The sequence below is a fragment of the Streptopelia decaocto genome, assembly GCF_964273445.1.
Source record: "Streptopelia decaocto genome assembly, contig: HAP1_SCAFFOLD_300, whole genome shotgun sequence".
In the NCBI taxonomy this organism is placed as follows: Eukaryota; Metazoa; Chordata; class Aves; order Columbiformes; family Columbidae; genus Streptopelia; species Streptopelia decaocto.
The window spans coordinates 16,097-87,549 of record NW_028115314.1 but is presented as its reverse complement, the minus strand read 5'-3'; the positions used below and the strand labels follow the sequence as shown (position 1 = coordinate 87,549).

The following is a 71,453-nucleotide window of genomic DNA, read 5'->3' as shown; positions in this document are numbered from 1 at the left end:
GGATTAAATAGTATATAGGATTGCAGTACAAGTGCTTTGCATCCTCTACAAATTGCCAAATAAGTAGTAAAGTTAAACAGACTAGACTAGCATTTTAAAATCAGGAGTGACTGTCTGCAGGCTAAATCATGTTTTCTTGCTATTTGATACTGCACTATAGCCCTTGCGACTTGCTGTCTGGAAGAGAAAAAAAACCCTAACCAAACCAAATCTGAGAGGAAAAAAATCTGGGGAGAGTGCTTTCTTTGAAATAATGTAATTGTTTTTTTCTGTGTTGTGTTTTTTGAAGGTCCAAGTCTCCCTGTAGTGCTTTGTCTTACCCTAGAAGTTCATATACCCACTGCAAGTCACGATCAGGTTCTTTGGGCCCTGTCAGGCTCTGTTGGGCCCTGTCAGACTCTGTCAAGCTCTGTCAGGCTTTTTCCATGTCCTCTTGGACTCTATTGGGGTCTTCCGGGTGCTTTCAGGCTTTGTCGGGTGCTTTCAGGATTTGTTGGGCTCTGTCAGGCCCTCTCAGGCTCTGTTGGGCTTTGTTGGGCCCTGTTGGGGTCTGTCAGGCTTTGTCAGGCCTTGTTGAGCTCTCTTAAGCTCTATCAGGCACTGTTGGGCCCTGTCAGGCTCTGTCGGGTTTTTTCAAGCTCTGTCAGGCTCCATGGGGTTTTGTGGGGCTTTCTGAAGCTTTGTCAGGCCCTGTTGTGCTTTGTCAGGCTCTCTCGGTCTTTATTGGGCTTTGTCGGGCTCTGTCCGGCCCTGTCAGCCTTTGCCTGGCTGTCAGGCTCTGATGGTCTCTTTGGGGCTTTGTTGGGCTTTGTTGGGCTCTGTTGGGCTCTGCTGGGCTTTGTCCAGCCCTGTTGGGCTCTGTTGGCCTCTGTCAGCCTCTGTCAGGCTCTGTTTGTCTTGTTTGAGCTTTGTTGGTCTCTGTTGGTCTCTGCTAGGCTTTGTTGGGCTCTCTTCGGCTTTTGGGGGCTCTGTCGGGCTTTAAGGGGCTTTGTTGGGCTTTATTAGGATTTGTCAGGCTTGGTCAAGCCCTGTCGAGCTCTGTCAGACTTTTTTGGGCTCTGTAAGGCTCTATAGGTCTTTGTCAGGCTTTATTGGGCTCTGTTGGGTTTTGTCAGGATCTGTCGGGCTTTGTTGGTCTTTGTCGGGCTTTGTTGGTCTTTGTCGGGCTCTGGCTCTGTCGGGCTGTGTCGGGCTCTGTCAGGCTCTTTCAAGGTTTGTTGGGCTGTGTTGAGCTTTGCCAAAAGAGACCAAAAGAGATTGACAGGGCCTGACAAAGACTGACAAAGCCCAATAAAGCCCGACAAAGACCTGTAGAGCCCGACAGAGCCCAGAAAAATCTGACAAAGCCCAACAGAGCCTGACAGAGACCGACAGAGCCCGACAGGGCCTGGTAAAGCCCAACAGAGCTGAAGAAAGCCCAATAAAGCCTGAAAGAGACTAACCGGGCCTGACAGAGCCCAACAGAGCCTGACAGAGCTAGACAAAGTCTGATAAAGCCCAATAAAGACTGACAGAGACTGACAAAGCCCAGCAGAGCCCGACAAAGCCCAACAGTGACTGACAGAGCACAACAAAGCCCAACAGCAACTGACAGGGCCCAACAAAACCCAACAAAGCCCAACAGAGCCTGACAAAGCCTGACAAAGCCAGACAAAGTCTGACAGGGCTGGACAGAGCCTGACAAAACCCCATAGCACCTGACAGGGCCCAAAAAAGCCCAAGAGGATTCAACAGAGCCCGATAGAGCATGAGAGAGCCTGACAACACCTGACAAAGCCTGGCAGGGCCTGTACAAAGCCTCAAACCTGGACAGGGCCCAACAAAGCCGACAGAGCCTGACACAGCCTGACAGAGCCCAACAGGGCCCAACAGAGCCAGACAGTGCTCGACAGAGCCTGATAGAGCCCAACAAAGACCGAAAGAGCCTGACAAGGCTTGACAGAGCCCAGCAGGGCCCAACAGAGCCCAACAGGTCCTTTCAAAGCCTGACAGAGTCCAACAGAGACCAACAGAGCCCAAACGGACCTGACAGAGCATGAAAAAGCCTGAAAGAGCCTGACAGGGTCTGACAGAGTCAAATAGGGGCCGGAGCTCTTCGGCCAGTTCCTCAGCGATGGGGCTGGCCTCATCTCGCTTCATGTCCTTTAAGAACACCTTGACCATGAGTGGTGATCACCATGCAACTTTGACCTAGAACGATAGTTATGACTCTTCCCTTTGCCTCTTCTTGGAGACGGCAGCAATGGCGAGTAGGAATGGGAACGGGAACGACTCCGTGATCGAGAGCTGGAGCGAGCACAGGAAGAACCTGATCGTGACTTGCAGTGGGTATACAAACTTCTAGGGTAAGACAAAGCACTACAGGGAGACTTGGACCTTAAGAAAGCACAACACAGAAAAATATTACATTATTTCAAAGCTGTCACTCTCCCCAGCTTTTTCCTCTCAGATTTGGTTTGGTTGGTTTCATTTTCTCTTCCAGAAATTATTAAAGTATTTGACAAGAATTTATACCTTATATTCTATTGTAATACCTTAATAAGGTGTGCCAGAGAAAGAGATGCAGGAGAGTCATTGATCTGTTCACAAAAAATTAGACACATGTTCAATTGTACATTCAAGACAGAGCGTAGTAACAGCGGGACAGCGGGACAGCAGCACAACAAAGCTGTAACAAATTCGAATGTTGTTGTCTTACTGTTCCACAATTATGGACAAACTTTCCAGTGATTTATTCCTATCAGACTAACTTCTGCTTTGAAATACATACAGAAACATGGAAAAAAGCCAAATAAACTGTATTTATGAAGACTGATTTTGTGTGGATACACATGCTAATTAAAAAAAAAAAAAAAAAAAAAGAGAGAGAGAGAGAGAAAAATAACTGTTTTCAAGAAATAAAAACTCATCTGTTTTAGTTGCAATACAATAGATGCAATTTACATTAAAATCAAGACAAAATATAAAAACCAAGTGAGTGACACATAGTATTCGACAAAAGCGGCAAATCCAGATCCAGATCCAAACCAGTCAAGTGTTTCCTTGTGTTTCGCATTTATACAATATTTTAGTAGCAGAATAACAGTGTTTGCAAACCTGAAGAAAAACACCACATCTTTCCCAAATGTAAATTCATAGTTGTGTAGCAATGATATTTAAATTCACAGCAATCTATTAAAGACATTTTTTTACTCAGAGGGGCCCCAACAAAATCACTGCAATTACACAGTTTTAGGAACAAATCCCCAAGTACTTAAGGGCACAACAAGGAAGCACGGAGCTGCACAGAGCTGTCCTCACAACAATGGCGTGACTCACTTTTTACCTTGTTGAGTCCAATATTTTAAACATTTACTAGAAAATACATTATGTTAATGCTTGGAAAATTCATACAAGGCTGCGTTGGTTAAAATTCAGCACAGTGTGTAGGAAAAAGGGTGAGATTAAGTTTTTACATACTGCTTTTGATGTTCCGCTCACTGGCTCCTTTTGACTTCTAGAAGGAGAAATAAAGGTGATCAGAACTTAAATAAAGCATCCGGAACCAACAACAAGCAGTGAAACCAGATTCTAAAGCTTGAACATCAAACTTTATGTTCTGATTGCCTAAGGAATGTGGAAATTTATTCTTATGCATAAACTCTTCTCTCCAGGTGCATTCAGTGCAACTGAAAAATAAACCACACCAAAATTACATTTGTATTTGGTGACTAATCACTCTAATTAGTCATCTGAGGAAAACACAACTAAAATCTCTTCAGAAGAGTGTTTCTTTGTGGAAGCCCAAGCACTGTGATCAAGTCTTTGCCATGTTTAGCCACGAAATCACCAAAATACATAATACGTCATAAAATATATGCCGTATTGACTGAAAATAGCAGTAGAAATGTCATTTGAAAGCAGTTACAAGGGTTTTGTGTTATTTTGGAGCCCTGCAACAGACCAAAAAGAAACCAAACAAAAGGTCTTAATTACCAGAAACTGCATTAAGTGCTTTAAAGTAATCTTGAAAGCACTGCGATATTTTAGGAAATATTTACGACACTTGAAAACTTGTTGAGATTCCACATACTCATTGAACTGCCACTTCGTTCTTTCATATTTATTTGGTCTTAATCTTTAGTGTGCAAAAAACCTCAGATTTGAGGCCTACGAATACCTGCTATATCCCCCCCTCACCCAAATGATAGAAACAGTCAAACACTGAGAATGAGACTCTACCCAGATGGGAACAAATTCCAAGTTTATGCTACAATGTTTTTACTATAAAAGCAAAAACATAAACCAAGGAATCTCTCCGTGTTCAGGAAATGGGATCTACAACTTGAGTCTCAGAACAACCAGCCCCAAGAACAAACCCAGCTGAATCATCTGAAGAGTCACCGCTGTTCGAACCTCACCTTCTAAAAAAGTAGGCCTGAAAAAGTAGGCCTAAAAATGTAGGCTTATAAAATGTAAGCCTAAAAACGTACAGATCACATAGTCACAGTGACAGTCAGAGAGTCACAGTCACAAAGTCACATAGTCACACAGGCACAGTCACTGTGTCACAGAGTCACAGAGGCACAATGTCATAGTCAATGACTCACTGAGTCATAAAGACACAGTGTCACAGTCAAAGAGTCTCAGTCACAGTCACAGTGTCACAAAGTCACAGAGTCACAGTCACAGATTCACAAACTCACAGTGTCACAGAGTCTCAGTGTGACAGTCAAAGAGTCTCAGTCACAGTAACAGCGTGACAAAGTCACAGTCACAGAATCAGAGTCACAGAGTCGTATTAGCAGTCACAGAGTCACAGAGTCAGAGTCACAGAGTCACAGTCACAGAATCACAGAGTCACAATCATAGAGTCTCAGTCATAGTTACGTAGTCACAGAGTCACAATAACAGTCACAGAGTCACAGTCACAGACTCAGAAAGACACAGAGACAGTGTCACAAAGTCACAGAGTCACAGAGTCAGAGAGACAGTGTAACAGTCAAGTCTCAGTCACAGTCACAGTGTCACAAAGTCACAGGGTCACAGAGTCAGAGTCACAGAGTCACATTAACAGTCACAGAGTCACAGAGTAACAGAGTCACAGATTCACGGTCACATAATCAGAGTCACAGAGTCAGAGTAACAGAGTCATATTCACAGTGTCACAGTGTCACAGAGTCACAGGCTCACTGTGTCAAAGAGTCTCAGTGTGACAGTCAAAGGGTCTCAGTCACAGTCACAGCGTCACAGAGTAAGAATCACAGTCACAGAGTCTCAGTAATAGATTCATAGAGACACAGAGTCAGAGTCACAGAGTCACACAATTGCAGAATCACAGAGATAGAGAGTCACATTAATACTCACAGAGTCAAAGAGTCAGAGTCACAGTCACAGAGTCACAGTCAATATGTCACAGGTTCACAGTCACAGAGTCACAGTCAAGGAGTCTGAGTACAGTCACAGTGTCACAAAATCAGAGGCACAGAGTCACAGATACACATTAACAGTCACAGGGTCACAGAGTCAGAGTCACAGAGTCACGGAGTCACAGTCATAGAGTCAGAGAGTCACAGGCTCATAGATACACAGTGTCACAGTCAAAGTGTCTCAGTCACAGACAGAGTGTCACAGTGTCACAGAGTCACAGAGTCAGAGTCACAGTCACAGTGTCACAGTGTCACAGAGTCACAGGGTCACAGTGTCACAGAGTCTCAGTGTCACAGTCGAAGAGTCTCAGTCACAGTCACAGTGTCACGATATCAGAGTCACAGAGTCACAGTCAGAGTCAAATTCACAGTCACAGTGTCAGAGTCACAGAGTCACAGGCTCACTGTGTCACAGTCATAGACACACAGTGTCACAGTCAGTGTCTCAGCCACAGTCCATGTCACAAAGTCACAGAGTCACAGAGTTAGAGTCACAGTCACAGAGTCACAGAGTCACATTCACAGTCACAGTGTCACATTCATAAAGTCTTAGTCATGGTTGCTTAGTACACAGAGTCACATCACAGTCACAGAGTCACAGACTCACAAAGAAACAGTCACAGAGTAACAGTCACTGTGCCACAGTGTCAGAGTCACAGAGTCACAGAGTAATAGTCACAGTCACAGAGTCACAGAGTCACAGATTCACAGAGTCACAGGGTCACTGTGTCACAGAGTCTCAGTGTGACAGTCAAAGGGTTTCAGTCACAGTGTCACAAAGTCACAGACTCACAGAGTCAGAGTCAGAGTCAGATTTACAGTCACTTAGTCACAGAGTCAGAGTCACAGTCACAGAGTCGCAGTAACAGTCACAGAGTCACAGTCACAGAGTCACAGGGTCACAGAGTCACAGTCACTGTGTCACAGTGTCAGAGTCACAGAATCACAGAGTCACAGAGTAATAGTCACAGAGTCACAGAGTCACAGGGTCACAGAGTCATAGTCACTGTGTCACAGTGTCATAGAGTCATAGAGGCACAGCGTCACAGTCAAAGAGTCTCAGTCACTGTCACAGTGTCACAAAGTCAGAGTCGCAGAGTCACAGAGTCATAGAGTAAAATTCACAGTCACAGAGTCACAGTCATAGTGTCACAGTGTCACAGAGTCATAGAGACACAGTGTCACAGTCAAAGTGTCTCAGTCACAGTCACAGTGTCACAAAGTCACAGAGGCAAAGTCATATTCATGGTCACAGTGTCACAGTCATAGAGTCTTAGTCATAGCTGCTTAGTCACAGAGTCACAATAACAGTCACAGAGTCACAGTCACAGACTCACAAAGACGTAGAGTCAGAGTCACAGAGTCACTGTGTCACAGTGTCACAGAGTCATAGAGAGACAGTGTTACAGTGACAGTCTCGTTCACAATCACAGAGTCACAGGGTCACTGTGTCAGAGTGACAGTCACAGAATCAGAGAGTCACGGAGTCAGAGTAACAGAGTCACAGTGTCACTGAATGACAGAGACACAGTGTCACAGAGTGACAGAGTCACAGTGTCACAGTCACAGGGTCATAGAGCCACAGAATCAAAGTAACAAAGTCATAGTCACAATGTCACAGTGTCACACAGTCACAGAATCAGAGTCACAGAGTCACAGAGTCAGAGTAACAGAGTCACAGGCATAGTGTCACAGTGTCACAGAATCGCAGAGTCACAGAGTCAGAATCACAGAATCAGAGAGTCACAGAGTCAGAGTCACAGTGTCACAGAGTCACAAAATCACAGTGACAGTCACAGAGTCACAGACTGACAATAACAGTCACAGCATCACAGTCACAGAGTCACAGGGTCACTGTGTCACAGAGTCTCAGTGTCATAGTCAAAGAGTCTCAGTCACAGTCACAGTGTTTTACAAAGTCACAGACTCACAGATTAAGAGTCAAAGAGTCACATTTACAGTCACTTAGTCACAGAGTCGCAGTAACAGATTCACAAGGACACAGAGTCACAGAGTCACAGTCACTGTGTCACAGTGTCACAGTGTCACAGTGACAGTCTTGTTCACAGTCACAGAGTCACAGGGTCACTGTGTCACAGAGTGACAGTCACAGAATCACAGAGTCACAGGGTCACTGTGTCCCAGAGTGACAGTCACAGAATCGCAGAGTCACAGAGTCAGAGTAACAGAGTCACAGTGTCACTGAGTGACAGAGTCTCAGTCAGTGAGTCACAGATTCTCAGTCAGAGAGTCTCAGTCACGGTCACAGTGTCACAAAATCAGAGTCACAGTCACAGAGTAACAGAGTCAGACTAACAGAGTCACAGTTACAGTGTCAGAGAGTCACGGAGTCACAGCGTCACAGTCACAGAGTAACAGAGTCAGAGTAACAGAGTCACAGTCAGAGTGTCAAAGTGTCAGAGATTCACAATGTGTCACAGTGTCATAGAGACACAGTGTCAGAGTCAAAGAGTCTCAGTCACAGTCACAGTGTCACATAGTCACAGAGTCACAGAATCAGAGTCACAGAGTCAGAGTCACTCAGCCATAATCTCAGAGTAACAGAGTCACAGAGTCACAGTCACATAATCACAGAGTCACAGAGTCACAGGGTCAGAGTAACAGAGTCATAGCCACAGTGTCACGGTGTCACAGAGTCACAGTGTTAGAGTCACAGAGTCACAGTCACAGAGTCACAGAGTCACAGTTTCACAGAGTCACAGTGCCACTATGTCATAGAGTCTCAGTGTGACAGTCAAATAGTCTCAGTCAGAGTCCAGGTCAATGGAGGAGTTTGCTTTAGTCGATGAGGACTGGGTTAGGGAGCAATTAAATAGTCTAGACATCCATGAATCCATGGGTCCAGATGGGATGCATCTGCGGGTGCTGAGGGAGCTGGCTGAAGTCATTGCTGGACTGCTCTCCATCATCTTTGCCAAGTCTTGGGAAACGGGAGAGGTGCCTGAGGATTGGAGGAAAGCAAATGTCACTCCAATCTTCAAAAAGGGCAAGAAGGAGGACCCGGGTAATTATAGACCGGTCAGCCTCACCTCTGTCCCTGGGAAAGTAATGGAACAGCTTGTCCTTGGTGCCATCTCAAGGCATATCAAGGATAAGAGGGTTATTAGGGGCAGTCAGCATGGCTTTACCAAGGGTAAGTCATGCTTGACCAACCTCATAGCCTTTTATGAGAATGTAACAAGGTGGATGGATGATGGCAGAGCGGTGGATGTGGTCTACCTTGACTTCAGTAAAGCCTTTGACACAGTCTCCCACAGCATCCTCACAGCTAAACTGAGGGCGTGCGGTCTAGACAATAGAGTTGTGAGGTGGGTTGCAAACTGGCTTAAGGAGAGAAGCCAGAGAGTGGTAGTCAATGGTGCGGAGTCTAGTTGGAGGCCAGTATCTAGTGGAGTGCCTCAGGGGTCAGTACTGGGGCCAGTATTATTCAATATATTCATTAACGATTTAGACGAGGGAATAGAGTGTGCTATCAACAAGTTTGCTGATGACACTAAGCTGGGAGGAGTGGCTGACACGCCGGAAGGCTGTGCTGCCGTCCAGCGAGACCTGGACAGGCTGGAAAGTTGGGCGGGGAATAACCTAATGAAATTTAACAAGGGAAAGTGTAGAGTCCTGCATCTTGGCAGGAACAACCCCAGGTTCCAGTATAGGTTGGGAGATTACATATTAGAGAGCAGTGTAGAGGAAAGGGACCTGGGGGTCCTGGTGGACAACAGGATGACCATGAGCCAGCACTGGGCCCTTGTGGCCAGGAAGGCCAATGGCATCCTGGGGTGGATTAGAAGGGGGGTGGTTAGTAGATCGAGAGAGGTTCTCCTTCCCCTGTACTCCGCCCTGGTGAGACCACATCTGGAATATTGTGTCCAGTTCTGGGCCCCTCAGTTCCAGCAGGACAGGGAACTGCTGGAGAGGGTCCAGCGTAGGGCAACAAAGATGATTAAGGGAGTGGAGCACCTCCCTTATGAAGAAAGGCTGAGGGAGCTGGGTCTCTTTAGTTTGGAGAAGAGGAGACTAAGGGGGGACCTTATTAATGTCTATAAATATATAAAGGGTGAGTGCCATGGGGATGGAGCCAGGCTCTTCTCGGTGGCAAACAATGATAGGACAAGGGGTAATGGGATCAAGCTGGAACACAAGAGGTTCCACTTAAATTTGAGAAGAAACTTCTTCTCAGTAAGGGTGACAGACACTGGAACAGGCTGCCCAGGGAGGTTGTGGAGTCTCCTTCTCTGGAGACATTCAAAACCCGCCTGGACATGTTCCTGTGTAACCTCATCTGGGTGTTCCTGCTCCAGCAGGGGGATTGGACTAGATGATCTTTTGAGGTCCCTTCCAATCCCAAACATACTGTGAAACTGTGATACCTTAAGACCCTTCCTCTTTATTAGAACTGTCTTAATTTCTCTTTAGTGCTCCAGCAATAACACCACCGATCATGGCATTACTAGGGGATTTTTTAAGTTGTTTGTGCCTTTTTGCTAATCTCTAATAATCTCCTCCTCTTATTCTGTGTGTGTCAGAAAAGATAAACTTGATGCTTGAATGACAGGCTCTTCAGGCAGCAGAATTTGATTCTGTGAAGCCAAAGCAAAATAAATCTTTTCTGGTTTCCATTTTAGCACCAAGTCTGAGGTTTGAGCTTTCCTTGGGAAAAGGAGAGTAGTCCAGAGTTCTTAGGCACATGACATGCCTTTCTGAAGAAGCTCTGTAAACACATGGCCTTTGTGCTAAGGTGTTCATGACCTTCTGTGTATCCATAGACATTTCTTTTTCTTACAGAATGCCACTAAAAGCTTCTAGTCAACTTGCATTCTTTATACTTGAACTGAATCAGCAATTTCTATTCCCCTCAAATGTATCGATCTGTTAGGCACATCTTTGTCCCTTTGCGTAGAAGCATAAATAGCAGTGTTGATTTGAAAACTTTTTTTTTCTTGCAGGAGATGCACAACTGTTACAGAAGGTGTGAGGGTAGGATTTTTTTTTGTGGTGGGCACCAGGGGAGGTATTATAATATAAAATATGTGTAATGAACTCTGGAGGACCTTTGGAAGAAAGTTGTAGGATCATTGTGTGTGTGTTTGTGTGTGTTTGTGTTTGTGTGTTTGTGTGTGTGTGTGTGTCTTATCCCTCAAAGTTTCAACCTCATCTTATCACTTCCGCCAGCTGCAGTTGCTGTTCTTGGTTACGTTACCTGAGGTGTGTTGCACACTCTGCATTTACCTTAACCATAGATCTTGGATGGGGAGAGGAAGACCTTAGACCTCTTTCCATATAAGTTACTGCTCTCTGTTGCAGTGTTGTCTTTCTAGCCACCTTAGACTTTTTCCTTTGCCACTGTTGCTTTCACAGATGCAAAAGCTGGTTTGGACACCAAAGGACTCACACCGCACGTGGGAAGAACAATTGAAGACAAGATCCCACCTTGAGGAGCGTGTTGCTCAGCTTGGCAGGGAAAAGGCTGAGCTGTTGGAACAGCTGAGCCCAGAAAATTCTCCAGATACCCAGCCAATACCCAGGAGAACCGTGTTCACCTTTTTGTTGAGTTCTTACATACTCGGCTTTTTCCTGGTATCCCTGCCGTTCAGGTTCTGAGAGTCTTGTGATTTGGCTGTCATCCAGGAAGCAAATAAAAGCTAGCTGGGTATCCTTGTGTGAATTCTAGATTGGTTCTGCTGGAAGAGTTCCCAGCATGGTTTGCTACCAGTTGAGCACATCAAGCGAGGCTGCAGTTCCCCAGTTCCTTCTTGATACCTTCTGCTCATCTTCTGACCCCTTGTTTCCTGGGCAGAGATAAAATGCTTCATGTTTGCAGTGCAACGTATGGAGGAGCTGCTGCATGTTTTCAGAGTAGCAAGAGCATGTAAGCCTTGCAGAAAAAAGCACTGAAGGGATTCAGGCACATGAACAAATGAACTAGTGCTTGGGAAACAAGAAATGGCTGACAGTTTCCAAGGGGCAGCCTTTTGCTTTTTCTCCTTTTCTGTAGAGGAAAAATGGAAGCACAAAGTCAAAACAGGTGCCAGCTCTCCTCTGGTTTAACTGTGAAAACACCAAGAGGACCAACATGTGAATAAGTAAATACTTGCAAAAAATATATGAAGGTAAGGGCAGAGGGGAATAAAACATTGTAGAATTCCAAAAGATCGAATACCTCTGCAAGCCCTTGCATGCTGGTTGTTTGAAGATCCTGTGAAAGCTTTAGATTGACCTATGTTCTCCCATGATACCTACGTAATTCCTGCTGTGAGCAGAGGAACTGCCAAAAGCACTCTCCAGCATCTTTTCTACCTTTTTCTCTTGAAACATTAGAAGAGAATGGCCTTTGCTTTGGTGAGGGCATCTGTTTCTGTTGCTATGTATTAACTTGTCTGATGTGAAACCTGAAGTGATTAAATGTTCTCAGGAATTCTGTCCCGTGTTATTCTGTGGAACTTGGCTAACGGGTAGAGATGTACTGCAGCTTCTCTGCAGAGAACGCTGGATGCACATACTGCATACAGAAGCTGTTCCTAATCTTTGTGTGTCATGTATCTTTTCTATTTCGAAAGTGCGAGAGTGAAAAAGTGAAGAAGCTGGTAGAGTCGAACCACCCAGTTTACCAGCATTTAGACCACGAAATGAAAAGAAACATTGAACCGCAGAATGACTGTGAGAGGTATGGCTTTCTAGTATATTGAAGAGGTATCCATGAGCAGAAGTCAAGCTTTATTGAACTCCAATGGAAAAATAGGTTTACATAACTCTTTGTGAGCAAATAATGCAGGCCTCATGTTAGTTCTTGCAAGGCGCTTCTGTGCATGAGCCCATAGTTTTCAATAGCTGCCAAAAGAACTGCAAATGCAGGTCACTCTGTGTTCTCCTGGGGGAAAGGAAGTCCTTTATTCCTCTTGTCTTGTCAAATTGGGACCCTCCAAGTGATTTCTGGCTCAGTAATGCTGGCTTTTCTCATTAATTCCTGGTGTGTCAAGCACATTAAAGATGAAGCAAGGCCATTGTGCTGGGTTGGCCAAGATAAGGCTATTATTTCCACAGGTAGCTGGGGGCATGACACAGCCGGGACAGCTGACCCCAAAACTAGCCAAAGGGGTATTTGATCCCGTATGAGGTTACACTCAGTAAGGGGAGCTGTTGGGGCGTGGTGGCATTTCTCCTGCTGGTTGCGGGGCTGCGGGTGCTCCGGGCCACTCGGTTCTCTCTGGACCACGCAATTCGGTGCTACTGTGTCTCAAGTGCGACCTGCTGCCCAGGAAGGGGGGAGGTTTTGGCACGGGCTGTGGTTGGGAGTTCACAATTGCTGCTTAAGAGACCTGCACTCCAGGATTACCACATGGTGAGAGATTTGTGCTGTGTGTCCCTTGCTTTGTATATTCTTTCAATATTATTGTTATTGGGGTTTTGTTGTTGTTGTTTGGGTTTCTTGTGTTTTTTATAGTGGTGTGTGTTTGTTTGAGTTTTCTTCTTGCTGTTCCATTAGACATGAGTTTTGCATTTTGTGTCCCAATTCTCCTCCCCGTCCCACTGGGGCAGAGGAGGGGTGAGCGAGCAGCATGTGGCTGTAGCTGCCAGCTGGGGGGTGGGAGGCCTGGGGCTAACTACAACAGACGTGTCTGTGCGGTTTACATGAAGAGTATGTGAAAAAGGCTGGTTGTTCCTGGTTTCATTGTTTTCTTGACTAATTTCCTCTGCAGCCTGAAGAGACTTCTGAGCTGAGCTACGAAGAAACTAAAGGTGTATGAAGGGAGAGAGAAAGAGTCTCAGCTTAATTTGCAGGAAGAAATGAAGAGCAGGTGTTCTGAAATGGCCAGTGAATTTGGCAGATAAAGAGCAAAGGTGAGTCCTGGTTTGGTTGGGTTTTTAGGTGGTGGTGGTTTTCAATTTGAAACCTGTTTTATTATTTCCCTCTACTACTTTTCATGTTCTGGATTTTTTTGTTTTCTTTTGTTATTTCTTGGCTGTATCCTGGAATTTATTGACTTTTCTTGATGCTCCTTCTACTGTTACACAAAACTGCAGAGTTTCTAGAGGTGTTTTTGATGTCACTCGGGCTGTGCAGTAGCGTGTAACCTTATATCTACTTCTCTGTTCATTACTCAGATTTTTTGCTAAAGCAGCCACGTTTCAGAGCTGCATATATTTTGAGAAGCGATTGCTGCAGAATGAGTGAACCGCCTTTGCGGTGGCTCATTTTTAATCCAAAAGTTAGCAGTGGTTTTGTGTTTCTGTTGGAAGGAATCCTATCAGAAATGATGTGAAAGCTGTTTTTGTTTTAAAAGAGCCTGGTTTCACTTTGATATAGTGCTGGATCAGCAGATGATAAACAGAGTCTTGATGGCCAACCCCTTTACTGTTTTTCACAGAACTGACTTCTTTTAGACCCCTCTGAGTTGTTTTTTCCTTTTTTTTTTTTCTTTCTTTTTTGCTGTCTACAGGTTGCAGAACTTTCCCAGCAGTTGGAGGCACAGTCTGAAAAATGCAAGGAGCAGGAAGCTGAAAATAAAGATTTGCAAGAAGAGGTGTCCACCATGCGTGAGAACCGCCAGAAACTGGAGAAAAGCAAATGGCAGCTGATAGAAGAGGTGGCTAACCTGAAACATCGTTTGGAGAGTAGCATGGTGGATCACAACCTTATAGAACAATATGAAAAAGAAGTCGAAGAACAAGCAGAACAAGATATAAGACAAAAACTACAAGAAGTCAATCTATTTTTGCAGGTAAGTGAATTTCTTGTGTGTGCCTGTAGTCTCAATTATATCCTTCTCTTGTGGTGATAATTTTGTAGTATGTTATTTTTGGTTCCTGATTCTGTGTGTTAGTGCTGTACTTCTACTGTCCTTCAGCAAAGACAGGAAATACGGCTGGGCAATGGTGCTTTCACGTGTGAGTAACGTGCCTGCAGGGCGCTGAATGCAAAGCTTGCCCAGGGTGGCTTTCTGTTTTGCAGTTCTTGGGCGGTATCACTGTCTGGCCTTGTTCTTACTGTTCATCCTTGAACTCAATATTGACACTTAGAGTTGTCATGGCCAGACATACAGGTCCTACTTTGTCATTGTCCAGGGGAAAGCACTCAGAAAAGAAGTCACTGAAGTTGTACAGGGGGTGGAGGTGAGGGACTTATTTTAGACCCCTCTGAGTTCTTTTTTTTTCTTTTTTTGTTTTTTCTTTTTTTGCTGTCTATAGGTTGGTGAACTTTCCCAGCAGTTGGAGGTAGAATCTAAAAAATGCATGCAGCCGGGAGCACAAAATCAGGATTTGCAAGACGGCATGGTAGCTGATCTCATAGGGGCCACGGAGCAGCATCACAGGCCCTCAGCAAGAAAAGCAGAACAGGTCTGGTGACAGTGAGCAGGGCGGCCATGACCGCAGGTCACCAGGCCAGGCCATAGGGACGGGTACGTCTACAGTTCAACCAGACGTCACGTCCATGGGTGAGGGTCAGGGCTGAGAGCAGTGAGGCTGGCACAGGCCTGGCTGCAGCTTCAGGCCTCGCCAGCTTCTTCTAGGCCTGGCAGATGAATTCCTTCTCAGGAAGAGAGGGAAGTAACACCGCCATAACTCGGAACAACGGTATGAAGTTGGCTTTGCCCAAGATCAGCCCTTGATCCCCATCTTAGGCATGAATTGAGCAGGAGGCAGTTCAGCTTTGGCTTTTCTGAATGGTGTCCTGCTTTGCAGGGCACAATGTGGTAGAGGTGATGCAGAAAAAAAAAAAAATCTGTAACATTTGCCACCAGTAGCTGTCTCTGCCCAACTTTACTTAGTCACCTTGACTCAAAAGCAGAGTTTCCAGAAGTGTTTTTGAGGTTGCTTTGACTGTTCAATAGTGTGTAACCTTTTCACAGAATCACAGAATGTTAGGAAGGGACTCAAAAGATCATCTAGTCCAATCCCCCTGCTGGAGCAGGAACACCTAGAGGTTAGGGTTACACAGGAAGGCGTCCAGACAGGTTTTGAATGTCTCCAGAGAAGGAGACCCCCCAACCTCCCTGGGCAGCCTGTTCCAGTGTTCTGTCACCCTCAATGTGAAGAAGTTTCTTCTCAAATTTAAATGGAACTTCCTGTGTTCCAGTTTATATCTATTGCCCCTTGTCTTATCATTGGTTGTCACTGAGAAGAGCCTGGCTCCATCCTCGTGACACTCACCCTTTACATATTTATAAAATGAATGAGGTCACCCCTCAGTCTCCTCCAAGCTAAAGAGACCCAGCTCCCTCAGCCTTTCCTCATAAGGGAGATGCTCCACTCCCTTAATCCCTGCTTCTCCACTCATTCCTCAGGTTCCTTGCTAAAGCAGCTGTGTTTCAGAGCTCCTTTCATTTGTAGAAGGTATTACTGTAGAAGAAGTCAACTGCTTTTCCCTATTTTCACAGCTGAAGACACCATTACCAATCAGATGCTGGCAAAGTCCCAACTCCAGAAAACAAGGAGCAGTTCTACTGAGATACGTACAAGTAGGACTGATAAATAAACCAGGACATGAATTGCATTGGAGATTTTGTCCATAAACAGCCTCACACATAAATATGGCGGCCGCCCCTCGGCTACTTAACGGCGCCGCTAACGGCCACCACGCTCTCGAGGCGGCGCACGCGGGGAGCCGGCCGCGCGGCGGGCAGAGCCAGCCGTTCCTCCCGCCACCGCCCAACCGCGCCTGCGCCGTCGCGTGGGGGGCGGTGGCCGTTAGCGCTGTTGCCGTTACCGGGGCAGCGAGACGCTGTTCTCTGGACACCCGCCCCTCGCAGTTCGCCGCGCAGCAGTGGTAGCGGGCGGAGGCCGCTTGCGGGAGCTCCACTCTCCCCTGTCCCAGTCCCCGACTCTGCCGGCCGATTGCCTGCCGCCGTTGCTCGCCTGAGGCGGGACCGTGCCCGCGCCCCCGCTGCGCGATGAAGAGGATCTTTGGCTTCGCGTGGAGGAAGAAGGGGCAGCCGCCGTCCGGCGGCGCCTCCCTGCCCTGCCCCGCCGGTGCCTACGACATCCAGTACAAGGAGTTGAGCAAGCTGCACCGCGCGGCTGCCAGCGGAGACCTGGCCAAGCTGCGGCGGCGGCTGAAGAAATTCAGCATCGACGGGCGGGACGAGGAGGCGAGGTAAGGGGGGAGCAGCGCCGCAGGGCGGGGGCGGCAGCGGCGGGAGCCTCGAGGTGCAGCCGCAGCCCCCGGCAGCGACGCGGCGCTGGGGACAAACGGCCGCGTCGCTGCGAGGGGCGGGAGGGCTGGTTCTGTCACCGAGCTCGGCCCTTGTGCTGCCAGAAACACTTCTATTCGACCTAGCATCCCACTGTCGCCTTTTGTCCCGGTCTCGTTTCCCGGAGTCGTATTTCCCTGCGCAGGGGTGGAGGGGAGCTGGCAGCAGGAAGACGGGGTGCACAAGGGACATCACAGCCGTTCTCCAGCCACACTCAAAAGTCAAACTGCAATGGCATGCATCTCCGTGTATCTCTAAGGGCTCGGCGTGCAAGTTTAGCAGTTGAGCCAAAAAAGCTGCCATTCTCTTACCAGGGAGTAACTTGTGGAGAGGTAGGCGCTGCAGTTAGGAAAGAGTTCTAGTGCAAAATGACTGTGTTTTATCTTGGTTCTCCATGCGCAGTTGCCTGATACGTCTTTTATGACTGTGATGTGTCAGCCAAAGCAATAGTCTGATTTTGGGTGGCAGGTACTTAGTTGTTTGTTCTGAGGCTTTCGCACAGCTAATTGGTGCCTTGGCTTGGAAGATCTGGGCAGCAACTTGCAGGAGAAACTGCTTTTTCTGGCGGGTGTTACTCTGTGGGTTTTTGAGTCAAGCATAGCAAGTGCTTGCAATTATATTTTAAGGAGAAGCCCTGGGCTGCAGCATAGCTCTTAGTGATCCATCATAAGCATAAGGGAATCAGCTGAAGTTTTGGGTCATGTATGTGTCAATACTCTAATGCCTTTTTTTTGAAAAGTCTTGGAGTCAAAACCTTTATGACATTCTGAAAACATGCTGATTTTATCAGAGTAGCTCAGCATCTATCGCAAAGACTGGACTTTTGCCAGCCAGCTAGCATACTGCCCTGAAAGCCCTTAAATGGGATGAGTTCAACAAGGTCAAATGCCAGGTCCTGCGCTTTGGCCACAACAACCCCCTGCAGTGCTAGAGAGTGACTGCTGGGCACAGAGTGGCTGGAGAGCAGCCAGGCAGAAAGGGACCTGGGGGGACTAATTGACAGGAAGCTCAACATGAGCCAACAGTGTGCCCAGGTGGCCAAGAAGGCCAATGGTATCCTGTCCTGTATCAAAAATAGCGTGGTCAGCAGGACAAGGGCAGTGATCCTTCCCCTGTACTCTGCATTGGTGAGGCCACACCTGGAGTATTGTGTTCAGCTCTGGGCCCCTCACTTCAGGAAAGACATTGAAGTGCTGGAGCGGGTCCAGAGAAGAGCAACAAGACTGGTGAAGGGACTTGAGCATAAGACCTATGGGGAGAGGCTGAGGGAGCTGGGCTTGTTTAGTCTGGGCAAGAGGAGGCTCAGAGCTGAGCTCAGCACTCTCTAGAACTACCTGAAGGGCAGTTCTAGCCAGGTGGGGATTGGGCTCTTCTCCCAGGCATCAGCAATAGGACAAGGGGACATGGGCTTCAACTCTGCCAGGGGAAATTGAGGCTGGAGATTAGAAAGAAATTCTTTAGGGAGAGAGTGGTCAGGCCTTGGAATGGCCTGCCCAGGGAGGTGGTGGACTCACCATCCCTGGAGGTTTTTAAACTGAGATTGGACATGGCACTTAGTGCCATGATCTAGTAAATGGACTGAAGTTGGACCAAGGGTTGGACTTGATGATCTGTGAGGTCTTTTCCAACCCAGTCGATTCTGTGATTCTGTGATTAAATACACCTATATTTGTAGGAGAAGCAAGAAAGAGCATGGTAAGCATACACTTCAGTAATGTGTGGTGTGTGCCTTTGTGTTGCCAGTTAGGATTTGTTTATGCAGTTGGCGATGAGGGATGCAGTTTAAGGTGGTCTGAGTGCTTTTTGTGCACACTCCAGCTTCCTGAGTCAAGGTGCCCAATGACATTTGTGGAAATAGCTGCTGAATGTTTATCTTTTTTTCTTACTACCCCTTCTCTTTGACTGTGGCTGATTCAGTCAGTCATCAGGTCTTAGCAGACCCTGTTAGGAAATTTGGCCGGTTTTAGATTTTAAGTTCATCTTGTCTAGAAAGCTTTGTTTCCTCTGGAAAGGTTTCCTTCTGTGTGTCATAGTACTATCAGTGTTATAACTAAGCAAATAAAGTAACACACTGTAAAAAGAAAAAAAAACCAAACAAACACAAGAGAAAGTAGTGTACATACATAGAGCACTGTGATGACTTTGGCATGACAGTGCCCAGTGCTGAAAAGCTCACCTGAGAGGAATTCAGTGGACAGTCTGCCTGGTTGCTGCAACCCCTGTACACTATACCAGCCATGAGGGTTGCAGGCCCAGCTGTGCCCTCTTAAGTGCTTGTGGCTGTGATATGTGTTGTGAGTGACCATCACATGCAGTTGTGTTTCAGAGCTTCACTGTGTCCTCCAGGGACCGGTAGAGTTGACATAGTTGGAAAGTGATGTAAAGAACAAGAAACGTGACTAGTAATGGCTAAGGTGTGCATTGTTCATATGAGTATCTCTGTTCAGCTCCTCAGGATTTCCAAAACCAAAATCTTGTACCAGGGACATGGCAAGTATCAGACCTACAGGCTCCTTGCATAAAGAAGGTCCTGTAGCCCACAGGACCTCCCAAAAACTGCACCTGGAACAGTATCAGTTAGGAGTGGGCAGTTTTTCAGAGGTGGTCTCCTTCTCTGTTGGGACAGGTGTCCTGCAGAGCAGCAGGAGCTTTACCTTCTGCACAGAGTGAAGCTTGTGCTGCTTTCTGCCTGTGATTTAGAGGGAAACACATGCAAGGACCTTCTGGGTGATTGTGTCTTTGGGTACAACTAGGCTGATTAATTGACATCAGACCTAAAATGTTCTGTGGCTTGAAGGAGCTCTTTTCTTTCTGACAAGACTTTAACTTGAAGAAAAAAGTTTCATTTTCTTATGCTGGTCATGTACTGTTGAAATACAATATTCCTTCCTTGAAGAGGACTTCCTCTGTAGTAGGCTTTTTATGACTATGATAGTTTAACATGTCAGGATGGTCAAATATTACTTTCCTGTAGTCAGGATTACAGAGTCTTGCTCTCTGGTTTGCTACATGTTATCAGAGGCACTTAGGTGCATGTGCATCCTTGTGTTTGGTGCAGTAGTAAACATGCTAGGAAAAAAAAAAGAAAGCAGCATAAATTCTCAAAGCGCAGGGAAATACTAATATTCTTGCTGTAAAACCCACCTTCTACATTTCTGATACGCTTCCGGGATGTGAATAATCACGGAAGAACTTAAGAGTTTTACTTGCCATAGCCCTCAGATGCTCAGGCTTTGGTCTCTGTTGTTGTGCCTTGTGTGTTGTCCTGCTGGATGCAGCGACCAACGCCTGGGCCCAGGCATCTGTTTGTGCAGGGTCAGTTTTACAGTGAAGGAAATGTCACCTTACAAAGTGGACTCTCTGGAAGGTTTTTGCTAGCCACCTCAGGCATATGGTGTGCAGCGGCTGCTACTTGTAATCTTTAGCTGTTACAAAATCTTTTCTTAAGCTTACTTTTTACAAAGTGAAGCTCGTGGTCATATCAATTTATCCCAGCCTGAAATATTTCTTTAGTTGTCTGCCTGTGCTAATTTAATATATTTAATTTTTAGGACACCTCTGCATCTCGCCTGCGCAAATGGCCATGTGGATGTTGTTACACATTTGGTAGAAAGCAAGTGTAAGCTAAATCTTCTTGACAGTGATAACAGATCAGCCCTGATGAAGGTATGTGGAATATGTTATGTGCTTGTAAGTGGGGCTTATTGATTATGCACTAAATGATGTATCTGGCAGGACTCTTTACACAGCCCTATGTAGAAACATGCATATTGTGGTGGATTGGCATGGAATAGGCATATGTTACTGTTAGGGAATAGGCTGCATGAGCTAATCTTAGAAGGTGCTCTTATTTTCCAGCGTTGGCAAGCTGGGGGAATGGTAACAGAGTGAAATGTAAATTCTGGAAGTTTTTCCTTTGTGTGTTGTTCCCAGGCAGTACAGTGCCAGCAAGAAAAATGTGTGGCTATTCTACTAGAACATGGTGCTGAACCAAACCTGCCAGATGCTGATGGCAACACTGCCCTGCATCTGTCTGTCATCTCTCCTAATACAACTGTGGCAGAGCTGCTACTTGATTATGATGCCGATATTGAGGCCCGGAATAAGGTAAATTTTTGTATTTGTTAAGGAAATTCTTTCAAGAAATTGCATTAACATTAATATTTCTCTTCAAGGTTGTGTGTTTTTTTTTTTTTTTTTTTATTTTGAACTTTATTTATTTATCTGTCCTTTCAGGAGGGATTTACTCCACTTGCTCTTGCTATCTCTGAACACCAGGAAGAGATAGTAGAATTTCTCCTTGGGCACGGAGCTAACGTGCATGCTCGAGATCAGCGTGAAAGGTGAGGGGTTAGTCAGAACACTACATGAGTCTCCCTAGTACTCTCTAAGCTGGATTGATGAGAGGCATGAGAATGAGCTCTTAAAGAAAAAAATCGGGGACCCACACGGAAAGAGCTATTTCTGTGTGACTTTTGGAAGCAGGTCTGCACTTGACTGCTGTCATACCTCAGTGGATGCTTTCTGCATTGAGTTTGCAAGAAGGCATTGGCTGTGATGGCCCTTCTGGCAGGAAACATGCCATTAGCTCAGCAGCGTTGCCTCAATTTGAAAAAAACATCTCATGTGCAGCAGCATAAGTGTTGTCTGTGTAAAAAGTTATGAAACTTGTTTATGAAGTTATATTGATAGAGGAAACTAACATTTTAAGGGTTAACCAACCACATAAGAAGGGCTTACTAAAGAACCACCACTTTAAGCCACATAATGAATATCTAGTTTAGAGCTGTATGTAACCAGTTGTGTTAAGAAAAAAACAGAACCTCATCGAATGCCAAGATAAGTTTTACAGCACCAGCTGTAACCTTGAGGAGACAAGATAGCCAAGATTTACAGCAAAAAGGGAGTGCCAGTCTGATTTCGGTCGACTTGGCAGCTTGGGTTCCAGCCAATTCACCATAATGAGCCAATGCTGAAAAGTTCACTGTGACAAAGCTGAGGGAGCCTTCATCCAAAGGCCCCCAAAGACCCCTCCTCAAAATCACCAAGTGACACTGCACAGGTGCAAGAGGGGAGGGTCAAGGAGGAGACTATGGAAATGGTTCTCTGAGACTGATTTTAGAAGAGGCAGGGAAAGGTTACGAATATGTATAGGCATTCCTGGGGTTATTATGAATATGTAATACCTTACTGTATTTAAGCACACTTCTTATTGTTTAAAGGTATGCGTGTTGGGTGGAGCGAATCCCCCACGCACCCAGCGCTATTTTGCTTATGCTCTAATGAACATATCAATGTGTTTAAGGAATACAATTAAGGAATTGGATTAAACGTTGTTTATACATAGAAAAATCGTAAGTTATTTATTTCATGAGCAACTAAAGTAACACACTCTAAAAAATAAAAAACACCCAACCAAACAAACAAAAAAACCCAACCGAAAAAAAACACAAGAGAAAGTAGTGTACATACATAGAGCACTGTGATGACTTTGGCATGACAGTGCCCAGTGCTGAAAAGCTCACCTGAGAGGAATTCAGTGGACAGTCTGCCTGGTTGCTGCAACCCCTGTACACTATACCAGCCATGAGGGTTGCAGGCCCAGCTGTGCCCTCTTAAGTGCTTGTGGCTGTGATATGTGTTGTGAGTGACCATCACATGCAGTTGTGTTTCAGAGCTTCACTGTGTCCTCCAGGGACCGGAAGAGTTGACATAGTTGGAAAGAGATGTAAAGAATAAGAAACGTGACTAGTAATGGCTAAGGCGTGCATTGTTCATATGAGTATCTCTGTTCTGCTCAGGATTTCCAAAACCAAAATCTTGTACCAGGGACATGGCAAGTATCAGACCTACAGGCTCCTTGCATAAAGTAGGTAGGTCCTGTAGCCCACAGGACCTCCCAAAAACTGCACCTGGAACAGTATCAGTTAGGAGCGGGCAGCTTTTCAGAGGTGGTCTAGCAAAGCCTTCAGCCTTACTGAACGAGATGGGCAAAACTTAGCAGGGAGTTGGAAGCACTATAGGCATGATGCCAGCTAGTCATGAATCCTGGGTCGAAGCTAATCGCTAAGAGAGATTTACCTTGTCCGCTGCCTGTCAGAGTGAACTCTAGAGCTTTTCATTGCTTAGCTTGTAGCTGCTGGGTCATGGGCTCAAGTGCTGTTGGAAATGCATGACACCAGCCTGCTGTTTCCCTGTTGTATCCCATTGGGGCGGTTTTGCAGCTGCTCAGGCATCAGCAGTTCTCTTTTACCCCATGGCTGATCAGCATAGGATTGCAGCAGCAGGAGAAGCAGAGTCTGGGCAGGGTCCCCACGGCTGGGTGGCAGAGCAGCTTTGGTGTTACTGGAGGTTTCTTGCAGGTACGTGAAACTGTGATATTCCCTGCCAGCCTGTTCCCTAAAGTGGATCTTCTGTGGAGCTCAGCAGGCCTTGCTGCAAGCAGAGCCATCTCCTTTCCTGTTGGCAGGCTGAGAGGCTTGGTTGAGGAGGGCAGCAACCAGTTGCAGGTTTCCTGAAGGCTTTTCGGTTTGCAGAGCTGATAGTGACTTCTTGAGGTTTGTCATGTTTCATAGTGCTTGCTAGTAGCAGCTTTTCGGTGATGGTGGAATCCTTCATAGCCAGTTATGGTCAGCGCTCCCAGATAATCTTAGTCAGTCATTTCTTCAGATATGGAGGATCCTGTATACTTACATGGGAATTTCTCAAAAAGTGGTGGTAGTCACCATTGAGGGACTCCTCCGTTGATGGTTCTGTCTCTTCCCCATCTGTAGCAAGATATTGCAAGTTCTGTGTTCTGCGTGTTTTTCTTGTCCTCGTCCTTGTTGCCATGGAGGAGGCGCATCAGCTGCACTGTAACGAGAAGTATCTGCATTACAAATTACTGTGTTTCTGCATCACATACCACTGCATTTGTTTACCTCTCCCTTTTCATTCCCACCTAGCCAGTGGGAGAGAGCTGCTGTCCTCTTGCTTCTCAGCAAGGTACCAAAGCAATTGCAATGTTAGTTGGGCATTTCTAAATACAGACAAGGACCTACCCACAGTGTTGCAGTTCAAAACTGGTGCTGCCATCCCCCTCAGTTCTAGAGGAACTGCAGGATTGTTATTGCATCACCTTCAAGGGAGAAAGGTCCTGTGTGTTTTGTGGATTGTCTCCTTCTCTGTTGGGACAGGTGTCCTGCAGAGCAGCAGGAGCTTTACCTTCTGCACAGAGTGAAGCTTGTGCTGCTTTCTGCCTGTGATTTAGAGGGAAACACATGCAAGGACCTTCTGGGTGATTGTGTCTTTGGGTACAACTAGGCTGATTAATTGACATCAGACCTAAAATGTTCTGTGGCTTGAAGGAGCTCTTTTCTTTCTGACAAGACTTTAACTTGAAGAAAAAAGTTTCATTTTCTTATGCTGGTCATGTACTGTTGAAATACAATATTCCTTCCTTGAAGAGGACTTCCTCTGTAGTAGGCTTTTTATGACTATGATAGTTTAACATGTCAGGATGGTCAAATATTACTTTCCTGTAGTCAGGATTACAGAGTCTTGCTCTCTGGTTTGCTACATGTTATCAGAGGCACTTAGGTGCATGTGCATCCTTGTGTTTGGTGCAGTAGTAAACATGCTAGGAAAAAAAAAAGAAAGCAGCATAAATTCTCAAAGCGCAGGGAAATACTAATATTCTTGCTGTAAAACCCACCTTCTACATTTCTGATACGCTTCCGGGATGTGAATAATCACGGAAGAACTTAAGAGTTTTACTTGCCATAGCCCTCAGATGCTCAGGCTTTGGTCTCTGTTGTTGTGCCTTGTGTGTTGTCCTGCTGGATGCAGCGACCAACGCCTGGGCCCAGGCATCTGTTTGTGCAGGGTCAGTTTTACAGTGAAGGAAATGTCACCTTACAAAGTGGACTCTCTGGAAGGTTTTTGCTAGCCACCTCAGGCATATGGTGTGCAGCGGCTGCTACTTGTAATCTTTAGCTGTTACAAAATCTTTTCTTAAGCTTACTTTTTACAAAGTGAAGCTCGTGGTCATATCAATTTATCCCAGCCTGAAATATTTCTTTAGTTGTCTGCCTGTGCTAATTTAATATATTTAATTTTTAGGACACCTCTGCATCTCGCCTGCGCAAATGGCCATGTGGATGTTGTTACACATTTGGTAGAAAGCAAGTGTAAGCTAAATCTTCTTGACAGTGATAACAGATCAGCCCTGATGAAGGTATGTGGAATATGTTATGTGCTTGTAAGTGGGGCTTATTGATTATGCACTAAATGATGTATCTGGCAGGACTCTTTACACAGCCCTATGTAGAAACATGCATATTGTGGTGGATTGGCATGGAATAGGCATATGTTACTGTTAGGGAATAGGCTGCATGAGCTAATCTTAGAAGGTGCTCTTATTTTCCAGCGTTGGCAAGCTGGGGGAATGGTAACAGAGTGAAATGTAAATTCTGGAAGTTTTTCCTTTGTGTGTTGTTCCCAGGCAGTACAGTGCCAGCAAGAAAAATGTGTGGCTATTCTACTAGAACATGGTGCTGAACCAAACCTGCCAGATGCTGATGGCAACACTGCCCTGCATCTGTCTGTCATCTCTCCTAATACAACTGTGGCAGAGCTGCTACTTGATTATGATGCCGATATTGAGGCCCGGAATAAGGTAAATTTTTGTATTTGTTAAGGAAATTCTTTCAAGAAATTGCATTAACATTAATATTTCTCTTCAAGGTTGTGTGTTTTTTTTTTTTTTTTTTTATTTTGAACTTTATTTATTTATCTGTCCTTTCAGGAGGGATTTACTCCACTTGCTCTTGCTATCTCTGAACACCAGGAAGAGATAGTAGAATTTCTCCTTGGGCACGGAGCTAACGTGCATGCTCGAGATCAGCGTGAAAGGTGAGGGGTTAGTCAGAACACTACATGAGTCTCCCTAGTACTCTCTAAGCTGGATTGATGAGAGGCATGAGAATGAGCTCTTAAAGAAAAAAATCGGGGACCCACACGGAAAGAGCTATTTCTGTGTGACTTTTGGAAGCAGGTCTGCACTTGACTGCTGTCATACCTCAGTGGATGCTTTCTGCATTGAGTTTGCAAGAAGGCATTGGCTGTGATGGCCCTTCTGGCAGGAAACATGCCATTAGCTCAGCAGCGTTGCCTCAGTTTGAAAAAAACATCTCCTGTGCAGCAGCACAGTGTTGTCTATGTGGAAGCTCTGTGTGAAGATTGAACTTCTGTTTTGACTTCCTCTCCCGTTTTGCTGTTGTTTTTAATACTTAATGAAAAACACTTTTTCTTTTGTTCATTTTGAAGTAATTGGACAATACTGTTTTTTGAGAGCAAATAGGAATAAAAATAATTACAGTGTCTGTGTGAAAGGATCTGTTTTTTTATCATATTTTGGATGTTTCAGAACACCACTTATGATTGCTGCTTCTGATGGGGAGCTTAATTTGGTCAAGGTGCTTCTTCGGTATGGTGCTGATGTTTCCCATACAGACCCTCATGAATGGACAGCTGAAGATTATGCTGTTATTCATGGATATTCTAGGTAATTTTTTAACTTTTTCTAATGATAAAGTTGTCAGTTATCAGCGTGGCTTTGGAACATCTTTGGTAACAGCTCAAAGGTTTAATGGTGTGTTGAGACCCGTCTAGATGCTGTGCTCAGTGGCATCTTCCAATACGTATCGTTCCTGTGTCTAGTGTTAATTTGGAAGTTGAGGAAAATTTCCGCCCAGAATTCTCTCTTAGATTTCAAGTTTTGTTGCAAAGCTCCCATTTGACCAATAAAAGCTCTAAAAAGTGTCTGTATCTTACTGTTATCCAGTGGTGGAACTTGGCAAACTGAAATGCATGTAAACCCTCTCTCCAGACCAGCACTACTCTCCAGACCACTTCCATTACAATGCCCACGAACTACCAGCCTTTTATTTTAGAGGAGGTCTAACTGATAGCCCTTTTGTTAAAATGTTAAGCAGTTTTAATCCTGTCTGCATAGCTTTGTTCATGTGGGTGTTCCTTCTCTAAGGTGGTTATGTGTGCTCAAAAACCAGGCTGAAAAAATGTACCAAGCAGGAGTTAATAACTTTGTTGGGATGAATATCCGTCTCTAGAATTAATATGACTGTAAGAAATATTGAAGTATGTAATAGTCATGCCATAAGTTCTGTGTGTATTACCCTGAGCAAATACATACAAGTATATTAATTCATATGGCTATGAATGTGCACAGGATGGATAATAAATGGTTGCTAACTATTCTGTTAGATGGTATAAGCAAGTATATGGTTATTTTTGCCAATATATTTCCTTTCTTTCTCTCTACAGTCTTAGTGAACTACTGGCACAACACGCAGACTCAGAAAACACAGCAGAAGCTTCTGCAGGTGCTGCACCAGGCCTCCCAGTACTTAGCATTCCTCCCTGGGCAGGAACTGCTGGCATTATGTTGGGTGCACCTGCTGTGGACAGAGGTAGGATCCTTAATCATGGAGGAGCTCAGGAGGAAAATCACTATGGCCTTTTCTTTAGGTGTTTTGTATGTTAACACTTGTTGTGTTCACCATTGACTTCAGTGGAGGTGTCAGAGAGAGTAGGACAAGAAGTTTTGTGAATGCACTTACTTGTTGCTAGTTGGAGATGCTTCTCGTCAGACTGTGAATGGGATTTTTGTGTTACGTGTTCACTTACAGCTTGTTCCCTTCCGCCTGTCAGATTGCCCATCTCTAGATTGTTTTTCTAGAGAAAGAGAGAAGTGGGACAGGGAAGAAACTAGGCGGGAGTGGTTTTGTTTTTCAGATGTGTACTTTTACCTGTAGATGGCCATTCAGATTGTGAAAATCCAATCGTAAAAGCAGTAGGTTCATCCTGAGTAGTTCTTCATCTTTCTGTAGTTAGGAAGTAACAGATGAGTTAACAGGAAGATATGGCCTGTTGATTTCCACGGAGTTTGTGTGTCTTTGTGTTGACTTTGTTAACAACAACAATGCACTGTGTATACTGTATCTTCTTGGACATCGTTTGATTTACAATGAAAATAATGGGTTTCTTTCACTTGCAGTAATTTTATGAAATAAACTTAAAAAAATCTGTATTACCTCATGATCCAGAAAAAAATCAGCTAAATTGACCTGTGATAAAAAATAATTAACTCTTTCAGTGAGTTTTTAAAATCCAGTCTATGCTTATGAGCATAACTGTAGAGGAATCTTAGAAAATTAATATTTTCATGTAAACAAAATTGTTTGTCTTGAACTTTATAACTCAGGCCCTACAGTGGGAGGTTTTATTCTTTCTGTTTTTTTAAGGGTGTTATATCAGAACTATGTGGCAAATGGGGATATTTTTCCTCATTGACTTTTCCAAGATATGAGAATATGGGAATTTAATTTAGAGCAGTTGCTTTGATCTAGTTGGAGATCTGTGAAGTTTCTTCATAGACTGAAGGAAGATTTTCATTGTGTGGTGCTTTTTTTGTGGGTGGTGGTGGTGTTGGTGTTGTTTTAAGAGCTTGGTACAGGTAGTTTAATCAGCAAAATATTGCTTTCAGGCAAACAGCACTCTCTGTTACTGCTTCCTGTGAATGTAGATAATTGCTGTGATACCACATTGTAGTGGCTGATAGGCCTGAGTTATTCTTCAAGTCATATTTTAAAATAATACTATTGGGTGATTCTGAAACTGACATACCCTCAGTGAAAATAATTTGCCCCATTCCTTGAAAATGATCATACTACTAATACAAGTCCCCAATATTATGGGAAGTCTTTACTTCTTATGTTCATTTGAAGAGGCATAATAAATGCGAAGAGAATGTTATGCAAGTTAAGGACCTGGAAGGAGAAAGTGTGTGCTGTTCTCAGTCTGCTTCTAGTAAGGCTTGGTTTTCTTCTGAGTAGCATGGATCCTTTTGACCTTGTGCTCAGTCTCTTGGAAGATGACCTCAGCATGTTGAGAGACATGAGTAGCATATAGAGGACACTCATTGGCGTTAATTCTGCAGTGTCTGGCTTGCACCTGCAAAGCACATGTCCTGCATCATGATAGTCCCTTTGATAAGCTGCATAACAGGCTTTGAAGCCTGTGTTAGTGGAGAAGCTGGGATGATCTTGACCGACCAGAGAAACACCCACTTCAGAATTACTTTATTTTGCTCTTCTCTATTGTTTTCCTGGCATCTTCAGTGTTGTCCTTATCCCTTTTGCTGGTTTTGTACTTGTCAAACATTCTTCAAAATATTCTCCTCTAATGAGCAAGTCAGCATATTTAAGAAGTTGGCACAAGCTTATTTGATTGTTTACTTCTTGTCAGAACATGAACCTTTCTATTAATCACAGGCGAGTTTGCAAAAACCTCCAAATGAATGGCTTCCAGCCCTAGCATATTGAATGACAGACCTTTTGGATTTGAAGTTGGAATTTCTTTGGCAAAAATAACAATTCTGCAACTTTTCTAAAGGCAAGGATTCAGATTTCCTGTGTGTCTGCAGTGGCAGCTTGTTTTAGCTGCTGCACTGCCTATTAGCATATTGTTCCTTCAGTGTTTCCCTGAGTCCCTTCAGACACTGTTGGTTTTTAATCGTAGAGCTCTTGGAAAATAAGTGAGTGCTTCAGTGTGATTTACATCTCCTGAGGTCAGGAAAAGTTGTCCTGTATCACTTTTGAAGAAAACCAAGAAATGGAGATGGGATGAGAAACCATCTTGAGGTCTTCAAGTGTATGTTTTTTGGTAGGAATCCTTTTGCCACATCCGTTACATGTATTTAGAGTAAAATCAATATCAGCAGGACTCCCTTCTGCTCTGAGACAAATGTTTCCTTACCACAGAGAAATTTGGTGTCAGGTAGCTGCAATAACAGAACCTCACTATTAAAATAAAAAATTTTACTAAATAGGATGGGCGGAGCAGGTGGTTGGTGATTTATATTCTAAAACTTCTGCCGCACAATACACAGACATGCACAGGCACAGAAACACGCATGCGTGACACTCACAACAGTCAACGCACCTGTTTTGGTCCCCTTGTGGCCTGTCCTACAGTGCTGAGGGAACAGGGCATTCATTCAGACTGCTTGTCATGTCTGCATTCTGGTTGGTGGCGTAGGCTGCTGCATGTCAGCAGTTTAGCATGGTCACATCAATGTAAGCAGGACTCTCTTGTCTTCACACTGATGTAGGAGGGGCCTATGTATCAGGCACCAACTGACACAGCTTTTAAGGTGAGCTGGTTTAAGGCAACATGTTTCTGGGCTGCTTTTTGAGTGAGGGATAACAAGCATGCTAAAACTGTAACTTGAATGATTGTAGATAACATAATGGCTGGAAGTTGTGTAGTGGTGGAGCCAAGATTTCCTTCAAAATGTCTGGATAGCGTATGTCCAAAGTTTAGTTGTTGGCACTTAGGGATTTTGGGATGCTTAGAGGGAGTGGGTTTGAGTGTGCTGTATGTATAAAGCACTCTACAAATATGAAGGAATTGCGTTTGCAGTCTATGCTAGATGAGAACTAGTCAAGTTAGCAGTACATTTCTGGTAATCTGTTGCAGTATTTCAAAATGTTGGAATGTAGGTATTTTACATGGAGCTAGTAAATTAAGTTACACTGTTTGACACTGTCCCTTGAGAGTAGAGTTCTGCCGTTTGTGATTGTTTTCATTTCTAGCACCTAAAACTGTAGAGTAGGCTTGTAGTTGCAGTACATTCTCCCATTGCTGTAGCTTTGTTGATGTGCTGCTTATGTTTTCCAAATTTCTGGGAATTGAACTTTATTCTGATGTCACTGTTTCGTCTGTCCTTTTCATGCCTTTTCCTAAATGGATATAACAATGCAACAATCTCCTAACTACACATCAAGAACAGGAAAATCAAGGAAAGGTATTCTGTACAGTAGCATTTCAAATATGAAACACGTTGTATTATGTACAAATACATCTATGATGTTTTCTATCCTGGAGGACCCTATTTTGATGGGTTTGCTTTTATAAATCAGATTTGCGAGCAGTCTTTGGGCACTTTTTGTTTGTTTGCATGTTTTGCATGAGTCATTTGTTATTGAATCGTTTGCTTTGTGTCATCAGTGACAGTATTTTTTTTTTAAATATGTTCTTTGATTGCTCCAAAATGGAAATAGACTTCAGTTAAAGGGGAAACAAGTAATCCCCAGAGACAGCTTTTCTAGATCCTGTTTCTGTGGTAGGGCATCAAGGTCTGTCTGAAAGCATGCTCATGAACTTCCTCTGTTGCCTTCTAACAGGCAATGTGACCTGGTTTCGATCATTGCTTAAAGTTACTGTACGTTGAAAGCCGAAGTTCAGATAACTTCCTTAGCTGATTTGATTAATTATAACTGTACTAATCAAAAATATATCTGAAGTATTGTGTCAAGAGTTTGTAACTGGCTGTTCCTCCCTATCCCCCCAGTTCTAAGAGGCATGTTTTCATTCAGCTTGGGACGTTAGCAGGTAGATTAGACTGTGAGCACTGGGTTTACAGGAAGCTGCAGAATGTAAAAATAATTACTCTTTTAAAATATTATGTGTTTGTAGTAGGAAACATTAAAAATCGGAGACTATGTTAGTATTTTAGCTAGTTCAGCTTGCACTGGAAGTTTCAGCCTCTAGGTTTTGTCTGTGTGACGCGTCTACACTGAACATGTCTACTGTATTTCATGGTCTGAAAGCCTTGTTCAGGTCAGGAGATGTACTCATCAAAGTTCCCACATAAACCCTGTCTTTCGGACAGACGCAATTTGCATGCTCGTTTGTGGTTTACTGGTAGTAGAAGAGATGTCTTCCAGCATGGTATGCCTTTGTTTTCTTTTGCCTTCAATGGCTTTGCCCAACACCTCAGTTTGGTTGTCAGCATGTGACTTCATGGGAGGTCACCTGTCTCCATCTCCTGTTTATAAACAACTTCATTTTGTTATGATAGTTAACAAGAATTAGTTATTGAGAACTTGAGGAGTGCTGAAATAGCTGCTCTGTGGAGGTTATATTTGTTTGGTTTTCCCTTCCGTCTTGGGACTTGAAGAGCCCTTTTGTTTCATCTTAGTTGTTGATAGTTGAGATGTTAGCACTCTTCAGGCTGGATTCCTTGAGTGCAGATTTCATTAGGACATCAGCGATGTGCTAGAGGGCACTCTCATTGAGTTTGCAGATGGCCCCAAACTGGGGGGATCATTCTATACGCTCCAGGGCAGCGCTGCCATTCAGAGGGACCTTGGCGAGCTGGAGAAAAGGACTGTCAGGCATGTCTTACAAAATTCAGCAAAGACAAATGCCAAGTCCTGCACACAGAGAGGAACAACCTCTTGCTACAAAACATGTTGGGACTGCCTGGCTGGAGAGCTGCTTTGCTGAGAAGGACCAGAGGGTCTTGGCAGGGAGTGAGCTGAGCGTGAGCCAGCAGAGTGCCCTGGCGACTGAGAAGCTCGACAGTGTCCCGGGCTGTATTAAGAGCAGCATAGCCAAGAAACTGAGAAAAGTGATTGTCCATCCTCTTTGGCAACTCACTGGAGTGTGTCCAGCTCCCTGGGTACAATTTTGAGCCCCCAGTGCAAGAGGGACTGGTCTTTCAACAGTGAGCAAATTCAGTGGAGGGCCATCCAGTTTGTCTAGGGCCGGAGTACATGCCCTGTGAGCAGAGGCTGAGGAAACTGGGCTTGTTCAGCCTAGAGAAGAACTGACTTTGAAGGGGACCTAGCTGCAGCTTCCAGTACATATGAGGCGAAGACAAAGCCGCGTTCTTCCCAGTGGTGCATGACAGGAGGTGGAGACACCAGAGGCATAAACGCAAACAAGAGAGTGTCTAACTGAATGTGAGAAGCTGCACTGTGATAAGCACAGTCAAACAGCGAGGCTGTACAGTCTCCTTCCTTGGAGGTGTTCAAGATTGGTCTGGATAAAGCCTTAAACAACCTTATCTGACCTCTTCACTAAGCCTGTCTTGAAGAGGTGTTGGCTAAGAGACTTCCTGAAGTCCCTTCTGACCTGATTTGTCCTATGATCCTATATCCAAGTTGCCTTCATACCGCTGACAAAAGCTTGGTGTGTAGCATAGAATGCCCTGGTTATTATGCCCCTTTTGTCTGTTGAATGCCCTTTTCTGTGCAGCATAGAGAACTGCTGGTGATTCTTCTACCTGAGGATAAGCTTGAGATCTTAACTGTACTTTGTGTTTTTTTTCTTTACATTTTCAGATTAATCTGTAACTGGGTAGAGCATTAGGTAGTGTAGCATGTAGCATAATGTTATACATGTTACATAGAGTAGTAAAATCTCTGCATGTGATGTGTTCTCATGTGTAATATGAGTACTTCAGAGGTTCATGTACTTAGTATTTTGCTAAACCACCAGCATTATGTTAACTGTTAACTAACATAGCGTATTCCTACTATGCTTATTTTTTTTAGTTTAGAGGTGTTTCTTAAACTTGTAGGACATAAGAATCCAAAGGAGAGAGAACTCTGGTATTTTTGTTGTCTTTTTTAATTCAGTATGGTTTGAAAAATAAGTCGCTTTGGAAATAGATTCATTCATGTTGTCTTGTGTTGAATTGACTGCCCAAAGTTTCATTCTCTTATGACCTTTAGAGTTGTCCATGTGAGATATTTATATGTATTGGTTAATTTTTTGCATGCCAAATCTAATTTCAACATGTCAATGAATTTTTACACAGCAATAGATGACTCTTCCCAAGGAGACTCAATAAGGTGAGACTTTGAAAATACCTAGCACGTACCTGAGGAATCATTTGAGAGACACAGCACTCATTTTGCTTTGCTTTTTAAGAAGCTCTGAGAAAGAGGAGGGTGATGACAGTTGGCATACCTCTGAGGAAGAAGAACTCGATTTTACCCCCAAGGTACGGTGCCTTTACAGGAAAAATGTTCTGCAAAAATAAGTGATTTGAAGGCAAGTTTTCTCTGGGATTGACAGAAGCTGCAGTTCCAGCCAATATTCTTTTCTCCTTAGAAGCAGCCTCTGGCCTGCCAGTCTCTCTTCTGCTGTGAGTTTTTCCCTAAAAGACCTGTAACTGTGGCCAAGCATGCAGTAGATTTGTGGTTTGGGGCAAAAGAGCAATAGGTGACGGGATAAACAACCACATGGTTTTATTTACTCTTGTTCATTTGAGTCAGATTTGCAGACCCTGCAAGTTGATAAGTTACTATGCTAACCTATTCTGTTCTTCTCCAAACATTGTTATTATTTCCTGTAAATTTGCTGACAGAATCCTAACTGCTCAGAAAAAGGGCATTTATTTACCAAGATCTACTGAAATCCTTCATCACCTAGTTCTCCTTTCCTCCTCGTCAGGTTCCTCAAGAGCACTCAATAGATGAGTTATTCAAATGGGTCATCTTTTTTCTGCTATGAGATGGCATTCCATGCTTGCATGTAATCTCACACTGCATGTTTTCCCTCTCTTTTGAATGCTTCGGTAGTATTCTTTCTGTCAGCTACAAGCTCTCATAGCTGTTTTTACTGAAGTTCTGAATGGTTTTCAACTTCTGCAGTGATGTCCGGAGCATCTAATCTGTTGCACTGGGACTCTGCAGTGGTGAGGAACCTGAGTGTACTAGTTGAACCCTCTCTGTGATGGTAGAGATACAAGCATGTTTAGTTTGAAATATGGTTTAATTTTCTTGCACTGATTTAAATAGAAATGATGCATTTTTCTGGCATGATTTTTAAATTTAGGGATATTTTAGTAAGTGTACTTGCAGGTACTAATTTATGCATTCAGTCTAGGGATCTTAACAGTTACTTGTGTTATGTGTATTTGCAAGCAAGCATCCTGAAACTGCAATCGTAAATACAGCTGACTTTTACAAATATTAAAACCAGACGTTTAGAACTCTTATGCATCTCAACATAGTTTCGGAAACAATTTGCAAAAGATGTCTGTGCGGTGTTTTGGGGTGAAATACTTACTGAATTGCATATGTGAGAAGTGTTTGCATAGTTAGAACTATAGGATGGAGCAAGCACCTGAGCACTATCAAAAGGACAAGCCGATTGTATTTATTGTTCAAGATTTGATGTGAACAAAGGATTTGTTTTTGTTACCGTTTTAAAAAAATTGGTTTGCTTAAATAAATCTTTATTTACAGAAGCCGCAGAAGCCAAACTTGACACTGTTAATGAAAGCTTCCCAGAAGTTCAGGAAAAAGAGTAAGCTATTTGGAAAAGATTGTATGATATCCTGATATATAAAAGTAGACTTGATAAGTAGGGTTTTGGTTTTTGTGGGTGGTTTTTTGGTTTTTTTTTTCTTTTTTTCTGTTTACATAACTCCTTTTGTTCACATGCATTTTTCCTTTTCTTATGCTTTAAGACGATGGTGATGATTCTAGAATTGAAAGTCCTAAGTCACCAAAGAAAAACCTCAAAGAAGAACAGGAGGAGGAAGATCAGGAAGATGAAGAAACTCAGTCTAAAGACATACAGGTGGAGAAGCAGGGAAAGAAAACAAAACCTAAAGGGGAAATTAATCAGAAATTGAAGTATTTTAGTAATGCTAAGTATGAAGGGGAAGCTTGGTGTGGAACTGGAGATGTCTGTGATGATGATCATAAAATAAGTAAAGAACTTGATGAAAAGGTGGAGGAATCTGTTGATACTCCTGTGTTTTTATAGCTGGGTGTTATGAAAAGGTGCGAGAAAATGTAACTTCTATGTCTCCAAAGATAATGAATAATGAAGTATCTTGCAAGTCAGTGCCAAAACAAGCTGTCTTTCAAAATCTAAATAATTTGCAAGATACACAAGAAAGCCAGAATAGGAAAAGCATGATTCAGGAGAAGTTTCACAGAAATGCAGCAAAAAGCCCAAAGCTTGAAAGCCAAAGACCAAACTCTGTTGTTCTTGAATGTGTGGATGATGAAGATACTGAGGAAGCCCTGAAGCAAGAAAGGGAAAACTTGTGCTTAAATAGCAGTCAAGAAAATTTAAGAGCAGCATTTCACTCAAGCACCAAAGTAAGCATATAGGGATGATCCAATGACAACATTATTTTCTAAGGGTGATACAGGTAAGAAACAAATAGTAAACTGGATTTCTCTTAATACTTATTCTTCACGTATATCCATCTTTCGATCATCCTTTTTGGTATTAGAAAATGTCTCACTGCTAGCCAAATCAGTTTCTTAGGTATAAGAATAATATCAGGCAACATTTTCCATATTTTTTTATATTGGTTGCAGTGGTTTTGCAGTAAAAAGAATAGGCGGTAGACTGTTTCTGGAATCAATTGAATTTTTCTCAGGGGCTTTGCAGAACTGGAGGTGAGACTTAGAACATTAGGCATTGCTTTCTACTCATGTAGATTCCCATGGAAAAACTGAAAGTCTTGTAAAACAAAGCTCAACAAAGTTTCCCTGTTGTCTTACACAAGAAAAGTATTTTTCAAGTTGTCGATGGATGGCAAAAAAGGTGCTTGTTTCGGCTCTTTCCAGCTGCTTTGATCCATTTCTTTTAGGGAGAATCACCTGAATGGGAAGAAAAGGAGGAGGAGCAGGAAAAAGAAGACACAGGTGAAAAGCTACAAACTGCAATTCTTGAGGGAGTGAAGAATTCTATTTGTAATGATAACCATCAAGTCCACAATGCTTCAAAAGAAAATGCTGGTGAGAGAAATGAATTAGTAAATACTAGTCCCAGTTATTCCTCTCTAAATGTTAATGCACACTAAATGAAAGAAAATGGTGATTGACCTCTAAGACAGCAAATGTTTCCCTTGCCTGTGAATGCTAGTGGGCATTGGCAGAGAAGGAAAGCAGCTTTTGTTCCTTTTCATTAATTCTTGAAGAACTGCAATTATGATTTTGGATTCCCAGTAATGCTATACGAAGCAAGTAGCATTCTTGCTTGCATTGCTCTGTTGTCCCTGAAGTAATCTGAACACAACACACACGTGATAAAAAAATGGAGGACTAAGAGTGTCTTGGGTGTGACAGTAGTATTCCCCTTACTGGCCCATATTGTTGGATTGAAAAGCTGAGATTGTTCTTAGCTGAAGGCTAGGAGAGATTTGAGTTAAGCTGAGAGCTGTTTGTTCTAGTGCCTAATCTTCTACAGTTTTAAAATGTAGAGGGTCTCTCCAGTGCCACAGCTGTGTGTGCTTGAAAGCATTACCAGCTTCTTCAGAGTTGAGCACTTTGGTCCTTACCTCAGGTCTCAGAGTAGGAGCAGAAGGCATCTTTTGGATGCAGGGCTTGACCGACGGGGAAAAGCAGAGTGAACTAAAACCACTCAGTGTCTCACTTGTTACCTCATTTATAGGTGCCCTGCCAGCCGAGGGAGCAGAGGAAGATAATGATTCTCCCTGGGATTCCGAGGTACTGTCTGTGGAAGACTCAGGGGTCCCCACAGAAGGGGTGCATGGAGGGGAGGGGTAAGATCCAGAAGCACTTGAGAGCTTGCTGTTGCCTTGAGCCCTAACGCTGATAAGGCTCGTTTCTTCTACTGCTTCTACTCCACGTTTGTAACCAGGGCCTGGCAGGATTGTTGCTTTTTCACCATGCAGCCCTGTTCTGCTGACCTGGTCAGCGATTTTCCTTAGGGTATAACCTAGATGGTTAGCTGCTTCTGATTGGATCCCCTCTAGCTTTTGTAGGTGTGCTCCAGCCCTTTTTGTAAGCTCTGCCTTGCTAGTCTTCATTCAATCCAAATTGGCCTTGTGACTGGGAGTATCGATGTATTCCCTCACCATGCAGGATACGTGCCTAAGAAACATAAGCACAAACTTGAATGTCAGGTACTAGTTCAGTACAGAAGTTGGATCACCACAGACCTGCAGCTATTGGTTCGCAACCCACATCTTGAGTTGCCATGTTAGTTTTCCTTTCTGGCTGTCCAGTTTCTCAGTGTGACAGAACAGTTTAGATGAGTTGTAAGGTTTTTGCCTAAGACCTGAAAACACACACAACTGTTGTGATTTTCCAGTATAGTACATCTTGGTGTGTCCTTTCCTGGGGTCTTATAAAAGGTTTTTGTACCTCTTATATACTTGATACCATGCTGTGCAAGTTGGCTTTTTGCGTAGAAATGAGTTGAAAATGCATTTGTACCAATTGTCATGCATATGTTTTAGATTATAGAGTCGAATTGTGAAGGTCTGAGGGAAGTATCGTCCGGTGTGTTTCTCCCAGCTGCAGACAGACAAGGAATATACTCCAAGATTGTCTCCGAGGAATGCAACAACGGTAACTTCCTGGGGGACTAGATGTTTGTCTGTAGGCATTTATAGACTAAAGTGAACTTTTATGAGTGTCTGTCTTAGCAATGCTGTTCCGATGTGGGTGCATGCTATAGCAATGAAGTGCTTACTTTTTGAATTAACACCAGTAATCATAGCGCTTGCTGGCCCCTTTGTAAAGGAAGTTGTCTTGTTTGCATTCTGTGTGTTCTTTGGACGTGTTTGTAATTTTTTGGATTCAGGTTCTTGTTGCATGATGATGAAAGTGTATGTGTTTTAGGACTGACCTGCCTGAACACTTAAACGTTACTGGATGCTAACGCATCAGAAGAAAGCTGTGATCTGGCTAAACATTTTTACCCCCAGCTTAATTTTTGATAGCTTTCTGTTTCGCTTTGCCTAGGAGCTAAAATGGGACCGAAAGTTCAGGTTTTGTTGCTAAGGGTTTCTGCCTGTGTTTTGTGATACTGTCTCCCTAGCATCTTGAGCATAGGATGGCAGGGAAGTTTTGCTCTTGGGGTAGAACTCTTTCCAGAAGAACTTCTCCTTTACCAGGTGGTTTGTCGATCCTGCTTCTAGGATAGGTACAATAGGACAACTGAAGAAGCTAATCCAGTTTGAGTTTAGTAAGCTAGAAGCAAAACTTGACAAGCTCCTGGGAGCTTCTAAATGGACTTGTTGAGTAGTTGTCATGGAAGTCTGCTTTGTGTGATTCCACTAAGGCAAATTTCAAATCCCTGTGGGAAGGGGGTGAAAGGTCATTATGGTGATCTTTCTAAGGTTTTCCATAGTGCTAGACCACCAAGTGAAGTGAAATGAAATACTGTTTGCTTTTAATTTTTTTTTTTTTTTTTTTTTTGATCCAAAAGTTTTGCTGTGGAGCCGTTCTTAGTAACACTTCACAGACTCATTTCATGCGAGGACTCAAACTCAAAGAATTAAGCAGAGGATTTGAGAAACATAGGTGGGCCAGTAGATTGTGTGGGTTTGGAAATGATTTAATGCTGGACAACATTTAAGGAAAAAAAGTATTTGGAACTATACTACAAATGCAGATGACAACCAAACAACATTTGTTTGTTTCCTTGCAAGCTAAACCAGAACAATTTGATGAGAACTAGCTCGATTTTCTTTTTTCTTTTTTTTTCCTTTTGCTGAATGACACGTGTGAGGTTTCTGTGTCTGCAGCCATGCTTGCCGTGTCCCATCAATGGAAAGGAAAATACTCCTTCACACAAAGCACTTGCAGAATTGCAGTCGGAGCGCTGCTGCGCTGTTTTGTGATCATTCGCTATAGCAGACCGGATTTGGCTTTTGAAAGAATCCTTTTAGAAAACAGGATTCAGCTCCTCAAAAGGACTAAGTATTTTGATTTTGTTCGTTCAACAAGCCCGACCTTATTGCTTCACATGAATTGTCCTAGTTTTGTGATTATTGTTTTTTAAATCCAAGGTGCGTGATGGGAAGTGTGTGGTGTCCATTTCTGGTATAGTCATCCAAATGCTATACGATGAGGCAAACTGAATGTTAGGTATCATACTCTTGATGAAAGAATGCTTTCAACTAATACTTAGCTGTAAACCTGGTGATGTTGAATGGAGGAAAAGAGACCTTCAATTAAATAAAATCACTTTTTTCAAAACCTTTTTTTTTTTAACCTCCAGGCTTTTCAGAGAAACCCAGCAATTCCCAGGTAAGTATTTGTTCATGTCAGATGGGCTACTTGTTGTCCTCATTGAATAGTATGTGGTTACTTTGAAATTGGCCTATTGTCATTGGATTGTGTCTTTTCTAGCTGAAGACTCCAGAATCAGCTTTGGAAATGAAGGAAACCTCTCCTAAAAAAAGGCAGCAGGAATCAGGTAACGTTTAGTTCATGTGGTTCTGCGTTTAGCTTCATAATCTTTCTGGAGAGGAGTATTTAATAAAGCATCTGATGTATTTGTTTTGCAGATCTGTTGGAGGAATTAGGTTTAGGAGATGCAGATGATATTGAAGGTATTCATAGCAGTCTCTGTAGTGTTTTGGGTTTTTTTATGGCCAGACACATTGTACTGGCATGTTTTTTTCCTAATACTAAATTAATGGTTCTAGCAAGGTGTTCTGGGAAAAGAAGGTCTACTGAAATACGCCTCTATGCATGTGTGTGCTCCTCCTCTGGTCTGCCATTCAACACTGCAAATACCCTTCCATGATGTGGGCTTCCTCCTCTATACCTGCTGTCATCTCCCCTTTGCAGGGGAGTCCTGAAGTTTGCTTTCCTTCCAGTTTCTCAAAAAAACCCTTCCTGATATTTGCGGTTCCCCGAGCATGTGCCGTAGCTGATTCCGGGCTAGGGATCTGCAATTTAAGCTGTCCAGGTGCTGCAGGTGAGACAGAAAGGATCGTTCTTGGGCTCATCCGGTAGCTGTACGTAGCAGGAATGATTGCTTCCCTGGCTTTTCTCTACCTGTCTGGCAGTTGCTTTGGAACGTGTAGCAAATACATTCCTTTGAGGCTGGAAACTGCCCAGCAGGTTCAGAGGCAGGGGAAGGAAGCGGGGAAGAGAGACAAGGTGGGAGGAAATGACAGTGTCAGCGTGTGGCCAGGAATTCTCTGTCTTTGGAAACAAGGATAAAAGTGACACAGCTAGTTGGTCCACTATAAATTGGAGGGAGGATATATGACTTCAGTGGTTTTTTAGTTTCCTTGTTTTAACGTTTATTGATTTCCATATCTACTATTGAGATGAGTTTTTAAGAGTTGCTACATTCAGCTATTGAAAATAGAAATGAGAGAGAGGTGAACAGATCTGTCAGCAAGTACTTGAACTTGTAACTTTGAAGTATAGAATACAAATGGTTCCAAGCACCTTGGCATCCTCGCTTTAGGGGGATAAAAAAAGTACCGTGTTTCTTTTGGCAATAATAGAGATTAAACTTCTCCCTAGGAAAAATCTCTCTCTCTCCTCTTGCTCTTCCAGTCCTCCTCTCCACCACCTCTTCCTCTCGCTCTTCTCGTCTCTCTCATGTCTTTGCAGTGGGTAAGCAAGAGCAGGTCCTCTTGTGCCCTTTATTTTGTGGTGATAGCGTTTTTATAAGATGCATAGAGGCTTCTTAAAAGTTGTTCAAGCATGAGTGCTGGTTTTGTCTGTATTACACAATAATGTGAGATGTAGCCCCATAGCGGATCATTACGTTATATATACGTTTGTATAATATTACAAACACAGAACAACCACCTTTTCGTAGCTCCTTTGGTGTCAGCTACTTTTCTGGTGTGTCTTTATTCATTTGTGCCATGTTAGTGTTTCCCCAGGTGTTATCGTGAAGATCAAGTGTTAAGAAGTACATGTGACAATTTCCTTCCAACTTTTATGGTTGGCTTTTGGTTTAAGCAATTTAGATTGCTTCAGCAAAGCATCACAGTTCCTGCGGCACAAATCTGTATGACTCTAAAAGGCCTGAATGCCATCCTTCACAAGTTTATTTCATAAATCTGGAAAAAAGGTGCAGTATCTTGCACAACTGAGTGTTCAATGAGAGATTAGATTTCCCGATCTATTTACTTTGTTACTACTCATCAGAACTTATTGAAATGTATTTTTGGGTCAATAGTGTTGAGTCAGCTTGGATCGGTAGTGTTGTTCCTATCTTTTCTGTATAGAAGAGTAGCTGCTTTGCACTGTAATCTGCACAAAATCACTATGGAAGACAATTGATGAGGAGGGAAATCTCAGAGGAGAGAGGAGTGGTAAAGGCTACTTGGAGAGAGCACTAGAAGTCACATGAGTGAATCCTGAGTCAGTTTTACCTAATGGAGTAGCTTAAAAGAGCCAAATGAAGATAGTCGCATCTGGCCAGGAACCCACTGAGACTGAACCTTTTGTTTGTCTGGTAGAGAAGAGATTTGGATGTTAATCCCCTAAGATAGAAACAACTTTTGTGTGTTTGGCGTGTGTTGGAGCTGTGAGCCCATACTCTGTGTTTCAGTGGCAATGCTGAGGTGTTGAGCGTCTGGGAAGGTGCAGGGTAACACCCCTCTGTCCAGGAAGAGCTTTCTTGGTGGCGCTACAAAACGCGCGTTGTTGCTTCATGATTTTAGTGTGAGGATGTTTTGGACAGTGTTTCTACATTAGCTGCTGTGCAGCGGAAAGTAGTAGTAAGTGCCAAATTCTGGAGCTGTAGGCTGGAGAGCAGGTGACCTAAACTCTGTATCTCACCGGACTGCAGCATGCAGGAGTGTCTTCCTGAATTGGGCTGGGTGTTGCTTGTAGCTGTGTCAGCTGTTGTGCATATCCATCTTCTGCTGGAAAGGAGGCAAGAGGAGGTGGCAGTGAAAAGGAAATACCATGATGTGACCAGGCGTGAAGAAACACTCACTTCTTAGGTTGTCCTTAGCAAGAGAAGCACTGCGCATCTTTTGGATGCAGGGCTTGACCGACGGGGAAAAGCAGAGTGAACTAAAACCACTCAGTGTCTCACTTGTTACCTCATTTATAGGTGCCCTGCCAGCCGAGGGAGCAGAGGAAGATAATGATTCTCCCTGGGATTCCGAGGTACTGTCTGTGGAAGACTCAGGGGTCCCCACAGAAGGGGTGCATGGAGGGGAGGGGTAAGATCCAGAAGCACTTGAGAGCTTGCTGTTGCCTTGAGCCCTAACGCTGATAAGGCTCGTTTCTTCTACTGCTTCTACTCCACGTTTGTAACCAGGGCCTGGCAGGATTGTTGCTTTTTCACCATGCAGCCCTGTTCTGCTGACCTGGTCAGCGATTTTCCTTAGGGTATAACCTAGATGGTTAGCTGCTTCTGATTGGATCCCCTCTAGCTTTTGTAGGTGTGCTCCAGCCCTTTTTGTAAGCTCTGCCTTGCTAGTCTTCATTCAATCCAAATTGGCCTTGTGACTGGGAGTATCGATGTATTCCCTCACCATGCAGGATACGTGCCTAAGAAACATAAGCACAAACTTGAATGTCAGGTACTAGTTCAGTACAGAAGTTGGATCACCACAGACCTGCAGCTATTGGTTCGCAACCCACATCTTGAGTTGCCATGTTAGTTTTCCTTTCTGGCTGTCCAGTTTCTCAGTGTGACAGAACAGTTTAGATGAGTTGTAAGGTTTTTGCCTAAGACCTGAAAACACACACAACTGTTGTGATTTTCCAGTATAGTACATCTTGGTGTGTCCTTTCCTGGGGTCTTATAAAAGGTTTTTGTACCTCTTATATACTTGATACCATGCTGTGCAAGTTGGCTTTTTGCGTAGAAATGAGTTGAAAATGCATTTGTACCAATTGTCATGCATATGTTTTAGATTATAGAGTCGAATTGTGAAGGTCTGAGGGAAGTATCGTCCGGTGTGTTTCTCCCAGCTGCAGACAGACAAGGAATATACTCCAAGATTGTCTCCGAGGCATGCAACAACGGTAACTTCCTGGGGGACTAGATGTTTGTCTGTAGGCATTTATAGACTAAAGTGAACTTTTATGAGTGTCTGTCTTAGCAATGCTGTTCCGATGTGGGTGCATGCTATAGCAATGAAGTGCTTACTTTTTGAATTAACACCAGTAATCATAGCGCTTGCTGGCCCCTTTGTAAAGGAAGTTGTCTTGTTTGCATTCTGTGTGTTCTTTGGACGTGTTTGTAATTTTTTGGATTCAGGTTCTTGTTGCATGATGATGAAAGTGTATGTGTTTTAGGACTGACCTGCCTGAACACTTAAACGTTACTGGATGCTAACGCATCAGAAGAAAGCTGTGATCTGGCTAAACATTTTTACCCCCAGCTTAATTTTTGATAGCTTTCTGTTTCGCTTTGCCTAGGAGCTAAAATGGGACCGAAAGTTCAGGTTTTGTTGCTAAGGGTTTCTGCCTGTGTTTTGTGATACTGTCTCCCTAGCATCTTGAGCATAGGATGGCAGGGAAGTTTTGCTCTTGGGGTAGAACTCTTTCCAGAAGAACTTCTCCTTTACCAGGTGGTTTGTCGATCCTGCTTCTAGGATAGGTACAATAGGACAACTGAAGAAGCTAATCCAGTTTGAGTTTAGTAAGCTAGAAGCAAAACTTGACAAGCTCCTGGGAGCTTCTAAATGGACTTGTTGAGTAGTTGTCATGGAAGTCTGCTTTGTGTGATTCCACTAAGGCAAATTTCAAATCCCTGTGGGAAGGGGGTGAAAGGTCATTATGGTGATCTTTCTAAGGTTTTCCATAGTGCTAGACCACCAAGTGAAGTGAAATGAAATACTGTTTGCTTTTAATTTTTTTTTTTTTTTTGATCCAAAAGTTTTGCTGTGGAGCCGTTCTTAGTAACACTTCACAGACTCATTTCATGCGAGGACTCAAACTCAAAGAATTAAGCAGAGGATTTGAGAAACATAGGTGGGCCAGTAGATTGTGTGGGTTTGGAAATGATTTAATGCTGGACAACATTTAAGGAAAAAAAGTATTTGGAACTATACTACAAATGCAGATGACAACCAAACAACATTTGTTTGTTTCCTTGCAAGCTAAACCAGAACAATTTGATGAGAACTAGCTCGATTTTCTTTTTTCTTTTTTTTTTCCTTTTGCTGAATGACACGTGTGAGGTTTCTGTGTCTGCAGCCATGCTTGCCGTGTCCCATCAATGGAAAGGAAAATACTCCTTCACACAAAGCACTTGCAGAATTGCAGTCGGAGCGCTGCTGCGCTGTTTTGTGATCATTCGCTATAGCAGACCGGATTTGGCTTTTGAAAGAATCCTTTTAGAAAACAGGATTCAGCTCCTCAAAAGGACTAAGTATTTTGATTTTGTTCGTTCAACAAGCCCGACCTTATTGCTTCACATGAATTGTCCTAGTTTTGTGATTATTGTTTTTTAAATCCAAGGTGCGTGATGGGAAGTGTGTGGTGTCCATTTCTGGTATAGTCATCCAAATGCTATACGATGAGGCAAACTGAATGTTAGGTATCATACTCTTGATGAAAGAATGCTTTCAACTAATACTTAGCTGTAAACCTGGTGATGTTGAATGGAGGAAAAGAGACCTTCAATTAAATAAAATCACTTTTTTCAAAACCTTTTTTTTTTTAACCTCCAGGCTTTTCAGAGAAACCCAGCAATTCCCAGGTAAGTATTTGTTCATGTCAGATGGGCTACTTGTTGTCCTCATTGAATAGTATGTGGTTACTTTGAAATTGGCCTATTGTCATTGGATTGTGTCTTTTCTAGCTGAAGACTCCAGAATCAGCTTTGGAAATGAAGGAAACCTCTCCTAAAAAAAGGCAGCAGGAATCAGGTAACGTTTAGTTCATGTGGTTCTGCGTTTAGCTTCATAATCTTTCTGGAGAGGAGTATTTAATAAAGCATCTGATGTATTTGTTTTGCAGATCTGTTGGAGGAATTAGGTTTAGGAGATGCAGATGATATTGAAGGTATTCATAGCAGTCTCTGTAGTGTTTTGGGTTTTTTTATGGCCAGACACATTGTACTGGCATGTTTTTTTCCTAATACTAAATTAATGGTTCTAGCAAGGTGTTCTGGGAAAAGAAGGTCTACTGAAATACGCCTCTATGCATGTGTGTGCTCCTCCTCTGGTCTGCCATTCAACACTGCAAATACCCTTCCATGATGTGGGCTTCCTCCTCTATACCTGCTGTCATCTCCCCTTTGCAGGGGAGTCCTGAAGTTTGCTTTCCTTCCAGTTTCTCAAAAAAACCCTTCCTGATATTTGCGGTTCCCCGAGCATGTGCCGTAGCTGATTCCGGGCTAGGGATCTGCAATTTAAGCTGTCCAGGTGCTGCAGGTGAGACAGAAAGGATCGTTCTTGGGCTCCTCCTGTAGCTGTACGTAGCAGGAATGATTGCTTCCCTGGCTTTTCTCTACCTGTCTGGCAGTTGCTTTGGAACGTGTAGCAAATACATTCCTTTGAGGCTGGAAACTGCCCAGCAGGTTCAGAGGCAGGGGAAGGAAGCGGGGAAGAGAGACAAGGTGGGAGGAAATGACAGTGTCAGCGTGTGGCCAGGAATTCTCTGTCTTTGGCAACACTGTAATTTGCACAAAGTTATTATGGAAGACAATTGATGAGGAGGGAAATATTAGAGGAGAGAGGAGTGGTAAAGGCTAATTGGAGAGAGCTCTAAAAGTCACCTCTCGATACTAGCTAGAGAACAGGCAGAGTAAAAGGTGGGGGATTTTCATCTTTTGTATGCAGAGAGAAGTCTGGGTGCTGGCAGGTCTGACTTTTCCAGCTTTCAGGCAGATACAGTTGACCAGAAAAGCTTATTCAGTCTGTGTTGCGCAGTCTTCCTCAGAAAACGTGTCCCAGCTCTCCTGTATCCACAAAAAACTTCATCTGTCTTTTAAGCAAAATGGTGGTGCCCATGTTCCATGCCGGAAGTGGTCACACGTAGGAAGTGGTATGGTAGGAAGCTGCATGCATGTTGCAGTTTGTGACTTGAGTGGAAACTGGAGGAGTTCCGTCTATCTGAGAGATTGACCGCCCCCTGCTGAACTTGGAGTGGAGAGGCTTCCAGGTGTGCTAGAAACTCGGAGCACACTGGTGTGTCTAGACTCTTCTCATTCTAGGAGATATTGTTACCACTTAAGATGCTTATGTGCAAATTATCAACATACTGGATGCCTAGTTATGCCTAATCTGTGCCCCGTTCTGCTTTCTTGAGTTCTTTTTGTTTTGTTTTCTGAAAGGATGTTACATATCACTGTGATGTTGATGCAGATACCCCTCTTGAATTTCATCGGGTTCCAATGCTTCTGGCCACCCCTCCCAATTAGCACTCCAAAAGCTGTGTGCTCGGTGAGGGAGGGACTTGCTGGGTCCAGTTATCCAGCCATGTTACAATGCTAGTAAGAGGGACAAAGACCCATCTCCACAAACTATGCATAACTGTTGGAGGAAATGAAGATGTTGACCTCCAAATTATAGAGGTTATTTGTATAGAAGCTAAGTGTTTACTTATTCCAAGCGTCCTGGTATTGATAATTTATAACACTCCCTACGGTACCTATCTGCCATCTACAAATGGTCCTTGGCTGCCTGCACTTTTGTCCTTTATTTGTACTGCTGGTTGGAGCCTTCATCTGCACCAGCAAACAGCTTGGTACTGGGATATCTATAAGCATCAGGAAAGGCTAAATCTGACTTTTTCTTGTTTTTCGGGATTGCAGAGTAAAAGTGTCTGTTTTCCTTATGGAATATTATCCTTAGATAATCAAGTATCATTGTTATTATCTTTAATACCTGATAGATTGTCTGAAATACATTATAGTCATCAATAGTTCATCAATAGATCATCATAACAACTCTGACATAAGTGCTATCAGCTCAGTAATGACTAATGTGTGTTGGGAAATGCCTTATGTTAAAATACCCAAAAAATACATTTACAAAAAATCCAGGAAATTGCATCCACCAGTGACTGAGGTGGGAGGAGAAGATTTTTATTTCACACTGTGTAACCTGAGGTTAGGATTGACCTCTGGAAACCTATATGACTGACTGAGGAGCTTAGGTTCCCAATTCAGACATATGAGTTGTGACTCTAAGTTTCTATCTAATGTAATCCCTTTCAAGAAATGAAACTTCCAAAACGAATCACTTAAACAGAAAATGCCAGAAGTGAGTTTGGCCCTGTGAGTTATTAATACTGGATCCTTTTGTATTATTATGACAATACCTATTTTCTCCCTGTCTTGATCACTTTCACTGTAGGAAGAATACTGTGTACCTCTTTAGCAGTGAAGCTTTGTTTATAGAAAGGCTGTTGTATAGAACCCATAGAATTGTGGAGCGGGAAAGGAGGTGCAGAGTGCTCAAGGTGAAAAGCCTCCATCTCTGTTTTTAGGTGCCACACTAAAGCTGCTGGGACTTGTTTCTTTCTGAGTACTTGAGACTTCAGAGTGTTGTGTGCCTTCCACAAAACCAGTGGCAACGAGTTGCTGCTTCTAAATTGTATCTGGGACTGTTTGGAGTCCAATTCTCAGATGTAACAGAGATTCAAGGCAGACACCCCATAATGGGGAGCTCAGACTGAGTGACTGCTTCTGAGGTGTTTGTGACTTGTCCAATATTCCTTAGAGATTCTGGGAGAGGAAAGGTGAATCCTGTTTTCAACAGTACAAGTGAAATGTTTCTCGACATTTCACAGGCCTGTCTTTGATTGTGCCTCACTTGTTTCTTCTGCAAGAGATGAGGCAGCAGTTTGACTGAAATACTCGTTCCAGATCCACATCTAGAGACAGATTTGTTTCATGCGTGGAGAAAAGCTGGGGCCTTACTGATTTCAGGCTGTGATTTCGTTGCGTGTGATTTTCTGTGCACAACACACAGGGAGGTTAAAATTGCTGGTGGAATGTAGCCAGTTGCTGCACAGCACACAGTGTGTCAGAGAGAAAGAGAGAGGGATATCACGCACCTTTAAGAAACAGGAATTTTGTTATTTGTGACCATGTATATCGATTTCTTTGGCACATTTCCTTTATGCATTAAAAACTAAAATGCCCTGGAATAAAGGCATTCACACAGATGCATCTTGAATCTGTATGACGATAGTTTTATCTCTAGGAGCTCCCAGATTTGAGGGGATGTGTTATTTTGCATTAAGATTTTTCTCACAAATGTGATGATTCAAGATGTACTCTTGGTGTAAATAACTAATCTTAACTCATGCTTGTTATAAAAGTGCTTCTATTTTTCGCTGTAGGTGAGCACTCGGGATCTACCTGTCGTATGTCATCAGCAGCTGAAAAAGAAGACCTCAAGGATGCCTTTGAAAATGATGAGATGCCCGTATGTAAAACAAAATATTTTGAATTAGAGTCTGAACTGGTTGATTGTGTTATAGACCAAGGTAAAAAAACAAACCTTACCAGTCAGTAAATAATGCTGAAGAGAGAGGCCTGTAGATGAAAGTTGTCTTACAGTCTGAAGTAAATTTGGATACAATCTTCTAAGGGTGGGGTAAAACCTTTGTCATTATGTTGGATGCTTGCTGTTATACTGACTTGTTTCCAGCTGGTTTGCTTATATTTTGACCGGTATTCTTCCTTTTGTGCAGTGCTGACAAACAGTGCAGTCATGCATTTTTTCCCTATACAAAATGCACATTCAAGTGAAGAGGGAGATTAGTCTATTATATGGTTATCTGCTTGGTTAAACATGCCTGCTCTTCCTCTTTGTGAGAGAAAGATCAAGCAAAACCACTTGAAATATGGTGACCTTTCTGATCCTTTCTCTGCCTCTGCAAAATACGTGCTTGTTTGACCATGGTAATAAGTGTTTGAAAAGGTTGTGGGTTTGTTTTTTTTTCAGAGGACATTCTAGAATAAGGCAGGCATCCTGTTCGTGTTGGGCGTACAGGACAGGGCTGGATAGAGAGGTCTGGAATCTTGTGTACCACCTCGAGGGACAGTGGAGTAAATGATTTCCACCCCACACCCAAGCACCATGAAAGAGGGACATGCTTAATTTTAACAGGCAGAGCAGAGAACTGAAGCCTACTATAAGCTGGTAGTAGTTGGGCAATGAGCTTGGGAATGGAGAGGCTGAGACAGGTGGTGGCTGGTTGAGGTGCTCCTGCCCTTTTCTGAAGGAGGAATTTGTGTAGAGGGGGAAAAGGGCCTGGCTAATGAGAAGAGAGAGCGAGGAGTTGGATGGTCTTAGCCCATGGGGACCCCAAGGCTGCAGGCCCTGTTGCGAAGGCACCAGGAGCTAAGGAGACACATGGGGAGTGAGGATGTTGGGAGGAGGGTGACAGATGACTGGAGTAGTCAGAGCTATTGAGGAACAGAGCGTGGGGTCAGGGAGATGGGCTGGGGTGGACCTGCGACAGCATGGTACGGTTTCCATACAAGCTTGGGTTCCTGATTTTTTGGGGGATGAGGGAAGGAATGGACAGGTTTCCCTAATTAATGCTTCTCTTTGGAGCTTGGAATGGAATTTAATATTTCTGAATCTTGGGTGAAGATCTAGTCCTAACTCTGCCAGTTCTCCATGTGCTGGACAGTGGAAAGCTTGTCATGTTCATCCAGGCTGTATTAGCTTAGCTGGCAGGGGACTGTAAAATGTCAGACAGTGGAGAATGGTGGAGGAAAGAGGGTGAGAAAATGTAGGCAGTTGTGATGAAAAATGGTAATAAAGCAATACAATGTGAAAAAATGAATTGCATTTTGATAACTGCTACCACATACGGAAAGCAGGCAGGATAAAAGGTAAAAGCAACCTTAATGTCTAAATGAATCTAATCCAAGATCTAAACATATCTAGTCCAAGAGAAACTACAGTAGGTCCTTGCATTTTTAAGAAAATGATGATTCAGTGAACCTTTAATTTAGTGTCACTCAATATTTTTTTATTATAAAAACTGCTTTCAAACTTTCTTATTTCTATTATTTCTGTTGAATGCTGAGTTTGCAACAGAAATTACCTAGATTAACTGTAACTTCCTTTTCCTTGGTAATCTTTCTATCTGTACCTGTTTGCTTAAGGGTAAATATATTTTAGAAACTATCAACTTGACACAGAAAACAGCATGGGAAAATCAGACTGACAAAGCAGAAATTCCACCTCAGGGAGCCCTAGTGGCAAATGAGGAATTGCACAGTGCTGACAAGCAGTTAAGTCCAAAACCCTGGGAAGAAAGATACGAAAGAATGTGAGTTGAAAGTGAGAAAAGGGAATTGAAAACAAATTTTAAAAGTATTACAGCAGAGCTGAAGCAGCTGTTTGGTGAAATTAATGAAACTCGGAAAAGTACTTCCCTTGCGGGAGAAATGTCAGAAGTGAAGAGTTCTTGTGTTGTTTCATCTCGTGCAACAGAATCAGATAGGAAGTTAGAAAATAAAGGTGAATTTGGAGAACTTAAACTTAAGCGAGGTGGAAAAGTACCCAAAATGGAAATTGTCATTCCAAGTCTTGGTGTCCTTCCTGATCAAAATAACTTAAATGCAAATCTGGAAGGTAGCTGGAGTACAGATGAAGACGAGAGCACAAACCATACAGATAAGATAACGGTGCCTCTAGCCAAAGGAGAGGAAGAGAAAAGGCCTGCGATGGAAATGGAGGAGAATGAAAATGGAAGTAGTAGGAATGTAATTAGGAATGTAATGGGAAGACCTGAATATTCCCCAAGACGTAACTTAAACACAAGTATTTTGGATGATGTTTCTACTATTCTTCCTAAAATGCAATGTGTTTCTACAAGTAATGAAAATGCACTTTTTGTAAGAGAAAGGAAACTTGGAAAAGACTCTGGATTTAATGGTGATGTTCCCAGGGAGTGCCTTATCAACAGTAATAAAAGAGGAGAAACAGAAATTGAAAGTCTTCTTGCAAATGCTCAGCCGTTGTGTGGCACACTGAAAAAGAATCTTGATGAAGAACTAAAACAAGATATGGAAAGATTTAAGAGTAAGGTAGGAGTGCTGCAAATAGTATTCCTGGCTTTGCAGAAAGAGAAGGTACAGCTGCAAAAAGAGGTAGAAGTTCACCTGCTACTCCTTATTCTTTAGTCTTTCTCCATATCAATGGTCCTGTTCACTTCAGCTATTCATCATTAAGGGAAGATGCTTTGTGCAAATTGGGTTTTGTTTTAATGGAAATACATGAGTTATGAATAAAGAGAGAAGTGGAGAGTTGTCCTTTTCCCCCTTTTTTGGAAAACAGTCTGTGTTACTGTTGCAGTTCAACAGTAGGTGGCACTCAGTTCCAGTGTCAATAATTCTCACTTCTTTGCCAGAAAAAGAAATGCGCACAGTGCTGTCAATTCTGATTCTGAATCAAAGAATGAAAATAGCTTCTGAACAGGGTCTTGAATGATCTATTGATTTGCTGTGGTTTCGGCACGGTGTGTCTTCCTTGTCCTTGGCCAAAATTCCTGTTTGCTGTGAAACCATTTCTGCCTGTGCATTTGGGATCTGTTTTCTTTTTACCCTCATTAAGGACACAGTAGCCCCGCACACTTCCACGTGATTTTTGTTGTTGTGTTTTTACAGCTAACATTGTGCAGTCCTTCTAGCTCTTTGTCCATCAGTAATGCTTTCACTTTTTGTTGTTCGTGTTTTAAAAAACACTGTTTTCTTTCTAAGGGCTGTGTTTTTGTTATCTCTTTTATCATGAGTGAATTCAAAGTACTTTCAATGGCTTAACACACTTTGTAGTGTAATTTTGTGAAAGTGCTTCTCCGTATGAATTTTATTTTTTTTTCTTTTATGTGATTTCGGAGGTAAACACTGAATTATTCAGTCTTGAGTATGGTGTTTCTTCTAGAAATACTGAGAAATACACGCAGTTTAACTTTCTTTTTGTAGGTTGAGAAGGAAAAAAGCAAACAAAGATGTTTCAAAACTGAGGTGATGGCAAACCAGGAAGATCTTGATAAATTAAATCCACCACCAGGCAACATTACTGATCAGCCAATGAAACAAAAGGTTACTCTAAGGAAGAAGGACTCTTCAAAAATTGAGACTGGAAACACTGCAGAAGTCAAAGACAAAAAGAATTTTTCATCTGAGGAGAGGTCGAGATGCATCAAGATGCCAATGAAAGGGTAAACTAAGGAAATAATGTCTAATTTTTATTTGTAGTACTACTCTAAGTATCTTTTAGGTTTTCAAATATTGTAGTAGTTGAAGTAGTTTCCTCAATGCCGAAAGCCATGCCGAGTAGTCCACTGCTTCTCAAAAATTTAAGAAAAAACAAAAGAAAATTAAAACCCCTAAGCTCATAATGGAGGTTCAAGGGTATTGATTTATTGCGTGCTCAAAAAAAAAAAAAAAACAAACAGACAAATTCCTGCAGATTTCCTTGTCAATACCGAGGCAAAATGCGCCTTCAAAACCAGAGCTGAAGACTGAAAAACTCCCTACTTATTTTTGTAGGAAATGGCCAACCAGGAAATAGGAACTTACAGTTTACTTCGCGTTCTCCCTTTTCTAGATTATTTTGAGTGATCTTCATGCAGTTGGTGTTTTCATAAAGTCCAGATGTTCTTTGTCAGGAAAAGGGAAAAGATATTACCAAACCAAGCTCAAAAGTTTGACGAAGGCACAGATAATTTTACGCAACCCTAAGCAGGAGTTTTTTCCTGTCTGTCCTTCAAAGGCATCTCTGCTCTAGGTACTTCCTCTAATGGGGATATGAAATATGTTTCAGCTTAGCTGAATCTAGCTCAGATTCCACATTTCTTGCTCATTCCTAGGGGAACATTATTAAAATACTTGAGTGTCTTCCAGGGTCTTTGGAGTCAACTCTGTATTTTGTCATAGGTATTCTTCATCTCCGTTGTTTCTGGGCAGCATCTTAAGTACATCTGTTACACAGGGCTTTTTTAAGTAAAGCTACTCAGCTGATGATCTCCCTTTCTTTCTATCCCTTTCTTTCTATCCCTTTCTTTCTATCCCTTTCTTTCTATCCCTTTCTTTCTATCCCTTTCTTTCTATCCCTTTCTTTCTATCCCTTTCTTTCTATCCCTTTCTTTCTATCCCTTTCTTTCTATCCCTTTCTTTCTATCCCTTTCTTTCTATCCCTTTCTTTCTATCCCTTTCTTTCTATCCCTTTCTTTCTATCCCTTTCTTTCTATCCCTTTCTTTCTATCCCTTTCTTTCTATCCCTTTCTTTCTATCCCTTTCTTTCTATCCCTTTCTTTCTATCCCTTTCTTTCTATCCCTTTCTTTCTATCCCTTTCTTTCTATCCCTTTCTTTCTATCCCTTTCTTTCTATCCCTTTCTTTCTATCCCTTTCTTTCTATCCCTTTCTTTCTATCCCTTTCTTTCTATCCCTTTCTTTCTATCCCTTTCTTTCTATCCCTTTCTTTCTATCCCTTTCTTTCTATCCCTTTCTTTCTATCCCTTTCTTTCTATCCCTTTCTTTCTATCCCTTTCTTTCTATCCCTTTCTTTCTATCCCTTTCTTTCTATCCCTTTCTTTCTATCCCTTTCTTTCTATCCCTTTCTTTCTATCCCTTTCTTTCTATCCCTTTCTTTCTATCCCTTTCTTTCTATCCCTTTCTTTCTATCCCTTTCTTTCTATCCCTTTCTTTCTTTCCCTTTCTTTCTTTCCCTTTCTTTCTTTCCCTTTCTTTTGTAGTAAACTTTCCCCAAATGCCAAAGTTTCAAAGAAAAATAAAAAACAGGCTTCAAAGAAGAAGGCTGATCAGCAGATGAGTTCTTCTACTGGGAATCATTTTCAAGTACTGGATGACAGCACTTTCAGTGAAACATCTCAAGATGGAAGAAGGTACTGAATAGAAGGAATATTGTAAATAAAACTTTTTCATGATAAAGGTTGACCTAAAAGCTAACGGGAAGTTTTGTAAACCAGAGTGCACAATGATTCTTATTCTTTCATATGACAATACTACCTGATGCCCTTTGTATTCAAAACTACTTGTTTTTAGCTTGGAGTGCTTTGAGCATACCAGCCAAGTTAATGATAAGGTCAAACGTGCACAAATTCTGAATAATTACCTGAGTGTGAGTGTGTGTGTGTGCATAAATATATATATTTTATCTTTTCCAACAGAGAGAGGAGAGACTAAAATTACTCTTCCACTGCAGGCATCTTAGTTCTTTCTGCCTTTTGAATTATTTTTTTTTTCCAGCTCTATCCCCTCCCGACTTCTTGCTTGCCCCAAAGTTACTGTTGCGGGAGACAAAGTGAGAAACAGTAGGTGCTGATGCTGTCCAAGCACTGTCCAGCAACAGCTCAAGCATTGGTGTGTTATCAACACTGCCCTGGGCAGAAATCTAACACGCAGCAATGTGCGAGCTGCTATGAAGAAAATTAACTCCATCCCAGCCAGACCCAGTACACCAGAGAATCCAACATTAGGTTGCTTTGACCTGTAAGAGAAGGATTCTCAATACTGAAAAGAGCTGAACCTCTAGATTTAAATAGCAAATGCACATAACTCTGTATCTGCATCTCTCTCTATATATATCTATAGCTGTAAGATTCCTGTCACCTTGGGTAAAGTGCAGAGAATAGTAATTTCAGCTATTTGCTTAATACCTCCTGGCAAAAATACCTTTCCAATAGACATAATGCTACACAAATTTTTTTCAGTCTTCAACTCCATCTAACAAAATTCTCATACTAATTTTTACTTTAATTCACTACTGACGTTAAGTTGCAGAGCAACCTTAGATATTGTTCATAATGCAATATAAATATTCCAGTACTGAAATATGTTTCTGTTTTCCAGACCTGCAGCAAAACTAGGGAGTGAAAAGAACAAGGTAATGTAAAATTAATGTCTTGATAAATAGCTTGTGTCAGCCTTCAGTCACTTAGATGGGAACAGTGTTTATGTAGTGATCAACCAGATGCACAAATTACTGCTAGTATGCAGCTTTGTAATATTTGAGCCAAATCTATGGACTGTGAATGAGGGAAATGCATCATTCATGCATTTGTAATGATGTGTAATAGTATATAGTTGTATACAGAAAAGCCAGTTTATCTAGTGGAAGAGAGAAACAAGGAATTAAATGCCAAGTGTACCGATTTAAGAGAACAAGTCTTTAAATATGAGACTGACAAAGTAGAAAGAGAGGTAAAGTATACGCTTACAAAGAACAATTTAAAGTTTGTCAGTTCTTGAAATTCTTTTATGTTTCTAAAATGTATCAGGTATAAGTTATGTGCATGGGCTCAAATAATGCTGTTTTATTCTGGTTTGCCTTGTTTCTCTTGGAATTATGGAAGGTTTTGGCGAACAGGATGTTACTGCTCAGATCTGAGCAGTGAACAGAACACAGGTATCTAGGTCTAAGCTTTGATCAAGAAAGGTGATTCTTCTCTAGAACTTTTTTCACCTTTTCTTTAGTCCATTTTTGCCCTCTGGAATGATTTTAATTATTTAATGGGTTTTATCTATGTATCACACTGATGACACAAGTAAGAGTGGTATAAAGGGAAGAACAAGCCAAAATGCAAGGGTTGTGAAATGAAGATGCAGACAAGTGAAGCGGTGGGGGATGAATTTATATTAAGCTCCTACATCAAAAAAAAAAAAATTTGCTTTTCCATAAGTTGCTATCGAAATTGAAGAGTATTAGTAGTGGCCAGTATTAATTTATGGATGTTTTTGGGGGTTCTAAGGGTCCTGCCTGGTCCTCAAGAAGTTCATTTCAGACACTGACCTAAGCTTCCTATTCTCTGTTTTATGATGTGTGGCCATATTTAAATGTGTTCTTTCTTTGTGACTCTGTGAAAGACTAATTAACTGGACAGAAGACTCATTAGGACATCCGTTAAACTGTCTTTCTGCAAATTCACACAGTACATGAATATGAAACATGCTCCTATGCAGAGCACTAGCATAAAATTATGTCCCTTAAACATGCAGGACCCATGTGTTGCTCCCATTTCTGCATGCAGATGTTTTTTGTTGAGAAAAGTGGTGGAAAAGAATAAAGGCAGGGAGATATAGGGGGTAGGAAGGGAGGTAGGGGAGCTGTAGGTAATGGGAGAGTGCATCCAGACTTTTGTAAATCTAATCTGCCAGTATAAAGGCAGTTGTTATTTTTAAATAAACTCAGTAAGAAGACTGCAAAAGGATGTGCTTGAACATGTACTTAAAGTGTATCTCAAAAGAGCTTTCAGCTAGATGTATTCATTTAATTATAGAATCAAAGAATCATTTCAGTTGGAAGAGACCCTCAGGATCATCGAGTCGAACCGTAACCTAGCCTAACTCTAGCACTATATTTGTGTAATGGACAAACAGAACAAAGGACAATCTAATACAAAGTCCTGCCTTTGGTCATCAGAGTAATATCTGCAGTCGAACTATCGCTCTTGTATTGCAACAGATTTCGTTGCCTTTTGTTAGAAAAAAAAATACATTATTGCAGCATGTGCTGGTGTATTGTTCCAAGAAGATTAGTACTTGAGCCTTTTGTATGTATTAGGAAACACAAGTCCTCATGAACAGCTGCTGATAGTTTGGAGGTGCTCAGCTGAGTAGGATGAAGAGAGGTCACCATCTGTGCAGATGCCTGCTGGTGGCAGGCAAGAGTTCCTACCTTTGAGTTCAATCTGAAGGCAGGTCTAATTGTATAATCAAATAAGTGAAGGCATATTTCAGGTTCTTGTAACCTTCTTCATGCTCATTTACCTGTTTCACTAGGGCATGATCAGACGGCTGCAGCAGGAACTTGCTGATGCTCTTAGAAAGCAATCTATGTCAGAGGCTTAATGAGGTTACTGTCCAAGTCTTTGACATGGGAATGCTCTGTCCTTACTTGGAAAAAGGTTTCTGTTTCCTAAGTTGCTTTGCAAAATAAACTGATGTGTCCATAGGTTATTGTGTTTGGTTTGGCCAAGCAGGTTGTCTGGTTTCTGATGAACACTAGGAATCCTGGACTGCTGCATTTGGGCTTCTCTATGCTGTCTCTGCTTTTTTTTACCTCCCCTGCCACCAGATGCTGTCAATTCTGAATGCTCTTGTAGCTTATTCTGCATATAATTTGTTTGGGTTTGGTTTGGGGGTTTTGTTGGTGGTGGTGGTTGGTTGCTTTTGTTTTGTTTGGGGGGTTTGTTTGCTTTTCTTTATTTTTTTATCTCTTATTCTCTCCCTTCTTTGGCCCTGCTCTAATTTGCCATCCTTGAGCAGCCTTCTTGCAAATGCACTGTAAGCTACTTTCTGAGGCAGGGGCCACCTTTGGCAGTGTTCTTACGACCACTGAAGTATAGAGGCCTGATCTAATCAGAAGTCATGTTAATCTATTATGCGGGAGTTGTGAAGTCACTTTAGGAGACGGATGAACTTTTCAATTCATACTTTTAGTGGAGGAGCAAACAAGCAGGTACAATAAAAAGAGTGTTACAAGTCACTGAAAGGCTTGGAAGAGCAGTGTTGGTGCTTAGAAATGTGCTGTAAGAAATCAGTGCAGGGATGGGAGAGGCCAGTTTGAAGATGCTGCAGTAAGACAGTTTGTGGTCATTTGCCAGTAGAAGCCAAGGTTTGAATGTACTTGAAATGATGATGGTTCTTGGAGGAGAGGGTGTGCATACACACACGCAGTACTTGTATTCTTCAGCAGTAGTTGACTCCTCTCCATACAAGCTCACCTGACTACTGTGGATTCTTGCTGTGATTTTGCAGTTGTGGAAGATTGCCTTGGAAAATAAAGCAAAAGAAGTCGAGGGCTTCCTCTTGGCATCTTCTGAGGCTAATATAACCGTAAAACAGCTGGAAGAACGTGTGCAACGGTAAGAGAATAACTCAGTGAAGCCAGATGTCTCTTGCTTTCTCGGACTTTGTGAAAACTACAGGACAGTCTTGTTGCATCACAACAAGTTCATACGCTATTTTCAAGGATGCTTTTGGTTTCGATCATGTTATTTCACGCTGCTCTTTCACAAGTGGTGCTCTGGATTTCCATAACAAGACCTTTATTTCTTTTTAAGCCTCGAAATGGAAAATGCCAAGTTGGAAGCCACACTCCAGCAGCAGGGCAATAAGATCGAAGCCCTTCAGCGAGACCAGCAAACGTCTGCATCAGTAAGCTGGTCACAAACTTCCCTTTTTGTGAGCTCCCAAGCCTAGTTAACTGTTTCTGTGGGGAACTTTTAGGATGAGGTTTTCCTGGAGAGCCTAGGGGAGTTCAGTCCCTGTGTTCTTCCGAATACAGGCTTCTTACCTCTGAGAGGTAAGGATTTGGCACAAATATGCTGGTGTCACTATTGTCTGCATTAGACCTGTTGTGACATCAGATGCTGCTCCAGGCACTTGTGGCAATGTGTATTATTAAAGGTATTCATCAAGTTAACTCACAGAAATCCCACAGGGGATATTGCTGCCAAGCACTTTGTGCCAGGGGCCTGACTGGCATCATCAGACTGGGACAAAAAATTATACTCCAGGACATCTGCTGTGCTGGATTGCTTTTCCTTTGGCCACTTGGTATGTGTTTCCATGAAGCAGTGAAGAGGAATGCCTGTGGTATCATTTGCAGAACTCAGTGTGAGCCTTGGCATTTCCCAGTGCCTCTATGCAGTGGTTAATTTTAGCTCAGATAAGGTGCTTTCATCAGTGACCTTTATGAAGCAAATGATTTTTGTATTGTAACCAGTGAACTCGGCTTCTTGCTATGACTCCAGCTGTTAGTGCTGAAGAGATTTTGAAAATAACTAGGTGTGAAAGTTGACCTTTGTACTGATACTGTCAAAGGAGGGAAGGGAGTCACAGTGCTGGTCCTTCCCCTTTGGTTAACAGGGCATGATTTTCAAACGTACTGTGGGTGGGAAAAGCTTAATACTTGTTTTCATTGAAGATTCATCATATCCCACATGATGTTCTCTTTCCATAAAGCAAAAGGCAGAGGTGATGATTGCTAACAATTTTACAGCGACATCAAACTAAGGCTGTTTTGATCGTTGGTGCTGGTTGTAAATGCTATAGGAATAAAGGTGTGAAGAGGTGTATGTAATATTCATTTTTGGTAATGAGGTGTAAACTTCAGCCTGGAAAGTCATGGTGTGTCATCTTGTTTTTACAATGCTTCCGTAGATTCATAACCGCCTGGAAGAGTTAATAACTAGCTTACGGACAACACAGGCAGCTGCAGAGGACCACCACCATCAGCAGGTACCTGACTGGCTTTGATGAATGACTGGTTTAGTCTTTGAATTTTTTGTGTGCAGCTAATTGATGAAAGCAAGACACATTCCTGTGTGATCTACTCTAGGTGTACCTGCTTTAGCAGGTGGCTTGGACTGGATGATCTCCAGAGGTCCCCTCCAGCTGCAGCCACTCTGTGATATCAGGTGGGCTGTGTAGGCACAGTGCAGCTGACAAATACCCTTCTGGTTTTAGGGCAAGGCAAAAGGGAAAAGGCTGTGAATTTCTTCATTCCCCTGCTGCTGTGTTTTGTATCTGTGTTGTGGTGTGCAAGATAGTTGTGTTCATCAGCATGATTTGCCTGATGAATTATTTCTCCCATGCCACGAGTGGGGAATGAGCAAGTGGCTGTGTGCTTCTTAGCTGCCTACTGGAGTTAAACCATGGCAGATGATGGACAGAATGAATGTTGTGGGCAGCAGGGAGATCTGTGGTTGAAAACTGAGAGGAGACTGAACTTAGGAGGCCAATCTTTTCTTGGCAGTTTTGTCAGAGGTTGCCCATGAGACCATGTCAGCTTCTGTCATGAGACCCAGTGTTTCACCTACTCTGTAAGGACACTTGAGAAAGTTGTACACCCTGAGGATTTTTTAATCTAAGCCTTTGTGCTAAGGTTTTCATGACCTTCTGTGTATCAGTAGACTTTTTTTTTTTTTTCTTAGAGAATGCCACTAAAAGCTTCATGTCTATTTGCATTCTTTATACTTGAACGGAATCAGCAAGTTCTATTCCACTCAAATGTATTGACCTGTTTGGTTTTTCTGATTTTGGTTGGTTGGTTTTCTTTGGTTTTGTTTTGGTTTGGTTTGGTTTTTTTTATCTTTTTTTCTTTTTTTTTCTTTTTTTGCTGTCTACAGGTTGCAAAACTTTCCCAGCAGTTGGAGGCAGAGTCTGAAAAATGCAAGCAGCTGGAAGCTGAGAATCAGGATTTGCGAGAAGAGTTGTCCACCATGCATGAGAACCATCAAAAACTGGAGACAAGCAAATGGCAGCTGATAGAAGAGGTGGCTAACCTGAAACATCGTTTGGAGACTAGCATGGTGGATCACAACCTTATAGAACAATATAAAAAAGAAGTGGAAGAACGAGCCGAACAAGAAATAAGACAAAAACTACAAGAAGTCAATCTATTTTTGCAGGTAAGTGAATTTCTTGTATGTGCCTGTAGTCTCAATTATATACTTCTGTTGTGGTGATAATTTTGTAGTATGTTATTTTTGGTTCCTGATTCTGTGTGTTAGTGCTGTACTTCTACTGTCCTTCAGCAAAGACAGGAAATACGGCTGGGCAATGGTGCTTTCACGTGTGAGTAACGTGCCTGCAGGGCGCTGAATGCAAAGCTTGCCCAGGGTGGCTTTCTGTTTTGCAGTTCTTGGGCGGTATCACTGTCTGGCCTTGTTCTTACTGTTCATCCTTGAACTCAATATTGACACTTAGAGTTGTCATGGCCAGACATACAGGTCCTGCTTTGTCATTGTCCAGGGGAAAGCACTCAGAAAAGAAGTCACTGAAGTTGTACAGGGGGTGGAGGTGAGGGATCCTCATAATTTCTTGGAGGAATCCTTTTCTATATGCCCTGTCCTACAGAGACAGTGTTCTTTTGATTAGTAGCTTTGATAAGTAATGGTTCTAAGAAGGGGTTTCTTTTGGAATGAAAAAAGCAATGTAACGTGGTAGTTCCAGAGTTCTGCCTTGATTGCTGATGGTAGTGAGGAGGCACAGTTGCCTCACTGAGTAAAGGTGGGCCCTCAAAATTTCGTACAAGAAACTGACTGGTGGGGACTCTTCTGTTTTCTTTGCGGTGGTTCAAAGTGCATTATCTCCTTCAGACGCAGGCAGCCTCCCAGGACAGATTAGAACAGATCAGAGCCAGTCATCACGCTTCCCTGCAAAAACAACTGAAACACAGGATTAGAGAACTTGAATTTGAATTGGACAAGATACAAAATATTCAACAAGACAATATATTTAAAAAAGATTTCACGCAGGCGGAAGTGAAAAGGTACAAAGAGCTGTATCTGGAGGAGGTAAAAATTAGAAGATGCCTGGCAAATAAACTGGAAAGGTAAGTCCACGCTTTTTTGGAGTGGTAGTAAGATACTTTTTCCTCATACATTTTCCTCCTAAAATCCTTTTTCTATATCTGGTTAGTATTAGATATGTACACATAAGATGGTGTATTGTGAGGAAAGTACCTTAAGACCCTTCCCCTTTATTAGAACTGTCTCAATTTCTCTTTAGTGTTCCAGCAATAACACCACTGATCATGGCATTACTAGGGGATTTTTTAAGTTGTTTGTGCTTTAACAGGCAGCCTTTTTGCTAATCTCTAATAATCTCCTCCTCTTATTCTGTGTATGTCAGAAAAGATAAACTTGATGCTTGAATGACAGGCTCTTCAGGCAGCAGAATTTGATTCTGTGAAGCAAAAGCAAAATAAATCTTTTCTGGATTCCATTTTAGCACCATGTCTGAGGTTTGAGCTCAGAGAGAGAGCCCAGAGTTCTTAGGCACATGACATGCCTTTTCTGAAGAAGCGCTGTAAACACACGGCATTCACAGGTTGCTTTGAAGCCCTAATGCTGACAAGTCCAAAGTGTTGGTAACTTGCTGGTCCTTCTAGGTAATGTGACTTCTTAGAAATAGGTTCTCCAAAAAACCTCGGATCAAATTATATTCTTGTTTTGGACGGTCTTAATCCCTTCTACTTTCAGAAGTCAAATAATAGTCAAAGACCTGGAGGTTAACTTTGTGGAAGGGTTACTCCCACAGGTCATTCTTTGTATGCTTCTGAATGTTTCAGAGCTAATGAGAAACTCGCAGAAGCCAACGCGCATCTCCTTCAGGAACGCCATCGAAACAAATCAGTCATCGGAAGCAGCATCGTCAGTGGAGGTGTGGCTGCAAGTCCAATTCTGTATTCAACCGAATGGGAACATCTTGGCAACAATTTGGCACTTAACGGAAGGCTGAGTCTAGGAGAAAGCTTCCTAAGCCTAGCTGGGAGCACATTATCATCAAGAAACAGGGTTGAAGCCTATGTGGCTAAGGTAAGCATTTTGAAATACTGTTCTCAACTGCTGCTCGAGAGTATCTGTAAGCAAGGTTATTCTGCCTTTTAGCCTAAAGCTAGAATCCATTTGTAGTCAAGATGACAGTGTGTGGATTTCATCTGTTATAATGGAACTTCTTTAAACCATAGGAGTAGTCTGGTTTACCCTTCTTGCCAGCTCTGATATTCAAAAAGTTCTTGGTAGTAACAGCGGTTGTGTCTGAAGTACCAGGACTGTGCTGAAATTGAGTTCCTAGGCTCCGAGTATCATCTTATGGAGTCTCAGACGATCCAGCCTACTCTGTGCTCAGGTAACCCATGTGGGTAAGTAGTCAGTCAACACCGGTGTATGAAGAACAATTATTGAGAAGGTGACTGCTGCAGGGGAACCCGGGATGTTACTGCCTGAAGAGAGGTGCAGTGAGGTGAGAAGTGCCCGCTCAGGAGGCTTGGGATAGTCAGAGATGGTGCCTTTTCCAGGGACTGGGGGGAAGGAGAACAGTGGAGACATTTAGCTGACACTCTGCTCATGTGTTTGATGACAGACTTTAGCCAGACCTTCATTGTAATAATTCCCCTGTGCTTTCTTCCTGTATATTTTTTAAATGCCCAGTTATAATCCAGCAGGTGAGCTACAGATTGTTTTGTGCTAGTTAATGTTGCTCAGTAATGGGAATGTTACAACCTGGCTGACCAAGAGTTTCTCTTCATTAAAAAATCAGACCCCAAACCAAGACGTCTCTATTTGTTAGGATCTTTTAAGGCTTTTTCATGTTATGTTTGGGTTTTAAGAATATTCTAGAGCTCTAGTGTTACAAAAATGTAGCTGTTAAAATATTAACTATATATTTTCTGTATAATTCTAGGTATGGCAGGAACTGGATGAAAGAATCACTAAAGAAATTGAACAGGGTAATGTGTCATTATGTCAGGCATGTTTTTAAGGAAAAAGATGACTGTTCCTAACTCTTGAAAAGAATGGCTTGGAAGCTGTGAAGTTCCTGTTCTAAGCACAGATTTTCTTACTTTTTTTCTCCTAGCTTTCCAGTTTAGACTTGAATGTGAGACCTTCCTGCTCACCAGAATATTGTGCAGGAAGTTATGCGGTTGCCTGAAAAAAAGGCACAAAGACAACTAACTCATTTGCCCCACACAGATCCACTCAGCTTAAGCTAAAATCACCTTTCACGAGCGTTAATCTTCAAGCACAAACATCAAACATAAAAACAGCCCCGGGATAAGATTTTTATAACTTCAGCCATCACTACTTCTTCCCTGTACCTCAACTGCATTCAGCTCTAAACCACACCATACACGTTCCCTGCTGTTAGTTCTTAATGTTTGCTGTCTACTATTCATTGCTTCTATTTGTAGCTTATGTCTTGCAGTCTTTTTTGAAGAATATAATCAGTGACAAAATATACCCTTTCTTTAGGAAAAGTTAATTCCGTAGTGTTTAGGCACACACAAGTTTCAATACTTGTAATGCATAGCATAAAATACATGCTCTATAATATGAGGCCAGGTGTCCAAAGAGGAATTTCACCTCTTCATGATAAGTGGTCCCCCAGAGTCACCACTTTGCAGTGACTGGTGCTATTTGAAAGCAAGTAGGCCCTGAGAACATTTCCTTCTGTTTCTGTGTGCTCTGAATCACACAGAGAGTGTTCAGCTGTGGCCTCAGAGCTCTTTCCATGTGTCTGAATGGACACAAAGTCATTGCATCGTGTCCGCATGCGTTTTGAACGTAGTTGTGCGTCTGACAGGAGTCATAGAGTGTGCTTGGTTTGGGCACCTTGTCTAAAAAATGTGGCTGGAGAAAGATGGCAAAGGTGTCTTTGCTTTCATGGATTATGTGTTTTCATGGAGGAAAGAGGGTTTTGCCAGGGTGAGTTACAGAAATGCCCCTCAGAGAAGGTGCCAGGCTGGGAGACTTGTCCTGACCTGGCTGCACTGGACAAGCGTTGGTGTTTTCACAGCCAGATTCTTTCCAGTTTGTCACAGTGAATGCAGAAGCTGGTTTTTAGGAGTAGCGTTCCAGTAAATTACTGGTTTGAACATTTAAGGAAAACAGACACTTGAGGCTCAAGAGGCCTGCAGGGGGCTGAATTCAGCACTGGTGTAATCAGGTGCATTCCCTGAAGATGTTCAGCGTGGAACCTCTGGAATTGCTTTCACCAGCTTTAGAAATACTGCTGACTGATAAGCACATGAGGGGAAAAAACTAACAAAAAGTATTTCTTCCTTTGTGCCTGGCCCTTTCATTGTTACGTTCCCTTGGAAGTTTTCAAACCTCTTTCTGGACTGTAGTTTCTTCAGTTACCCCTAATGTTTTTACAGTGATTTATTTGGCTGTGTCTATTGGAAAAGTAACACCAGCAATCTTGTCTCTTTTCTCCCCAGCCACTGCTGAACTTGAAACTGGATCTACTGGAGCTTCTCCTGTGGGATCCACTGATAGATCTTCAAAAAATGTCCATGTTGACCAGGATCCACTTTGCAGGGCAATACGGGAGGACTGTGATGTTTTAACCAAAAGTTATCTGATCTGAGTAAAATGCTAGGGAAAGGCTCTGGAAATTCTCTCTGGTTTCCCATCCCTTGTTTCAGATGTGAAAACATGTTTATTGCAGTTTGAATATAAATGTATTTATTGCAGTTTGAATGTGAAATAAATAACTTACACTTTTTCTATGGATAAACAACGTTTAATCCAATTCCTTGTATTCCTTAAACATGTGTTCATTAGAGCATAAGCAAAACAGTGCTGGGTGTGTGGGGGATTCGCTCCGCCCAACACGCACACCTTTAAACAATAAGAAGTGTGCTTAAATACAGTAAGGTATTACATATTCATAATGACCCCAGGAATGCCTATACATATTCATAACCTTTCCCCGCTTCTTATTAAAATGAGTCTCAGATAACCATTTCCATAGTCTCCACCCTGACCCTCCTCTGTTGCGCCTGCACAGTGTCACTTGGTGATTTTGAGGAGGGGTCTTTGGGGTCTTTGGATGAAGGCTCCTTCAGCTTCGTCACAGTGAACTTTTTACCCTTGGCTCATTATGTTGAATTGGCTGGGACCCAAGCTGCCAAGTCAATTGAAACCAGACTGGTGCCCCTTTTGCTGTAAATCTTCTTTATCTTGTCTCCTCAAGTTTACGGCTAGGTGCAGTAAAACTTCTTATCTTGGCATTCAATGGGGTTCTGTTTTCTTAACATAAATTTACATGAAGCTCTAAACTAAGCGTTTATTGTGTGGCTAAGCCTTAAAATGTTAGTTTGTTAGTAGGCACCCACTATATGTTTAGTTAACCCTTAAAATGTTAGTTCCCTCTGTCAATATAACTTCATAAGCAAGTTTCATAACTTTTTACATAGAACTTAACCACCTTTTCCCTTTTCCAGGTTCGGAGCCCGTGCCTCATTTGGTTATATCTGTAAACATTAAACATCTTAGCACAAATCACAACTGCATTTCTCACAATTCCCCCTTTTTCTTTTTATCCTATTGATTCGTGCTTTAGCTTCCAAGTTAGCTAGCACTTGCCTAGCAGCGGCTAGGTCCAGTTTGGTGTTATCTTTTAAAATCATTAATTTATACCCCGTTCCTTTTGTTGCCATTTCAGGATCTATAGGCATGCCCGATATTTGCATGCCTTGGACTACTGAATGTATTAACCGAATAAAGCACGGGATCATACATGGCACAAACAGTAAACCCAGAAATGCACATACTATCATGAACCCTATTTTCTTCCACCAGGCTACCATTTCGAGACCAATATCCATTAGGTGGACCTGGGTACCAAGTGGGAGGAATAGAGGTATTTGATGAATTTGCCCACAACACTAACTTTCAGTCATTTGAGACCCCCGACATATCCAGCATGAGGTGACATTTAATTCCTGGGCTATTTTTCCATAAGATCTATAAACAGGTTTTTCCCTACTGTTGGTAATTGTAATCCCTTGTCTTTTTGCCTTATTTCTTCATACCAATCACTGCTTTTCTGTACCAATTTCTGTTTCTCTTGCTTTTTTTTTTTAATTCCTGAGTGGCACTCTTAACTATCTCCTCCTTATACTGATCTTGCACTCCCCCTCCATCTGAATAGCCCCACATACCAGCTTGTGTAAAACAGATACGCTGTTCTCCCCTAGGGCAGGAGACAGAGCCTACACCGAGTCCACCCTTCCCTAGGTTAGTTGCTACCCATAATTTCTGCCCTTGGATTTCACACTCCTCCAATTTCATTCTATCATAACATTCAGAGTTAATATGAGCGTGATAATTTAGAACATATTGGGTTAGTCTTCCTATTCTCACACGCTCGTAGCACTTGATACAGGGATTAGCCAGGCTAACTTGGGAACAATAAGTCACCACTCCTAGCAAGAGGATCAGGTCCAGGTTTCTACACCCTCTGCCTCTCTGGCCTACCAGGTTGCAGCCGGCAGCCGAGTTCGTCATCTTCTCGGCAGCAAGGGTAGTGTTCCCAACTTTCCTATTTTTGCCGTTAGCATGGCGACTATCGTTTCCCAACTCTCAGCCTTCACTTCCCAGGAACAACAGGAGCAACATGGAATTTGATTTCTCTTTCTTCTCTATTCTTCTCTATTCTTCTCATCACTGCTGGACTCTCTAAATTCCCATTCACACCTTTAGTAAATACCTCCCACCATTCTTCGCTATTCTTTTTCTGTTCTTCCAGTGACGACTAGAATCCTCAACCTAGCTTTGGTTTCCTTATGTTCTGTTCTTAGACATTTATTACACAATCCTGTTGATAAGTTCCCTTTGTGGATATGCTTATACCACAGTCCATTTACAACCTAAACATCAAATATAAATAGAGAATTACATATACAACTTGGTTCAACATATTTAACTATTAAACCATTCTCATTTTCATTTATACTGGGCATTCACATTAATAATACTAACAGTAGTTACACCACCGATCCCGTGTCAATTTCAATTCCCCCGGTTCTTGAGTTGCTTTCCAGGTTCTTTCTTCCATCAGTGGTCCTTTAACTCAAGAGACGCGTGTCCATCCTTTCTCTGCAGTCCGAACAGTTGTTTCTGTAGTTAACAAAACAAGAAAAGGCCCCTCCCATCATGGGTTGGAGTTTCTTCTTTCCGGGTTTTAATTAGTATTGCCCCCATATCTACCAAAAATTCTACTTGTTTTGTTCTTTTGGGTTTCTTCTCACCAATGCGGTAAGCACCACCCAGGCTGGTCACCCAGAAGAACTAAAAGGTGATCGTGAAAAATATAGTTTTCCAGGTTGCACCCGGGTTACCTTCCATGGTGTTTCACAGGCTTTCTTCCATCTAGAATGATGAATCCAGGCATTTTGCTCTTTAATATTGGTAGCAGTGAAGGATATCAGGAGGTCTTGAAACGGACCTTCCTATTATGGTTCCAAAGTTTTCTGCAAAAGACTTCACATATGCGTAAATAAAATGTGGCCCTCTATCAGAGGATATAACAGCTGGAACTCCAAACCTTGGTGGTATTTCGTGTATCAATGTTCTAGTCACCTCCTAAACTTTTGCTGTCCTGGTAGGGAATGCTTCTGGCCAACCTGAAAAAGTATCAGTTAATACCAACAAATATCGGTACCCCCCTTTTCCTGGGAGTTCTGAAAACTCAATTTGCCATTGTGGTCCAGGCCCATTCCCCTTCCCCATCTGACCCATTTCTAGCTTGGGCATATTTTTGGGATTAGTCTGGAGGCAAAGATCACACTGCTGTCACCTGTTTTACAGCGATATACAAATTTCTAGCTCCAGTTTCCCTAATCAAATGTTTGCATAGTGGTTCTACTCCCCAAAATCCTTTCTTATGTTCTTCCCTTACTAAAGGCCAAACTACATGAAAGGGGACAATAAGTTTTCCCTGAGGGGTGTGAACCCACCCTTCCTTAGTATATGATTCCTCTAAATCTATGATGAGTTTCGATTCTCTTTAGTATACTCTGGCTTACCTTTTAAAGAGACCCGCCCGCCAAGGACCAGAGCACTTTCTGTTTTTACCTTTTTGCTTAGTCCTTTGTTTTGCCTCTCTGTCTGCCAGCCTTTTCTGATTCCGAGCTCACTTTCTGCTGTGCCTTATTATGCATGATTGCCATTTTCATAGGAAGTTGAACTGCTTCCGGTAGTTTCAATATCTCCTCCGCACGTTTGATATGTTTGCCTTGAGAGTTCAAAAGTCCCTTTTCTTTCCAAATTGCTCTGTGCACATGCACAACCCTCACAGTTAGCTGCTTCCGTCCATAAACCAGTTTTCAGCGTTTTCAATAGGAATGTCTTTTAGGTCTGGTCGATTGGATTATGTTGCTTCCATGGTCTCCAGGCAGTCATGATGAACTGTTTCTCCAAAGTTACCACTGAGGAAAGAAGCTGGGTTGACAATGTTAGTGACGATAATTTCTACACCATTTTGTTAGACACTGTGTGGGATACTAGCACAGTCATTTTCTGACCCATGGTAAATCTCCAGGCCTCCTGTATATTCAGTACCACTGCAGCAACTGCCCGCAGGCATCCAGGCCACCCCTTTGCAGTTGCGTCTAACTGTTCGGAGAAATAGGCCACTGCTCGTCAATATGGGCCAAGGTCCTGTGCCAATATACCCATGGCTATTCCCTCTTTCTTGTGAAAGTATAGGAAAAATGGTTTACTCACATCTGGGAGTCCTAGAGCAGGGGCTGACATCAAAGCCTTTTTAAGTTCTTTAAAGGCTCATGTGGCTTCCTTATTCCATTGCAGGTGTTCCTGGTCAATAGGATCCAGGTCACGCACGTCTCCTTGGTTCTAGTAGCGATTAAAATGTCATCCACATATTGTAGCATCTGTCCCTCATCAGACGAGGCTTCCCAGCATTTAAAATCTTTAGCAGGCTGATTTCCAAATATTGTCGGGCTATTTGTGAATCTTTGTGGCAACACCGTCTATGTGAGCTGGGTTTTAAAGTTATTTTTAGGGTTCTCTCATTCAAATGCAAATGTTGTCTGGCTAGCTTCATGGAGAGGGAGGCAAAAGAAAGCATCTTTTAAATCTAAAACGATAAACCAAGTCAAATTAGGTGTTAATACTCTCAGAAGGGTGTATGGGTCTGCTACCACTGGGTAGAGGTCCTCAGCTACTTTGTTTATAGCTCATGAGTCCTGAACCACCCAATATGACCCATCTGGCTTGCGGACAGGCAACACAGGGGTGTTAGAACTGGACTCACATTCCTTTAATAACCCTATTTGCAGGAATTTCTCTATTACTGGCCGAATTCCTACTTCTGAACCTGGGTCAGAAGGTGTATATATTATGTATATGTTATGGATTGACAGCAGCAGATGGTGTTCACTGTTTGCACCCGCAAATCAAGTTGATAACTGTATTTCTTGACACACTGCCAACTGTGAATATGCAAATTGCTTTTCATTGATAGCACCACCGTTCCCTACCCTTAAGCACTGCTTTAGCTGAGGGTGCTGTTATAGCTGACCTTTCGACTACCTATTAATAATTAATTACTATTGATCACTGCTACAAGCACAATTAGCACAGTTACTGTTACACAGGCAAGAGCGCAGTCCATGCTTTACTCAGGATAATTTGGACCACATACCAGTTAGGCCTTATGGGCACAGCGGTGGATCACAAATGACAAGCACAATTTTCACTTTTGATCTTCCCTTGCCACTTAAGGGAGCGCAAATTCTGCTCCCACCTCGTAGGGCCATTCCCAGACATCTACTGCGGAGTCTGCATGTAGAATGGAGCTCTAGGCATCTTTGTAAACAAAAAGAAACCTCCCCTTCACATTTATAAACACTGGTGGCCTCTACATGAATTCTAATGCCAGTCACTTTTTCTCTCAGTTGTATTATCAAAACGCTGTGCATACAACCACATTCCTGTTGCAGGAATGAACAGACAGTTCTTATACAACCCAAATGCTCCTCTTTAATGGCTTTTCACAAAAAAGCATCAATCATGCTGGAATATTTCTGTATTTCCCAGTACAAAGCCAGCAGGCCTTTCACAGCAGCTAGGCAGCCACAGCAGAAATCACTTACCAAGGAACCCTGAACCACACAGGCCCAATCCAGCTCCCTTTTCCATACAATTCTTCAGATAAACTCCATCAACAATGTGCCTTTGTATTTAGTGTTTTTACCGTTCTGAAACACAAAAAATCCACGTCAACATGTTCACAATTTCACGTCAAAAAATTGCTAAAATTCCAGTTGAAATTTTTTCAAAGTCCCTTAAAAATTTTCCAATTTTCGTCCCAATTCTTCCCATTCCCATTGAATCTTTTCAAATCCCTCTCAAAACTGTTGAAATTCCGTTGAAGCTTTTAAAATTCTCTCTAGAATTTTCAAAATCCATGGCCACATGTTTACAATTTCACGTAAAAAAATTGCTAAAATTCCAGTTGAAATTTTTTCAAAGTCCTTTAAAAATGTTGAAGTGGATTTTGAAAATTCTAGAGAGAATTTTAAAAGCTTCAACGGAATTTCAACAGTTTTGAGAGGGATTTGAAAAGTTTCAATGGGAATGGGAAGAATTGGGACGAAAATTGGAAAATTTTTAAGGGACTTTGAAAAAATTTCAACTGGAATTTTAGCAATTTTTTGACGTGAAATTGTAAACATGTGGACATGGATTTTGAAAATTCTAGAGAGAAGTGTCAAACTTTCAATAGGATTCCAACAGTTTTGAGAGGGATTTGAAAAGTTTCAATGGGAATGGGAAGAATTGGGACGAAAATTGGAAAATTTTTAAGGGACTTTGAAAAAATTTCAACTGGAATTTTAGCAATTTTTTGACGTGAAATTGTGAACATGTTGAGGTGGATTTTGAAAATTCTAGAGAGAATTTTAAAAGCTTCAACAGAATTTCAACAATTTGGAGAGGGATTTGAAAAGTTTCAATGGGAATGGGAAGAATTGGGACAAAAATTGGAAAATTTTGAAGGGAC

The 71,453-nt window shown here is 42.5% G+C and overlaps 1 protein-coding gene and 1 long non-coding RNA gene across 2 annotated transcripts; both read left to right on the top strand.

Moving 5' to 3' along the window:
* The first annotated feature begins 16,284 nt into the window (after positions 1–16,284).
* Positions 16,285–65,147, top strand: LOC309452816 (uncharacterized protein). The gene is given in 26 exon segments (XM_082077491.1): positions 16,285–16,518; positions 24,716–24,830; positions 25,098–25,271; positions 25,401–25,507; positions 26,022–26,159; positions 26,939–27,084; positions 30,429–30,482; positions 33,285–33,318; positions 33,398–33,470; positions 34,720–34,780; positions 35,246–35,586; positions 36,087–36,234; positions 44,862–44,890; positions 44,993–45,059; positions 48,484–48,569; positions 50,267–50,434; positions 50,438–51,256; positions 52,088–52,326; positions 53,864–54,013; positions 54,981–55,014; positions 57,888–57,994; positions 60,070–60,544; positions 61,235–61,470; positions 62,209–62,455; positions 63,324–63,369; positions 64,861–65,147. Coding segments are annotated over 26 exon segments (4,446 nt in total). The 5' UTR covers positions 16,285–16,315; the 3' UTR covers positions 65,010–65,147.
* Positions 37,709–39,638, top strand: LOC309452815. Its single transcript, XR_014186632.1, has 3 exons — positions 37,709–37,812; positions 39,470–39,498; positions 39,601–39,638. It is a non-coding gene; the product is annotated as an uncharacterized lncRNA (long non-coding RNA).
* Positions 65,148–71,453: the final 6,306 nt, after the last annotated feature.